A 72,089-nucleotide genomic window follows, 5' to 3' on the forward strand; every position below is an offset into this window, starting at 1 on the left:
GGGCCGATGAACATCATCACCGTCCCCTCCGACAAGAAGGACGCGCTGATCTGCGCCGACCTACTCTACCGGGAAGCGGTTGCAGCAGCTGCCGTCAAGGCACTTGCTCCTGCCATTGAAGCCCCGGGAGGGAAGAAGAAGACCGGCAAGACCTCTTGCACCCACCCCGGCAAGCGCACCTCTTCGGAGTGCTGTGCTACCGTCGAGGACATGCCAGAGAGCTCCACCGGCAAGAGCAAGAAATCCAGAGCTGCGCTGCCAGAGACCAAGAGGGTGTCCGTCAGGGAGGATGGCACGGGAGGGCTTTCACCATAAGCTCCACCCTCGACAGCAAATAGGAAGGCGCGCTCGTCACTTTCCTGCGGGCGAATGTCGATGTATTTGCATGGCAAGCATCTGACATCCCCGGCGTTCCCAGGGAAGTGATTGAGAACCATCTTGCTATCTGTCCCCATGCGCGACCCGTCAAGCAGAAGGTCAGGAAGCAAGCTCTGGAATGGCAGGAGTTCATCACAGAGGAGATCAGGAAGTTGGAAGCAGCAGGCTTGGTGAGGGGAGTGCTCCATCCGACGTGGTTGGCCAATCCGGTGGTGGTGCGCAAGGCAAACAGGAAGTGGAGGTTGTGTATTGATTACACAGATATCAATAAGGCTTGCCCTAAGGACCCCTTCCCGTTGCCGCGCATCGACCAGATTGTTGACTCCACGGCTGGGTGTGATCTGTTATCATTCCTCGATGCCTACTCAGGCTACCACCAGATCTTCATGACAAGAGAAGATGAAGAGAAGACAGCATTCATCACCCCACGTGGTACGTACTGCTTTTTACGGATGCCTTTCGGGTTGAAGAGTGCTGGCTCAACATTTGCAAGGGCAGTCCAAATTGGTTTTGAACCCCAGCTACATAGAAATATGGAAGCCTATATGCATGACATAGTGGTCAAAACCAAGGACAGGGTAACTCTTGTACAAGACTTAGAAGAGACGTTTGCCAACCTGCGCAAGATCAACCTCAAGCTGAACCCTGAGAAGTGTGTCTTCGGCGTTCCGTCCGGCAAACTTCTCGGGTTCTTTGTATCGCAGCGTGGGATCGAGGCAAACCCAGACAAGATCAAGGCTATCGAGCGCGCCCTGGCTGCGTTGCCGCCATGAGCCGATTCATCTCCAAGTCTGCCGAGCGCGCCCTTCCCTTTTCAAGATCTTGAAGAAGGCAGGCCCAATGGAGTGGACCCCAGAGGCTGAGGCGGCGTTGCAGGACCTGAAGAGATACCTTTCCCCTACACCGATACTAGTTGCGCCTAAACCACAAGAGCCGTTGCTGCTGTATCTAGCGGCGACGAATCAAGTGGTCAGTGCTGCGCTAGTGGCGCAGAGGGAGGTTGACAAAGAGACAGTGGCAACGGCAGGACCGGCAGACGGCAAGTCAGAGACTCCCCTGGCAAGGCAAGGCTCCCGGCAGAGTCTGACGCCATCGGGATAGAGCCCGCGCAGTCAAGTGGAGTGGTGCAGAAGAAGAAGATGATGCAGCACCCGGTTTACTTTGTCAGCTCCCTCTTGCAGGGGGCTAGGTCAAGGTATTCCGGTGTGCAGAAATTGCTCTTCGGCCTCCTTATGGCCTCAAGGAAGCTGCGTCATTACTTCCAAGCCCACGAGATCACTGTCGTCACCCGCCTCCCGTTGCAACGGATACTGCACAACCCAGACGCAACCGGAAGGATTGTGGAGTGGGCCTTGGAGCTATCAAGCTTTGGGCTGAAGTTTGAAAGTACTTCGACCATCCAGAGTAGAGTCTTGGCGGAATTCATTGCAGAATGGACCTCAACGCCTGACGAAGAAATCCAGGAGACCACTCTTCCCAGCAAGGAAACAGCTCGTGACTGGATTATGTACTTTGATGGGGCTTTCTCGCTGTAAGGCGCCGGTGCCGGTGTGCTGCTTGTCGCACCCACCGGAGAGCACCTCAAGTATGTGATCCAGATGCACTTTCCCAGGGAGATGTCCACGAACAACACTGCTGAGTACGAAGGGCTGCTTGCCGGTCTCAGGATCATGGCAGACCTCGGGGTGAAGAAGCTCATTGTCAGGTGTGATTCGCAGCTTGTCGTCAGACAAGTTAACAAAGATTACCAGAGTCCGTTGATGGAGGCCTACGTAGATGAGGTGAGGAAGCTGGAGGAGCGCTTTGACGGTATACAAGCGGAGCACGTTCGCCGTGCGGAGAACGACATCGCCGATTACCTGTCAAAGCGCGCCGCATTCAAGCTACTTGTGGAACCAGATACCTTTTTGCTTCGGTTAACTCAACTGTCCGTCGAACCATCAACGGAGCAGAACAAGCGGAGGAAATCAGGCCCCGGCAAGTACTTTCCTGCCGAGCCCCCAAGGGCCACCGGCAAAGGTGTTGCCATGGACCCTGAGCCTGCCGAGGAGCGACCGACTCCGGCAGGCCGTCAAGCCCTGGCCTCAGAGATGGCCGCTCCCATGGCGGAAGAGATGCCTTTGGTCCTCGCTGTCGAGCCCCAGGCTCCGGCGTGGGCACAACATACCGTCCGATTCCTCCAAACGGGGGAGCTTCCTGAGGAGCAGGAAGAAGCGGAGAAAGTAGCCCGTCGGTCTGCCTTGTACCAGTTCGTCGATGACGTCCTGTATAGAAAAAGACCAAATGGTGTGAAATTGAAGTGCATCCCCCGGGAGGAAGGACTGGAGCTGTTGGCAGAGATACATGGAGGCATATGTGGCTCCCACATAGGATCAAGGGCCCTTGCCGGCAAGGCGTTCCGGCAGGGTTTCTTCTGGCCCACTGCCCTCCAGGATGCAACGGCACTAGTAACCAAGTGTGAAGCGTGTCAGTTCCATTCAAATGGGGGATGGATCCTAAAGAGTTCACCTATCCCAATAACAAAGAAACCAGACTTAAATGATCCTGTATTAAGAGCCCTTCAAGTCGCACGTTGCTTTCTACCACATCGTTTTAAACGAACTTTTACCATAACAAACATAGACAAAAACTAATCAGTTTAGATAGTCCCTTGTGGCTACGATGGAACCTGGATCAACGCGTCATTGGGTCAAGAGAAGTTCCGATTGAAGTTCAATATGAATCTTTGGGGACTTATCATGAGATTTATGCCCACTATCTAATAATGGGAAATAGAAAAAAAGAAATTCGTTCACCAACCAACTCAAGCCCTTCAAACAATCCCTCTCTCCTGGCCATTTTCAGTCTGGGGGCTCGACATACTGGGCCCCTTCCCCCGTGCCATCGGGGGCTTTGAGTACTTGTACGTTGCAATCGACAAGTTCATAAAGTGGCCGGAGGTGGAAGCAGTGAGGAAGGTGACAGCACAGTCAGCCGTCAAGTTCTTCAAAGGACTAGTATGCCGTTTTGGTGTACCAAACAGGGTCATCACCGACAACGGCACGCAGTTCACAAGCCACACCTTCATGCAGTACATTCAAGACCTCGGCAGCAAGGTCTGTTTTGCTTCCGTGGCACAACCCCGGAGAAACGGCCAAGCGGAGAGGGCAAATGCTGAAGTGTTGCGAGGCCTGAGAATGAAGACTTTTGATAGGCTGCACAAGTGCGGAAGGCGCTAGATTGATGAGTTGCCGGCGGTTCTTTGGTCGATCAGGACGACGCCAAATCGAGCCACCGGCCAGACACCCTTTGCCCTAGTATATGGGGCAGAAGCAGTTCTCCCCACGGAACTCATACATGGGTCACCTCGAGTGCTCGCTTATGACGAGTTTGAGCAAGAGCAGTTGCGGCAAGATGACGCAACACTCCTTGAGGAAGATCGTCTTCGGGCGGCTGTGAGAGCAGCACGCTACCAGCAAGCCTTGCGCCGCTACCATAGCCGCAAGGTTCATGCCCAAAGCTTTGAGGAAGGCGACCTTGTTCTTCGGCGCGTTCAGTCGGCCAAGAATTCCAACAAGTTGACGCCGAAGTGGGAAGGCCCTTATCGGGTAATACGAGTCACCAGGCCCGGCGCTGTCCACCTGGAGACCGAAGATGCTGTCCCAGTGAGCAACTCCTAGAACATCGAGCATCTTCGCAAGTTTTACCCATAAGGCGCGGCTTGCCGGGCCTCCCAGCAAGCCACCTTTTGTACAAGCTTTGCCGGCACGGCATGTAACCCTCTGTACAAAGCCAGGCGCAGACCCTGAGCATAAATAAATGAAGCGCTGCCACCCTAAGTTATAGCATGCATGCTAGGTTGAGTCTCTCCCTCGGTTAGGGTTGATAGTGCTTAGCGGCGACTAACCCCTAGCCTAGAGGTCGAGTGTGCGTCTTTCTGTCCTCTTTGGTTCACAGGGCACGTGGACACTTCTCCTGAGCCTCTTGGGAGAAAGAGGACGGATCGGTGCTCCGGCCCCGGCAAGCCAGGGTTGCCGGGGGCTGAAGACACAAGGATCCAACCACGGCAAGCCAAGGTTGCCGGGGGCTGCGAATTCAGATAAGTCTTTCATTCCTCTGTTATGCATTTCCGTATGGAACTGGGACATGTGAAACCTCGTTTATATTCTTAAAACCACCGTGCTCCCCTTTTCCCGTACTCAGGAGCTATACCCTGGGTCGGAACTTGGTCGTAGTCGCGGTGGCAAGAGAAACGGATGAGGGGCCTAACTCTGCATCGCCCCTGCCTCCGCCGAGAGCGTGAGAATGGTTGGCTGAATTGGGGGAACGGCAAGGCCTGTTGCCGGGCGACAATGTTTATCTTAAAAATAACAAGGATTTGTCCTTGGCATGTGCCTCGCTCATGCACAAAGAACCTGGCAAACACCCTTTTTCATTAAAAACATCCCATACAGGTACAGTTCATACGGAATAAAAAAACATGAGCAAGGGGATTACAAGTTTCAAATCTAACAAGTGCCCGCAGGCTTACAAACTAAAAAGAGATAAGGTGCCCGTAATCCCTTTCTTGTCCCTCTCCTCAGAAGGTGAAACAGGACAGCGGGAGGGCGAAAGGAGCGCCTAGGCGAGGCACGTGCAGCAGAAGGCACCAGGAGAACATCCCGGTGGCCATCCCGGAGAGAGGCTGGTGATGATGATGATGGGAGAAGAGCTGGAAGACGAGGCGGCAGGACCGGCAATACGCGACGAAGGTGTCGGTGCCCGCGTACTCCGACTTGACGGCCCACCACCCGCCTTCTTCGCCTTCTCCGGGCCTCCTACACCAGCCGCCCAAGGAGGCGACCCCGAGAAGTTCAAGGGGCCCGGTGCAGATGCTGCTGCTGCCGACACCGCCCCGGGACGGCGGGTCCGACACCTAGTCGTACCCGTCATCCTCCCGCCTACTACCCTCATCGTCGTTGTCGCTGTCCTCCTCGCCACTCTCGCTCGAGGAGGAATCTTCATCGTTGGAGGAGCTCTCCACGCAACACTTCAGGCGAGTTCCAAGATCTCCGAAGACCTTGACAGAGAGCAGGCCGCCCTCTATTAACTTGAAGTAGAGGACGAGCCCCACCGTCAGGCTATGGATGCGGGCGAATGTCTTCCATCCACGATGGAGATACATAACATGCGGAGCGGGAAAGTCGACGTCGACCCGCGTGCTGCCGGTCCCGCAGCCCCTCATGTGCAATCTGAGGGTCTGGGGCGGATCGAGCTCCATCTCCTGAGCAAAGGGGGTGGGGAGACAGAGACGACGACGCGGTGGCCGGCGCAGCCTGATGAAGAACTCGCGGGGCTGGTCCCTGACGTGACCCTCCACCGCGGGAGGCACCGCTGGCGGAGGCACGACTGCCGCGCCACCTCGTCCCCCTCTTCCCCGACCGCCGCGACGACCTCGGCCACGCCCCTACCCCTTCCTCAAATGGCTGGCTCCGCCGCCGCAGGCTCGTGGGAAGGAGGGACGCACTGACGAGCAGCGACCCTCGCCGCCACCGTCGAAGGCCCATCACCTCCTCTTGCCATGGCAAGTGGAAGAAAGGAGCAAAGGTGAAGGAGGATGGATACGGAAGGAATGCGGGATGACGCCCCCTCTTCCCCTCCTTATAAAGGGGCGGGGTCGAGGCTCGGCCGCCCCACTCCGCCAATCCAGCCATCGGAGGCGCAGGGAATCAGGACCGGCCCGCTGCCCCAATCAGCGACGGCCCGGTTTCCCGCCTCCACTGCCTGCCACTTGCATGGAGGACGCATGGCGAGCGGGCAGGATCGAAAGGATGGGTGAGGCGACCGTTCCCCGCCCCGTGATCGTGGGGCGTAGGCGCCTTGAAGACTGCGACCCGAGTCCACCCAGTAAATGAGCCGCGCCTCCACGTCTCCCTCTTTCTATGGGGAACGCGCGAGCCGCCTCTTTACCACGATGTGACGCATGCATACGGAAACCGCATTGCATGACCCCCACGTCACGCACGGCCCTCCATGTCGCGCGCGGGTCATGGGGAAGCGTAGCAGAAGAAACAGTTACCGCGGTGGAATCCACCCCACCTGCCCGCGCACTGTTTTGGGCCTGGCCCAACAACGTGTCGCGCTTATGTGTGGCCCAGGCCCGGGGGCTCCTGTCGGTGTACAAAAGTAGGGGCACTCTTTTGTACCCCTTTACTTGTGCACGGGCAGTCGGAGCCGCGCGCCGCGGCCACACTAAGCAGGGCTGAGAAGGGGAGCCAGAGAGAAGCCAAAGGCACAAGACGATCAGAGGCAACGCCAAGGCCAGAAGCACAAGACAGCGAAGGGGCAAGGTGGACTCCCCCGGCAAGGCCCTTGCCGGGGCGGCCTCCGCGGCCCCGGCAAGAGCCTTGCCGGGGCAACTTGCCCAAACACCAACAGAGCGAGCCACCCTTGAGCCCACGGGTTCCGACCCAACCAACTACGTTGGAACCCAGGCTCGGGAGGCACCTCCGTGGTGGCATACAGATCTTTGTCAAGACCATAGACATGTGAGGTTAGATGAGGACCAGAAGACGGCGACCCTCGGCGGGATCCCAGCCGAGGGAACCCACAAGACCCCCGGCAAGCGCCTTGCCGGGGACGACTGCAACGCCGCGGCAAGACCCTTGCCGGGCCCCCGACAAGGCCCTTGCCGAGGACATTAGCGAGGCCACAGCCAGGCCCGCGTCGACCAGGACTCCGCCGCCGTTCGCATGCAGCTGCCAGCCCAACCAGCTGGGCAGGCACCTGCGTGGCAACATGCGGCTTCCAGGCCAAACCAGCAAGCTCCTACGTGGCGGCATGCAGATCTTCGTGAAGACCCTACCACCGCGCCATCTCAGCTGCCTGCCTACCTACATGGCACCGCACGCATCGCTGGCCAGGGCGCATGTTGGAGCAAGGAGGAGTGGCGACGGACGGGACGGGCCTCACTCCCATCCCCGATAAAGCTAAGGGACACCTAGGAGAGGCATTAAATGTGCCTTGCCTATAATACGGGCGATAAGCTCGCAGTACTGTAGGCCTTTCCACCTCCTGTGTGCCACTGTGGCAGCCCCTTTCGACTATAAAAGGAGGACCATGGCGTACTGGAGGGGGATTTGGCCCTTTTGAACTACTCAGCCACCGTAGCTAGTTCGAGAGCTCAAGAACACTCAATACATCCACCAAAGCAGGACTAGGGTATTACGTATCCTCGCAGCCCGAACCTGGGTAAACGATCCGTGTGCTTCTTGTTAGACCTTCTCTTCTCGCAACCCCGCGCCCCGCCAACCGCAGTAGGGATTCTTGTGATCCGATAGGTGTCGTTTCCCACTGACAAGAACATAGCCCGCATCTAGATTATATGGTTCCGCAAACGAACACCTCGAGAGGTGATCGCCTTGGCCACGCGCCTCACCCTGTCACGACAAGGCGAGGGAGGAGAAGCAACCCCTGTTGCAGTTTCCTTATCGGGCCGGACCATGAGCGCATCCGAGGCCCCTGCCTCGTTTGCCAACTGGTCCGCGTGTTTCGCTGCCGCCGCTGCCAGCGCTGCCTGCGCCAATTCCTTGGCACGGATCAACGAGATCAACTCGCTAGTCCCTCCCGCTCCCAACGGGTCCACTCCACTATCTCCCAAAACCTCGCTCAAGTGATCATTAGAAAAGGAATCAAGAACCATGAAGCGAGGGGGGGATTACCTGAGATCTCCATATTCTTCTGGGCTTGGAGAAGTTGAGCGCGCTGGAGAGATGGCATGTTCCTCTTGGCGTCCTTGGAGCGGGAGCTAGTCCTCACCGGTGGCGCCGGCATGGCCTTGGAGCGCCTGGCCTTGGAGATGGGCGCCGTCTTGGTGGCCTCCTATAGGAGCGGGTCGACGAGGGGGGCCGTGGGGGCCGCCAACGCCATGACCGTCTGGCGCGGAGTGGCTGGTGCTCCTAGCGGCTCCGCAATCCGAACCGCTTCCGCACTCACCTTGCGCACCGCCGCCTTCTTGGCTTGCCGCACCCTGCTGGCCTTGTTACTTCTGCGTCCGCCCTGGATTGGGGAGCGCGATGATGGGAGCTGCGAGGTGTCCATGGACAGGACCAGAGGGGTGCGCGCGCCCTCCAGCACGACCATGTCCTCCAAGTCCGAGAGCCCCTTGTCCACTGGACGCACCGGAGGAGAGGTCACCGAGCCCAGGTTGGAGCCATATTGGTTGGGGATCGACACCTCCAGCCCGTTGGGCAGCCCGTCCCGCGCCGCCTCTGCCGCGTGAGCCGCCTGCCGAGGAGGGATCGCCGCCACTCCCCTGTCTGTGATGCCAAGCTTTTCCCAAACCGCCGTGTCAATGGAATCGTCCTACATACTTGCATCTTGATCCTTGTCCCCGTCCCACCCCTGGTAGCCATAATCCGGGCCCTTGCCATTGTTGGGAGGAGGAGGAGGGGGAAGGGCAGGAGCCCCCTGACGAGGCGGGTCGAGCTCTGGCTCCTCTTTGATGTTGTAGCCCGCACCATTGAACCAGATCCGCACCATGCCCCACAGCTTGGAAGGGTTGCGGCAGACGAAGCGCATGTGGACAGGCCCCGGACGGATCAACGACTCCTCGTCGACCAAGAGGGGCCTGCCGAGCATTGTAGTTGCCGCCATGAGCCGGTCAGTTTGCCACTGCTTGGGCGGCACCCCCCGCAGCTTGACCCAGACCTCTGGCATAGCCTCTCCCTTTGGCTTGTTGAGAACGGTGTCGCGGATGTCGGCCGTGATGTTGTTGAGGGAAAGGTAAAGCTTGCCGCTGCGTGTGGCCATCCGCAGCATGGCCGGGTCCGGGAACACCACAGAGAAAGTGTCGCCGTCGAGATGGGTCACCTGCCAGTCCCATGACCCCTCAAACAAGTGCGGCAGCTCCACCTCCAGAATGGCCTTCGAGAGGGAGCCCGGGGCTGCAGACAGAATGACCGCGTTGGCCCTGAGCAGGTCCTGCGGCTCCTCCTCTGAGTCTTCAGCGTACTACAGGTAATAGAACCCCTCCCCGGAGATGGTGTGCCCCATGGTTTGGTGCAGAAGGGCCTTCCCGCAGGTGGGGCAGTGGGCAGATGTGTGGCCCTCCTGGGTGCACACCATGCACAACAGCTTGAAGGAGCAGTTGTTTTGGAAGTAGCCGGAGCGGCCGCACTTGAAGCATTCCGGGTCGTCCGCCTCCTCAATGGGGATCGGCTCCGCCGCCGTGCCCTTGGAAGAAGAAGGCGTCGAAGGATGTTGCGGGAGGGGCGGCTTGGAGGCCGCCGCCCCCGCAGACTTGAACTTCTGCTTCTTCGCATATGGATCTTCGACGGGGTCGCCCCGTGGGGAAGCGGCAGCCCCCTTGCGCTTGAGCTCGAGGCCACGCTTCTTGTGCTCCTCCTTCTTCTTTTTCCTCTCCTGTTCCTTGAGCCACCAAGCAGGCGGTGGCCCCCAGCCTCCCTCCTCGCCGGCGCGCTCCGTCCCCTACGCTATGGGCTGCTGACGCCGCTCGTGGTCCCGCGCCCGCTCCGCCGCCGGCTCTTGGGATCCCATGGCCCGCTTGTCCGCACGACGATTAGTCTTGGAGCCCATCGCCACCACCTCGGTGAAGGAGCGCACGAGGGGTGGAGGGGGAGGGGTGGGGAAGTGGGTGCGAGCGGATCGGCCAAACGCCTCACCTCAGATCTGGTGGCTGGAAACCCTAAAGAGGCGTCTAGGGTTCCCTGGCGCAGCCACAACCACTTATATGGCTTGGCGAGTGGGCCTGGGCCGGACTGGGCAGCCTCTTGCGGATCCAGCTGGGCCAGCGGCGCGGACACGAACGATGGGTCTGCTACAGACGCAGGCGGTTGTACCAAGGCGCTCGCAGGCCCCACCGCTAGGTCGCGGCCCACCTGCCTGACCTGGCCCACCGGCCCTGGAGACGTCTCCTCCCCAACCCTAGGCGCAGGAGCCCGAGGTTCCGCGGGCGCCGCCGCCACCGCGGATCGAGCCGCCTCCGGCCAGATCTGCCCCGGACTGGCGAGAAGAAGAAGGTCGGCGCCCGTCTCTGGGCACAGCCGCCCCCGCCGGAGCAGCACGAGGCGCAATCCGTGCCAGCGACCCAGCCCGCCTGGGACCGCAGCCGCCTGGGACCGCGGCCGCCGGGCGTGAACGCGCGCCGCCGCCCGACCTTGAAGGAGCCCCCAAGCTCCTCCGCCCGCGCCACGAAGTCGCCGACGGAGCATGAAGCCCTGCCGCGCTCCAAATCAACCACCACATCGCACACCTCCTCCTCCTCCTCGTCCGAACACTCACCGGCCAGGACCCAGAATCTGCTCCCCGACCAGCCACCCGCGCGCGCTGGCCGATGGTCCTTCTCCTTGCCCGGCGAGAGGCGCACCTGCCCCGTCGCCGGCCGGACCTCAGTCCACGCGCCCCCCTCGATGGAGACGCCCGCGGCGTGGACGCACAGGGCGGAGGCGCTCGCGGTGTCGCCGTCCGAGGCACCCTGGTCGCCAGGCCGTACAGGAGCCGTTGGAGCCATCTCAGGAATGGAACACTGAAACTTAATTTGTACTCCCTCCGTCCGGAAATACTTGTCATCAAAATGAATAAAAGGGGATGTATCTAGATGTATTTTAGTTCTAGATATATCTTTTTTAATCTATTTTGATGACAAGTATTTTCGGACGGAGTGAGTAGAAAATAACGGAATAGTTTCTCTAGAATTCCAAGAAAGAAAATGATAAGACTGGATAGCATCGGCCTGGCCCCCGGCTATTGATGATTTGGGCCGTTGGTTGGGCTATCCGAATTGCATTGGGAAGAGGCCCGTTTCTGAGGCTCTTCCTTCCTCCGGTGTCGTTCCCTCCAAAACCAACCGACGACCAACCGCTTGAAATCGATCGGTTGCAGCGGGCGCTCTGTCCGTCGTCGTCTATATAGCTAGCCTCCCGCGCCTCGCCATCCTTTCTCATACGTAGCTTCCTTCCATCCGCCCCCCCTCTCCTCTTCATCTGAGCGCACCAGCGGTGGCGAGATGGCCGACAAGGGGAAGGGGAAAGCCGTCGACGACACTGCCGGTACTTCGTCGCGGACTTCAGGGCGGACGGAGACTGCCGGCGGCGGCGGGACTCATCAGGATCTTCCACTCGGCATCTCTTACCAGTTCAGTGGAGGTAGGTGCCCAAGAAACCGGCGTCCTTGGTTCTTGCGTTGGTGCTCGCTTCTTGGATAGTAACATCCGATGCCTTTGTTTCTTACAGCTCCCGGTGGCGGGGGCGGGACGGGGCTCTCTCAGTCGCAATTGAGGATACCTACGACGACGGTCCAGCAGCCGCTGAGCAATCAAGGTGCGTTCTCTCCCCTCCCAAGAAAATGGCAAAATTCTTTCTCTCTGCTTATCCGTACGGTTCTTGGTTCTTGACTGACGCCGGAGTTGGATTTCTTGGTTTCTGTTGTGTAATTGTGGTTGCAGCCCGTGGGAGTGCGCCCTTCGGCGGCCAGAACCAGATCGCCAACCCACAGTTCGCTGGAGGTGGCGGCGGGGGCGGGTCAGGGGCGGGGTTCGGGGGATCCTCTCAGTTTGGTGTGTTCCCTTCCCCCCGCTCCCCTCCCAAGAAAAGCGACAAATTCTTTCTCTCTGGTCCGTGCGGTTCTTGGTTCTTGACTGACCCCGGAGTTGGATTTCTTGGCTTGTGTTGTGTAATTCTGTTGCAGCTGGTGGGAGTGGGAGTGCGGCCTTGGGCATCCACGCGCCGAGCGGCCAGAACGGCAACTCCCAGTTGGGTGGAGGCGGAGGCGGGGGCGGGTACGGGGGATTCTATCAGTCGACGCCGATGGTCCAGCCGCCCGTGGGCAATCCAGGTGTGTTCCCATCCTCCGAACCCAAGAAAAATTCCAAAACTCTTTCTGTCTGGTCCGTGCCGTGCGGTTCTTCCCTGACGCCGGCCGGCCGGGGTTGGATTTCTTGTTTTCTGTCGTGTAATTCTGTCTGTTGCAGCCGGTGCGCGCGAGTGATGGGATTCGATAACATGTGTCAGACTAAACCTTGCTGGTTTTTTGCAGGTCTCGGGCACGCGGGATTCTCTCAACCGGCGCCGACTCTGGATTCCAGCCGCCCGTGGGCAATCCAGGTGCGTTCCCAACTTGCCTTCCTCCCAACCCAAGAAAAGCGCCAAATTCTGTCTCTCTGGTTCGTGCGATGCGGTTCTTGATGCCTAGTGTAATTCTTTTTGCAGCCTTCCGCGTGGGCGGCAGCCTCACTGGAACGGGAGTGCACTATTTGCAAAGGGGCGCCCACACCACTGCTCTGGAACGCGAAGACTGCGCAAGGTACACGGGTGGGAACCCCGCTGCCCATTTGCTGGGATTGTTACGGAAAAATCTTGGCCGGCGGCAGGCCTCTAGATCATCTAGAGCAATATCTTGCCTCTACAGGTGGGTGGGTTGGGTGCCTCTACAGCATCTAGCGCTCGGGTCCTTGGTTCTTGCGCTCTTGGTTTAATTGTGACAGCGCGCAGCTTCTTTCTTGCAGCTGTCGGTGGCGGCGGCGGGTCGATACCGGAGTTTCTTGCAGCTCACGGTCACGGCGGCGGATACTCTCAGTGGGCGGCTAATCCAGGTGCGTTCCCTCCCAATTCTTTCTCTCTGCACTGACACCGGCCCGAGTTGGATTTCTTGGTTTCTGTCGTGTAATTCTCTCTCTCTCTCTCTCTCTCTCTCTCTCTCTCTCTCTCTCTCTCTCTCTCTCTCTCTCTCTCTCTCTCTCTCTCTCTCTCTATTGCACCGCAGTAACGTCGCCCCTCCTGTGGTGCGTTAATTGCAATTTTCTCGCGGAGCTGTTATGGGACAATCTGCCCATGTGCTGGCCTTGCTACGACCAGTCTCTCGACAAAATGGCTGTCTACGAATACCAGGCTGTGGATCAGGCTCTGGCTCAGATTCGGGCTGACAAGGCTCGGGCTCACCAGGAAGTGGCTGAGGCTCTGGCTCAGGGTCGGAGCATTCTCACTGGTCCGCGGCGCCAGCTCGACCACGGCCAGTCTTCTTCCGCGGCGCCGCCCCACGCTCAAGCTCAAGGCCGATGCCATCGCTGCGGAGCGCCGGAGCACACGCGGATGTCTCAGGGCGGGTTTCCAGTGTGCGAGCTTTGCTTCAACAACTGATCAATCCAAATGTAGCCAAATGTGATGTCATCAGTCCGGCCGAATGCATGCATACTTGATCGAGTAGATGATGAACTTGTAGGACTTAGTAAATGATACTATATACTTGCTGTGGATCCATGTCATTCAGTCTAGTGCAGTCTGATTCCTTAATATTTGGCTCTTTTCTGACGCTTTTGTTTTGCCTGCCTTGTTTTAACTGATTTTTGGCTCTTTGTGCTTGATTGATTCACTTTCAGTTTAACCAAATGAGTGCTCAGACTCAGAGTTTAGTTGCTACTGTTCCAGCTTAAGCTTAATTATGCTCTTAGTTTTGCCTCAAGTGTTTGACTTTTAGTATAACCAAATGAGTAATCAGAGTTTAGTTGCTACTGTTCTGGTTTAAGCTTACGAGTGATGATCATTGTAGATACTATTGCTACGGCCAATATATATATAACAGATTCAGCGCTGTGTATGCTTGTCGTCCGTAAGTGATTCGCCGTGGAGAATAAGGCTGTGGATGCTTTGGTTTTGCCTCCTATGTTTGACTGGTTTAGTTTCAGTTAAACCGAATGAGGGATCCAAGTATTTAGTTTCCGTTGTGAGGACACTAGTTCTCTGAACTTCTTGTCTCTGAACATACCTGAAGAAAGATCAGTGCCTCTCGAAGAACAAGGGCTCCCCTGTTCAGTATCCGACAACGGCAACAGTTGACTGAAGTTTTTTTTTCTTCTGAAAACACACAGTTAACTGAAGTTTAAAGGATGTAAGCTTCAGTTAATACTTTTTTTTGGCGGTACAGTTAACACTTTTTAATGCTTGTTGTCGGTAAGTGGTTTGGCGTGGGAATAAGGCTGTGGATGCTTTGTTTTTGCCTCGAATGTTTGACTAGTTTAATTTCAGTTAAACCGAATGAGCACTCAAATTTTGTTCAGAGTATGCGTCAGTACACTAGTTGTCTGAACGTCCTGTCTCTGAACACATACCTGAAGAGATCGACACCTTCTCTGAAGAATTCGACATCTACCAGGGACACAGACGACAATTGTGAAGGATCAGCACCTCTATGCTTGTGCTTTTTTTAGATATAAATACTACAGTAGATCAATGAAACTATATACTTGTGCTTGTCTCCTTGTCAGTGCTATGGCATTAGTGAATGAAACTATATATATCCATTAGTCTTTGGTTCTTTTCTGACTCTTCAGTTTTGCCTCAAGTGTTCATCTGGTTCAGTTTCAGTTTGACCAAATGAGTGACCTTCCTTGTTACTGATTATTTAGATTAAACTTACATTTTACAAATGGGTTTCCAGTGTGCGACCGTTGCTTCAACTAGGATCAATCCAAATGTAGCCAAATGTGATGTGATCAGTCCGAATGCATACATACTTGAGTAGATGATGAACTTGTAGGACTTGTTTCCTTGTCACTTAGTAAATGATACTATATACTTGCTGTCGATCGATGTCATTCAGTTCAGGGTGCAGTCTGATTCCTTAATCTTTGGCTCTTTTCTGACGCTTTTGTTTTGTCTGCCTTGTTTTAACTGATTTTTGGATCTTTGTGTTTGATTGATTCACTTTCAGTTTAACCAAATGAGTGCTCAGAGTTTAGTTGCTACTGTTCCAGCTTAAGCTTATGATCTGGCCAATACTACATATAACAGATTCAGTCCTTGTATATCTTTTCGTCGGAGAATAGGCTTTGGTTTCCTGATGCTTTAGTTTTGCCTCAAGTGTTTGTTTGACTTTTAGTTTAACTAAACGAGTAATCAGAGTTTAGTTGCTACTGTTCTGGTTTAATTTTACGAGTGATGATCATTGTAAATACTAGTAATGTGCTACGGCCAATATATATAGAACAGATTCAGCACTACGTATGCTTGTCGTCCGTAAGTGATTCGCCATGGAGAATAAGGCTGTGGATGCTTTGGTTTTGCCTCCTATGTTTGACTAGTTTAGTTTCAGTTAAACCGAATGAGTGCTCGAAGTATTTAGTTTCAATTGAAACTAGTTCCCTGAACTTCTTGTCTCTGAACATACCTGAAGAAAGATCAGTGCCTCTCGAAGAACAAGGGCTCCCCTGTTCAGTGTCCGACAACGGCAACAGTTGACTCAAGTTTTTTTTCTTCTGAAAACACACAGTTAACTGAAGTTTAACTGATGTAAGCTTCAGTTAATACTTTTCTTTTGCGTGACAGTTAACACTTTTTAATGCTTGTCGTCGGTAAGGGGTTTGGCGTGGGGATAAGGCTGTGGATGCTTTGTTTTTGCCGAATGAGCACTCAAATTTTGGTCAGACTATGCGTCAGTACACTAGTTGTCTGAACTTCCTGTCTCTGAACATACCTGAAGAGATCGACACCTTCTCTGAAGAATTCGACATCTTGTGAAGGATCAGCACCTCTATGCTTGTGCTTTTTTAGATAAATACTAGAGTAGATCAATGAAACTATATACTTGTGCTTGTTTCCTTGTCAGTGCTATGGCATTAGTAAATGGAACTATATATCCGTTAATCTTTTGTTCTTTTCTGACTCTTCAGTTTTGCCTCAAGTTTCGACTGTTTCACTTTCAGTTTAACCAAATGAGTGAGCTTCCTTGCTACTAGTGATCATCCTTCAGCTTAAGCTTAAATTTCACAAGCGATCATCATTGCAAATTCTTATACAGTTATACTAGTATGCTATGGTCAAGTCCAATACTTGGTGCATATGCTTGTGGTTGTTTCCTTTTGTATCTTGCAGTCCTTAAAACAGAGTCTGATTCGTTAGTAATCTTTGGTTGTTTCCTAATTTTTTGGTTTTAACTCGTACTTCTCAGTTAAAGCGAATGAGTGCTAAAATAATTCGGACACCTTGTTTGAACTTTCCGTCTCTGAACATACCTTTTCTCAACTCTGGGAGCAGAGAGCTTATGCTGAGCCTTTTCTGCTTCGCTCTCGTTTTGACACAACACAACAGAATGATTCCTGTGATGCATGTGGCCAAATTAAATGTGGCAATGCATGCATACATACTTGAGTAGATCCATGAAACTATGTACTGGTTTCCTTGTCTGTGATCTGATATTAGTAGATTTGCTGTCGATGTCATTCAGTGTGCAGTTTGATCTGTTAACCTTTGGTTCTTTTCTGACTCTTCAGTTTTGCCTCAAGTGTTTGAATGCTTCACTTTCAGTTTAACCTAATGCTTGAGGTTGTTTCCTTTTGTATCTTGCACAGTCTGATTTTAGTTTCAGTTGTCAGGACACTATGCATCACTACACTAGTTATCTGAACTTCCTGTCTCTGAACATACCTGAAGAAATCGATATCTTCTCTCAAGAATTCGACAGCAACTGAGTATCAAGGCGCGAACCGGATCGCTACCAGGGAGACGGACGGCTGGGATGCTCTCCAGTTATGGAAGATGAACGGCTCTCGAAGATTGTTCAGTGTCCGACAATAGCTACACTTGACTGTAAGTAGCTTTTGGTGGTCGACCGGCATCACCACCGCCATTGCTGAATGTCCTCTTAACTGCTGAGCCTTTTATGCTTTGCTCTGTTTTGTTTGCTATATTCAAGTGCTCTGACAATAGTAAATGATACCTCCTACTTTCTGTGGATGTCAGTGTTAACTCGTTAATCTTTGGTTTTGCCTCAAGTGTTTGACTGATTAACTTTCAGTTTCTTTTGCGGATGGATTAACTTTCAGTTCTAAAGATTCAGTGCTGCATATGCTTGTGGCTGTTTCCTTGCTCGTCAGCAAGTGATTCAGTCCTTTGTCGTCAGCAAATGATTTGGCGTGGAGAATAGGCTGTGGATGTTTTGGTTTCCTGACGTTTTAGTTTTGCCACAAATGTTTGACTGATTCACTTTCAGTTTAACCAAATGAGCAATCGGAGTTTAGTTGTTACTGCTCTGGTTTAAGCTTACAAGTGATGATCATTGTAAATTCAAGTAATGTGCTATGGCCAATATATAAACTGATTCTATTAGTGTGCTGTAAGTGATTCGGCATGGAGAATAAGGCTGTGGATGCTTTGGTCTTGTCTCGTATCTTTGACTGCTTTAGTTTCAGTCAAACCGAATGACTTCCCAATTTTTTTAGTTTCAGTCAGGACACTAGTTCTCTGAACATACCTGAAGAAATCGACACCTTCTCTTAAAGAATTCGACTGCTACCAGGGAGACGGGCGGCTAGGATGCGCCCCAATTATGAAAGATCAATGCCTCTCAAAGAACAAGGGCTCCCCTGTTCAGTGTCCGACAACGGCTACAGTTGACTGAAGTTTTTTTTTTTCTGAAAACACACAGTTAACTGAAGTTTAACTGATGTAAACTTCAGTTAATACTTTTTTTTGCGGGGGACAGTTAACACTTTTTAATGCTTGTCGTCGGTAAGTGGTTCAGCGTGGGAATAAGGCTGTGGATTCTTTGTTTTTGCCTCGAATGTTTGACTGGTTTAATTTCGGTTAAACAGAATGAGCACTCAACTTTTGTTCAGACTATATATCCGTTAGTGCTATGGCATTAATAAATGAAACTATATATCCGTTAATCTTTTGTTCTTTTCTGACTCAAGTGTTCGACTATTTCACTTCCAGTTTAACCAAATGAGTGAGCTTCCTTGCTACTAGTGATTATCCTTCAGCTTAAGCTTACACTTCACAAGTGATCATCATTGCAAATTCTTATACTAGTATGCTATGGCCAAGGCCAACACATATAATTGATCATTTTTTGGTGCATATGCTTGTGGTTGTTTCCTTCTATATCTTGCAGTCCTTAAAGCACAGTCTGATTCGTTAGTAATCTTTTGTTGTTTCCTAATGTTTTGGTTTAAATCGTATGTTTAAATGGGTTTAACTCGTACTCCCTCCGTTCCAAAATAGATGACCCAACTTTGTACTAACTTTAGTACAAAGTTGGGTCATCTATTTTGGAACGGAGGGAGTATCAGTTAAAGCGAATGAGTGCTAAAAAAATCGGACTATCCGTCAGGACACTAGTTCTATGAACTTTCCGTCTCTGAACATAGCTGAAGAAATCGACACCTTGTCTGAAGAATTCGACAACTACAATTATCAAGACGCGAACCGGTACGCTGCCAGGGAAACGGACGGCTAGGATGTTCTGCAGTTATGAAAGATCAACGCCTCTAGAGGACCAAGGGCTCCCCTGTTCAGTCTCCGACAACGGCTAAACTTTTCTTATTTTTTGCGGGGTAACAACGGCTACAGATAACTGAAGTTTAACTGTTGTACACTTCAGTTAACTCTGTTTCACTGCATGTACTTTCAAGTGGTGGCGCTGGCGCCTGGGGTTGATTTGGAGCCGCAGATCCACGAGCTTAATGCTACTCCCTCCATCCCATAATGTAAGACGTTTTTTGACTCTATTGTAGTGTCAAAAAACTTCTTACAATATGGGACGGAGGGAGTACTTTCCAGGAGCCTGGACTCAGGATGGGAATGAGCCGACCTGGCCCTGTTGGCCTCGAGCCAATTTTGGAGGCCATGGGCCGACCCAATTCAAAAAAAGTCAGCGATCTCACACTAGCCCAATGGGTATCCCGGGTCGACCCAACTTCTATCTTTTACATATTTTTTCGGCGGTTGGTTTACTTAGAACATTCTCTAAAATATATTTTAATGATACAACAAAATTATGACCTGAGCAAGGATGATAATATGAAATATATAAAGTTTACAAAGGGACCACAAGTCCAATTTCAACACTTCTTACATCTAATTTATAGAGACACATCGATCAAATTGATTCCAGTACGTGTAGTAAGCTAGCTATCTGATTCTCTCTTTTCTAATTTACAAAGACGAAGCTAGCTCACGTAGCAGTACGTGTAATAAGCTAGATAGCTAATTGGTATTCTAGGTTTGCCGACGCATGATGGATAATTGGTGAACCAAACCTGGATGTATCGATTTTTATCGATATGGTGCACTCACCAGTATTACTTGTGTTAATTTCTCTGAACTTCCTGTCCCTGAACACACCTGAAGAAATTGACACCTTATCTGAAGAATTGGACAGCTACCAGAAAGACGGACGGCTAGGATGCGCTCCGCTTGTGAAAGATCAATGCCCCTCGAAGACCAAGGGCTCCCCTGTTCAGTGTCCGACAAAGGCTACAGTTGACTGAAGTTTCTTTTCTTAAAATACACAGTCAAATGAAGTTTAACTTCTGTAAGCTTCAGTTAACTCTCTTTTTTGCGGGAGACAGTTAACTCTGTTCACTGCGTGCAACTTCAGTTAACCTTCTGCGATTCGTTGAACTTCAGTTAACCTTCTGCGATTCGTTGAACGGGTTATCATCTTATTCTCCAAGTATTATCATCTGTAGCTACTGGTAAAAGTAGAAGCACACTAATTGGTAGATCAGATTAATCGTGTTGTTTCCTTTTATGTCTTTCAGTCCTTTGTTGTCGGTAAATTATTTGGCGTGGAGAAAAGGCCATGGTGCTCTACATCACTGTCTGATTCATAAATAATATTTTGTTGTTTCCTGATGCTTTGGTTCACCTCGTATGTTTGACTGGTTTAGTTTCAGCTAAACCGAATGAGTGCTCAATTTTTTTAGTTTCAGTTGTCAGGACACTATACACAGCATGGAACATCTAGAAGGATAGAAATCGACGCGTCTTTGATCACAAAGCTTTGCAAGAGTCTGCTCTCCTTCAGCTCCTCAAGCAGGACATTCTACAACCAACTCTCTCAGTCCGCTGGCTTTCTGATGTCGAGAACAGCCCAGAACCTGAACCTGATTGATGTTCTTCTCTCATTTTCTTTGGGTTGGGCCACCTAAAAAACCGGCTTTGTAACGCAACCTTTGTACTTTATTTATGAAGATTTTCTTCTCTTCTCCAATGTGTCCTCTATGAAAGATGGGCAATTCGCCTTGAAATCCTTGAAACCTGATAATTCGATAAATTGAAGGCAAGCATCCTTAAGCTGGTGGCAGTTATGTTGGTGAGCTAAAGCCAATGTGGTTGTCACAGTGTCCTTGTTCAGATCCTCGCAAAGGATACTTTGGCAAACCAGCTTGAGCCTATCCATTGCATATCTATCCGCAGCAACTAGTAAAAGTCGGACCATCTCAGTATCCTCACTGCTAGGCAAAGAGTCAGTATAGATGAAATGGAGGATGGCCTTGAAAACAGCAGGTTGCATGTCCTGGACGATTATGCACTGCCCCGGCCTCGCCTCCTGCATTGACCCATAGAGCTCTTCTTTCAAAACAGGCGACCGCATAGCAAGAACAAACCTATGCGCTTCAATCATCTCTCCTCCAACAATGAAACTGACATCAAATCCCTCCTTTTCTTCGAGTAGCTTGGCAACATGGTCAGTCATGTCAGGTGGTGGCATGTCGATTTTGGGGTAAGATTTGGTTTCAGTAACATGTGGCCTCTTGAACTGTGACGATGCATTCGATCATCAGGCGATCATCCCTAAGGTACACGGATCCCTCGATCTCACTTCGCCTTATGAAAATAGGAGTCAGTGGAGCAAACCTGCTAATATCACCGGACCTGAAAATCCTAGGTCCTGTTTTATGCATTGAATACGAGATTCCAGTGCACTGGTCCACCAGCCTCATGTCGCAGGATGCCCGGAGTTCAGTGATGCACAAAAGCTCGAGATAAACCGAGATGTAATCTTGGCCCTCTCCTTTGTACCCATCAGGGAAGAAGCGTATGGCCCAGTTGTGGTCGCCGACCATGAAAACCCCGGACCGTATGTAGCTGTTGTCGTCGTGGCCCATACCTTTGTGCTTGCTGTAACCCAAGATATTGAACACATGTGTGCCTTGAGCCTCCTCCAGTGGGTTGCACATAGACATCGTCTTACATGTCTTCATCACGTGAAGAGAAGGAAAGATTGCCGGCACAGAGGAGAAAGAATCTCCGCGACTGCGCCGTTGGGTGCTGATGTGAAGGAAAAATGCATTAATCCCAGAGAAAAGCAGAGGGAAAGAGAATCAGGATACGTGGGAGTCATCTAGGTGTACCTTCAGGCCTTTGATGGTGACCGGAGGTTATCGGCTGTGGTGGCGGTGCCGAGGATCTAGTCGCCCCGACTTCCCTTTTTATGTGAGATTTTTTTTTTAGGAAAGGCCATCACGACTAGCTTTATTGAGTAGAAATAACGTTTACATCGTCCACGAGCTCCTTCACCAAACAGTCAAGAGGCTCATCCAACCAACTAAGAGAGTACTTATTACAGAAACTAAATTTCGCCAGCGCATGAGCTGCTTGATTACAAGAACGTAAACAATGCTTAAAGATAACCTTTCCAATTGAAGAGACTATATCCACACATTCCGCAAACATTGTGGCTGCTTCTTCCCACCATCGTGTATGACCAGCGCAAAAGTTAATAACTTGGAGAGAGTTGAATTCCGCCTCTTTCCGATTAAAGCCAAGATAATTAGCAAATAAAAGACCATCTCTCATTGCCAGAGCTTCAGTAGTGATTGCATCAGCTGCGATAGGAATAAATTTGCATTGGCAGGCGATGAAATTTCCCCTTCCATCTCAAAGAACAGCCGATGTCGCCCCCATTCCTTCATCTGCAAAGAATGCTGCATCCACATTTAGTTTGGTGAATCCCGGATCTGGTTCTGACCATTTTGTTTGAGATAACTCCAATGCCCTACTAGATGATGATTGGAAATTCGGAATGATTGAAAGAATTGATATTGGCCATCTCCAAGGAGGTGGAACTCCTTCATTCTGTGTCACTTGTCTCCTAATCCACCACAGGTACCATGCCCCTACAGCCAAGGCTTGCTTGAAGTTAACATTCGGGTGTAAAGATAGTTGACGATCAGGTAGCGATAGGATATGCTCAAATATAATTGAACCCGATCTATCAACTGGAATCGATTGTTCAATAAGCTCCCACATGCCCAGCCGACGCCAAAGATCCTTCACATGCATGTCCTCCGCCCCCTGATGACAGATTGGGCACGCTCCGTTCGAACTGACATGTCTGTTCGTCAGGATAGCCTTTAATGGAATGATTCCACGCAATACCCTCCATCCGAATACCTGAACTTTATGTGGCACTGGTAGTTTCCATAACGTATTCCATATTGCCAAAGGTGCAGAACAACTCGGTCACTCCATCCTATTCGCATGCGCCCTGAAAGTGTGTAACCATTGCAAATGGTAAGCTCTTCGGACCGAGAAGAAACCTGAACGGTTCGATTGCCATGCTATGAAATCATCGAATGCTTGATGGTGAATAGGAATTTGCAGTATTCTTTGAGCATCCACTAAATAGAATATAGCTCTCACAAGGTCCTCGTCCCAAGTGCCGGACACAGGATCTATAAGTTCACAAACCCTTGAGAATTGTTTGGTTCCTTGGCGTGATTACTTTCATGTCCGAGCTAGAAGGAATCCAAGGGTCCTACCAAATGTTCACTTCCTCTCCTGTACCGATTCTCCAAATGTACCCTTTTTTAAGGTTTCCAATCCTTTTAGGATACTTTGCCATGTGAAAGAGGACCCGTTCTTTGGTGTAGCATTTAATATATTCCCATTAGGATAGTACTTAGCCTTTAAAACTCTTGCCACCAAAGAGTTCGGTTCAGTAACAAGTCTCCAATATTGTTTTGCGAGCATAGCTAGGTTGAAAGAGTAAAAAAAAATTTGTTTTGTCTCGATAAAAAAGACAAATTTTACTGCTTCCAAATAGCGTTTCACGGCACAAAATTTTGTCTTTTTTGCACAGGCTACAAAAAAAGTTGTTTTTCTGTGAAACTTTCTGCACACACATAGAATATGGAGATGTCCGCACGCACTTTTTTTTTCAGAATTTTTGACATTGCAAAATGTATTTTTCAAAATGGGTTCATATGTACCCGGGTTCATCCATGCACTTCTCCTGAAACAAACACTCTTATCTGCCCCAACTATAGCTGGCAGTCCAAGATATTTATTTGATAATGCATCTGTGTCAATATGAAGGATTTGACTGATTTCTGCTTTTGACACCACACTTGTATTGGGACTGAAAAATATGCTTGATTTTGCCAGACTCATCAATTATCCTGAGTTTGCACAATAGGTATCCAATACTTGTTGTAAGGAAGTTGCATTCAACATATCTGCTCTCATGAGAATTAATCTGGCTGGGCCTGGAGTTCCAAAGGGTGTCTCGTAGTAGGTCCCAAACTTAGAGGATTTGAAGCGGTCTCTATTGCGCATAGCTACGTACCGAGCCATCAGATTTGGAGGTTGCCTCGAGCATGTTCCAGGCTGGATCGTTCGCTCGTGAGGAAACCTCATCAAGAACGTTATTTTCTCCTAGACTAGCAAAAAAAAGCGTGTGTTGTAATGGAAAAAAAATAAGTCCTTAAAAACATGAAAACAATTTATGTTAGACACAACATGGACTTTTAGATTTTGATTTTGATTCCGATTGAGTACTCCTCCTACGTTGGTGACGGATGACAATCGGTCGAGCAAGGTAGACATTTGCGAGGCGACGCCTAGGATTAGAGCGTGTTGGTGACGGGTATCGACTGCTAGGCCCCCCCCCCCCCCCACCTCATACACGTCTCCATGTGATGACATGACCCAATACAAAATGGACAGGTGCTGACTGCTCGACACGATTGTTATTGAAGACGCAAGGCCAAGCCGCGCCCCCCACACACCTCATACACATCTTCATGGGATGACGGCCCAATACTAAATGGACAGGCGTTGCCACATAAATCAAAGCATTATTTGATTGTACCCAGCAGGTCATCACTGGTCACATTCTCCTTTAAAGATCACCTTTGCCTGGCCTATTTCTGGAATATTTTTTCCCACAATCCCATTTAAGTTAGAGCCAATCAGCCATGTATGTTATCTTCTTTAAATATTTTGGCTCCCGTCTATAAATACCACGAATAGTTTTTCCCCACGGTCCTGCTTAAATTAGAGCCAATCAATCATATATGTTTCACATCTCACCCTATTTATCATAATTCTTTTCTTTCCTTTAAAGGGGCTTGTTGATTATCTACACGCAGACATATGTAAATTGGTGATATCCGATATAAAACAGCGAGGATGGACTATTGATTAATAAGTCATAAGTGAATCACGTCTTTACCGTTCAAAACAAAGTGAATGATGTCTTTTATCACAATCGAAAGCTAGTTGAACTGGTTGAACCCTCGAAAGGGAGGTCGTAAGAGTTTGATCATCCACGATAACAATTTTTTGGGCCCAACTTGGCCCAGTTCGATGATGCTCGAAAAAGGCCTAACAGGGGCTGCTGCGTAGTGTGTGCAAAGGCCGAACAATATGTACACGGTGCAGATGGGAGTCCTATCATGAGTGACGGATTTATAGGATCGATCTGTGGCTTCTAAGTTTTTTTAATGAGAAAACTCGCTTAATCAATAACGGATTTGCTATTTTACAGTTGACTGTTTTTCAATTTGCCTACACTCAAATCTCTCTCCGTCCGCTCTTGCGCAGAGATTCGCGTTGTGAGGTTTGGTTTTCGGGCTGGTTTTTGCTGTCGGGCGCGGTTTTTCTGTCTCAGCTCGTTACCGTAACGCCCGCCCGACCCCTGTTTGGTTTTGTCCTTTCTGAATTTTCGGCGCGGTTTTCCCTTTTCATTCGAGAGTCACTGTTTCGATAAAGCAGAGAGAGAGAGAGAGGGGAAGGGGCGCTCGAGCGGAGGAGGAGGAGACCAGGCGATTCGTGTCGTTCATGTCGATTCCGAGACCCCCCCTCCCCCCACCTGTCGAGCTTGATTTCTCTCCCCTTTCTCTTCGATTCATGACGTCTTAGGTTGGTCGGCCTCGTCATTCTCCCTCCTGCACATGATTTTTGATTGTTTCTGGGTGTGTGGCTTTCCAGATCTAGGTGAATTGCTGCCGTGATTTCTTTGTGGGTTCGTGATTGGTGTTTGTAGCCGCCGTGTTGTTGTAGATTCGTGGTAGGCGCTGGTAGTTGTCTCGTTTTTTTTTTGGTTAGATGTAGATGTATGGATTAGATGCAGGGTTTCAGATGAGTGTTTTTGTGGTTAGAGTTTGGTGACTTGCGCTGGCAGGTGGTCTTTATGTTCGTGGATCCTGTTGGTTTTTTGTAGTAGATACATGAATTTTGGTGAGGTTTAGTTGTAGTTAGTTGTTATCAGTGGCCTCTACTGCATGCAGTGCACAGGTTCCATGACTTCTGAGTGTTATCAATGGCCTCTGGGTGTATCAGACTTACCCCAGCCTCCAGTTAGCTCTGTTTTTGGTGTATTTTCCAGGTTATATTTTCTATTTTCCCCTGTGTTCTAGCCCTGTACTTACCCCTAGTTTGTGAGTGTTGGTTCTTATCAATGTATTTTTTCAGTGCTCATGTATTAGAGTGTAAGCACAATAATTTATGTGTTCTTTTGCTAGTATTTGTTTTCTGAAGTTCATGTAGGTTATCTAGATTATCTATTGAATTGTGCGCTTTTCTCTGTATTTTTATGTGCTTTGCACTTCAATTCCTCTATTCTTTCATTTTTCTAATGCTCCTGGTTGATTGAACCAACCAGGATTTGCAGTGTAACTCTATTTGTATTGAGTCTGTATTTTACTTATGTTTCTGTAGTGTAATTATCCTAGAGTTACTGCGTAATTATGTCCAGAGTTTCAGTGTAATATAGGCCAGAGTTACTGTGTAATTTCCCTGAGTTGCAGTGTAATTCCCCCCAGAGTTACCGTGTAATTCTCATGCTTATTATATGTACTTGACCCTAGAGTTTTACACACTGTGATTACCCCAGAGTTACTGTGTAATTACCCCAGAGTTCCAGTGTAATATACCTTAGAGTTGTTGTGTAATTTGTCCCAGAGTTTCAGTGTAATTACCCCCAGAGTTACTGTGTAATTCACATGCTGCTTACATATTATCCCAGAGTTATAATGTGTCCCATTTTTTACAGTGTAATTTTGTATGATTCGGTTATGTAATTCCTGAAATTTTGGCTTTCATTCTTGTTGATTGTTCGAGTGTCGTTGTGGTGCAGTTATGAACTATGTCCTGTTTACAGTGTAATCTTCCCAAGAATTCCAGTGTAACCCTAGTTTTACATTATAAACGCCTTGCTTATTCTATGTATTTACAGTGTAATGTTCCCAATAATGCAGTGTTATCCCAGATTTACAGTCTAAGCCCCCTTGCTTTTATTTCTGTATTTATAGTGTAATTTCCGCCCTAATTTTTAGTGTAATATTCATGCTTCAGCTCTGCAATTTATAGGTTTTAGTTTAATGGGTAAGCTTCGGAAAGTCTCTCGCCAGGACGTTACATTAGTATCATCTTCGGAATTTGCATTTGTGTGAGTGCTCTGATTCTCCCCTTTCTCTTTCTTCATTGCTGTGGCAAGTGTTTGAGTTTGTTTTTGTTGCTGCTGAACTGGGGTGAACATCTTCAGTCTCCTGGATACTTAGCATTTTGTTTCGGATTTATTCTTCTTACTAGTTTCAACTTGTATGATATGTACTTGTTTCTGAAATTTTATTAATGTGCCCACCTGTTCCAAATTCATGTGGGCAAACATGTCTGTTTTCCAGGGGTTCGGTTCTGTTGCGCCTTCTTCGCTTGGTGTAGCTTTGTTTTGCATTTCTTCCAATGTCTGCAGCAGAGTTCTCAAGATGTAAGTTTCTCAATTTTTTGTCAGGTCATGAGTTTTTCACCAATAGTTTCACTTACTCTAGAATGAATTGTTGGGCTGTTGGTGTTATGTGTTTTGTTACTGGAGTCCTCCACTCTTAATTGTGTTGTTGATGTAGCCCCATTTGCCGAATGTACCTGCAATCACCATGTTAAGTTAACTGGAGTTCTTGTTGGAATAGCATACTAAGAAAACACTCTTTTTTGTCAAGAGGTTTGGTACCACTACTGTATTTCAAAGTTGCTTTTCTGACCTTGTACATAATGTCTTATTGTAGGAGTGCTGTAAAAGAAAACGATTCCTACAATGTATTTTTTGTGTGAGCTATTTTGATTTTGATGTACGCAACATTTTCTTGTGAGTTTTTGCCATTTAGTGATACTCACATTTTGAATGAGATCTTCTTGTGATAGTGACAGTAGATTGTCTTTTGTTATTGTTCTTCTCATGCTCCCCATCTACATTTTTTTGTAAAGAATTATCTGTGAATTACTGGATCTGTATAAAAAGTCGAGAATTAGGAGGACAGTGGTCTTTCCGGTGTATTTTTAAAGTTCCTGGGTATTTTAGTTCCCTTGGTATTCCAGCATAGATTTTTTGGTGATTTACACTGTATTTATTATGGTAGTATCGCTGTAGTTACTCTGCATTTTTAGTCTGTATTTACACTGTAAGTTCATATGCTTTTTCAGTGTACTTGCTATGTATTTTAGTAGTTTTATGCACCGTTCTTACACTGTAAATCCAGGGCATTTTCATTGTACTTGATCTGTACTTTCACTGATCATTGTACTTGTAAGTTCCGCGGCATTTGGTAATTCTATGGTTTTTTTTTCCAGTGTAAGTCCATGTGTTTCTACATTGTCCAGGAAGTTACAATGTATATATAGGGGCACTTTACAGTGTAATTCCTGGGTTATTTCGCTGTAAATCCTGATCAACAACATTCTTACAATGTAAATGTTCATTTTTACAGTCTAATTTACACTGTATATTCTAGGCGATTTCCACTGTAGTTTTTGTGCAGTTACACTGTAATTCCTAGGTACTTTACCGTGTAAGCTGACAAGTTTTGGCAAGTTTAAATCTCTTGTAGTTTTCAGTGTCAATTCCTGTGTATGTGGACTATAATTTCCAGGGGATTTACACTGTAAGTCTTGGACTATTGCAGTGTACTAATTGTTAGGCAGTTGCAGTGTAAGTTGGCAAGTTCTGCTAGCGTAAATCTTGGACTGTAATTTGTAGGCGTTCTTGGACTCTTTTGCACTGCGATTCTTGGTAAATTTTCAGTGTCATTTACTTTGTCTAAGCAGTCTGTAGGCTCTGATTTTTTTTCTTTCTACTCTCTGCAGCCTTGTTTTCGTATTATACTCCGGAAATGAGTTCCTGTCATTTTTCTGAATGTTTCTATGGTATCAGGTGCGCATATTCTTTTGTATTTTTCTGCATGCTTTCACTAGTATTGAGTCTACAGTGTAATTTTCAGCTACCTTGGGATTATAGTGTAGGTTCTATGATTTTTGCCACTGTATTTCTTCATTATATACTTCAAAGTTTCTGTAATTTCCCAAGTTTAGGCACTGCTAGCGATCACTCATTTCCAGAGTATCCTGTGGTCTAGGTTTAGCTGAAACTGGGTGACAGTTTAGCCCGGCCTGTTTTTTAGAAATAGAAAACATATAGTCGCCGGGGTGGTTATTTTTGGACATACAAGTGTGCTCTGTTTTTTGGTCAAGAAATGTGAATGTTACCGAATTGAAAAACAGTCAAGTGCTGAATAGACACTCCCATCAATAAAAGGTACCATCCTTTATTTCTCTAGCAACGTTGGCTAGTGAAAGTGCAAGTAATCCCGGGTGGTTTTGGTAATTAATAACAACATATATATCATTGATCTAATGCACATTGATAATAAATTTCAGAGAAGATCAATGAATGGCATGGCAAAGACTAGTGGATGTGGACCTCTTAAAATACAAAGGACAAAGATTGGCAAAGCTTCAAGGATCTACATTTTTGGTTAAGTTATCCAAGATCACATTGAGTCCATAGGAGAAGCCAATACTATTAAAATGGGATGAGGTTTTGGTCATGACTCAATTGCTCAAGTGCTTAGTGATATTGCTCCAAAACCATCAAATATTTCTCCACTTCATTCCCATCCAAAATCGTGAAGTTGATCTCGGTGCCACCAAAACACTTCCATCCGGGCCCGCCGGATTACCATATACACTGCCACATGTCAAACCCTAATACTTTGGTGCAACCGGAATGGATCTCTGTAGCGACCCGACCTCAGACGGTCAAATCTCTATGCATAAGTGTCATCCCTGGATCGGTAATGCTGACACACACAGTACTCGAAGAATTTATAATAGAGAGCAATCACACACTTATTACATCGAATGTCTCAAAAGAAAAACAAATATAGCTTAAGGCCATCTAAATAAGTTAACAGCGGAAGGCTTGAAAGATAAAGTGAGTCCATCAACTCCAACGGCATAGCTGAGTGCACAACAACGACCTAACCGCTTCCTTACTCATCGTCTGAAAAGTCTGCAACATAATACGTTGCAGCCCGAAAATGGGTCAGCACATGGAATATGCTGGCAAAGTAACACAGTAAAGCAATGAACAGAATAACTGCTATCACTACATGCATATATGGCTGGTGGAGGCTGTATGGTTAATATGTTTTGCGAAAAGCCAATTTTTCCCTACAACAAAGTAATAAATTTTATTTAACTATCATGGTGGTTGAACAACACTAAGAATGGTACCCCCCATCTCAATCCCAATTAAGGAAAATATTCATCAAGCCAACAGTTTAATTTTAAAGTGATGAGATACAATAGGATAGTCCAAGTACTAGATACTCAAGACGTCTATAACCGGGGACACGGCTAACCATGATTAGATTGTACACTCTGCAGAGGTTTGCGCACTTTTCCCCACAAGACTCGATCTCCTCCGTTGGATTTCTCGCACTACATGGTGTTTGAGAAACGGATGACCGAGACACAGTCTTTCAGAAACATTAACTCTTTACTCCGGGTGGACCGGTACACCTACTTTCCCCTACATCTGCTAGTCCACCTCTTCAAGAGGTCATGTAGCATACTCAACTATGCCAGAGCCCATAATGGCTTGTGGCTGCACAGGGAAGTTTCTAGCATGAAATATCTCACGATCCCTTTGAGCCTGGGTGGCAGACCGTAGAAGGATCACACGGTATATCCCCGGGATCTCCTAGGACAACACTGGATTCCCCAGGTGCCCAAAACAAGCAATCCACCCAGATGTCTGTTAAAGTTGCCACCTTAAGTTGAACCATTAAATAACAATCTCACATCTGTCATGGATTCACTCACCCAAACCACGCCTACGAGCATAGCATAGCAATAATAGCATAACGTAGAAGTAACTCCCAAGGTTTGATAATAAACAGGGCAATAGGTTCTACCTCATCATCTACTTCCCAATACCCACAAGTAATCACATCCTAATCATGCAGTGTTTGAGGATTGGAACTAATGCATAAAAACTGGGTATGAAAAGAGTATAATCAGTGTGTTACTTGCCTTGCTGACGATCTGCAAAACCTGGAGACTCGTAGTAGCACGCTTCGCACTCCGGGAATTCTATCGCAAACAAACAATAACATACATAAGCATCAATCATAGATGCACGGGTAAACTCAAATAAGAAGATCGAATCTGAAAACGCAGCTGAAGAGGTTCGATTTGCAAAAAGAATCAAATCAAACGAAGCAACGAAACTCAAACAACGAAAGAAACAAGATTTGTTTACTAATCTGGACTAAAGTCAAATTTTATCGTACCAAAATCTTGTTCAAGTTGGTTAAACAGAAAGAGGGCTTCGAGACAAAGATCTAGGCGCTTGAATCGCCTGATTCCGATAAACGAGCGAAAAGATAAACTAAAACGAAAATCGGGTCAGAAATCGCGATCGAAAATAATCGCGAAAAACCCTGGAAAAAGAAAACTGACGAACAGGCTAACGAACGAACGTTCGCTATCTGTAACTAATGGGTGAACGGCGTTCGTTAAAATCGAACGTATGGACGAACGTCCGCAATTTAACCGAACCGAGAAAAACCGAATCGATCTATTTTTAAAGAAAACAGATCTAGGGTTTCTAGAAAAAACCGAACTAACCAAAAAAAACGACGATCAACTCGCGAAAACCGGCGGCTACCTCGGCGGCGGGATCCGGCGGGGCGGGCGGCGTCTCCGGGCGGCCGCGGCGAGTGGCGGCGGCGGCTCGCGGATCGAGGCGGCGGCGTGGGCTGGCGGCTAGGGTTCGGGAGGCGCGGCGCGGCGGCTGGTGGGCTGCGGGGTCTTGGGCCCCCGACTTATAAAGAGGCCGGCCGGGTTGGTGTCCAGGTCGGACACGGCCAGGTAAGGCGGTTGCACTTTTTTTTAAATATTTCGATGCGCAGAAAAAACAAAGAAAAGAAATACTAAACGGACTCCAAAAATCCTGAAATAAAATTTCCCCGTCCTCTAAAAATCTACTGAACAAGGTGGACATTTATTTAGGACTCTAATGAAATTTTGAAAAACGCGTATTTTTCCTAATTCAAATAAAATAGCAATAAAATCCAAATAAAAATGTTTATTTGTTTTTTAATATTTTTCCTCCAATATTTCATTATTTTGGGGAAGTCATATTATCCCCTCTCATATATTTTGATATGAAATATTTTCGGAGAGAAAAATAATTAAAACAAATGACCCTTGTTTCAATATTTGATAGAATTCAAATATGAAAACGATGAAATCCCCAACTCTCTCCGTGGGTCCTTGAGTTGCTTAGAATTTCTAGGATCGCAAAGCAAATATGCAAATGAAATATGATATGCATGAATGATCTATGAATAACATTCCAAATTGAAAATTTGGGATGTTACAAACCTACCCCCCTTAAGATGAATCTCGCCCTCGAGATTTGGGTTGGCTAGAAAATAGGTGTGTGTGGTCTTTGAGAAGATCATCCTCTCGTTCCCAGGTGGCTTCATCCTCGGTATGGTGGCTCCACTGGACTTTGCAAAACTTGATAACCTTACTGCGTGTGACTCGGCTGGCAAACTCGAGAATCTTGACCGGTTTCTCCTCATATGTCAAATCACTGTCCAACTGAACCGCTTCCAGGGGCACTGTATCTCTCAGGGGTATATCGGCCATCTCAGCATGACACTTCTTCAACTGGGAAACGTGAAATACATCATGAACTCCCGACAGTCCTTCGGGTAACTCCAACTTGTAGGCAACCTCTCCCATACGTTCCAAAACTCGGTATGGTCCTATAAATCTCGGGGCTAACTTTCCTTTAACTCCAAAACATTTAACTCCTCGCAGAGGCGACACTCGCAGATATGCTCTGTCTCCGATTTCATAGACTACCTCCTTGCGTTTTGAGTCCGCATAACTCTTCTGCCTTGACTGAGCTACCTTCAGTCTGTCTCGAATCAACTTAACCTTCTCTTCGGACTCCTTGATCAAATCTGGTCCAAACAACTGTCGGTCTCCAACTTCATCCCACATCAACGGTGTTCTGCACCTTCGTCCATACAGGGCCTCGAACGGTGCCATCTTCAAACTGGCCTGGTAGCTATTGTTGTACGAGAACTCTGCGTAGGGCAAATGTCATCCCAACTAGATCCATAATCCAGCGCACAAGCTCTCAACATATCCTCCAGAATCTGATTGACTCTCTCTGTCTGTCCATCTGTCTGCGGATGAAAGGCTGTACTGAACTCTAGCCTCGTACCCAAAGTCTGGTGCAACTGATGCCAAAACTTTGAAGTAAACTGCGTTCCTCTATCTGATACGATGGTCCTCGGAACTCCATGCAGACATACGATCCCGGTCATATATATCTTGGCCAACTTCGCACTTGTATAGGTGGTCTTCACTGGGATAAAGTGAGCCACTTTAGTCAAGCGATCAACTACTACCCAGATAGAATCATATCCCGATCGGGTCCTGGGCAATCCGGTGATGAAATCCATGCCAAGCTTATCCCACTTCCATTCGGGTATCGGCATAGGCTACAGTAATCCTGCTGGCTTCTGATGTTCTGCCTTTACTCTCTGACATACATCACATACGGCTACATACTCGGCAATATCCTTCTTCATACCAGTCCACCAGAAACACTCCTTCAAATCCAAATACATCTTGGTGTTTCCGGGGTGAATTGAGTATGGTGAGTCATGAGCCTCCTGAAGTATCAACTTCCTGATCTCTGCATTATTGGGCACATAAACGCGGTCCTCAAACCATAAGGTGTCGTGCTCATCCTCACGAAAACCTTTGGCTTTTCCCTCGCCCATTCTCTCCTTTATCTCGGCAATCTCCTTATCATCCTTCTGAGCTTCCCGAATCTTTCCCAACAATGTAGACTGAACTTCCATAGCTGCAACAAAACCTCTAGGAACAATCTCCAAACGAAGTTCCCTGAGATCCTCGGCTAACTCCTTTGGCATCCCTCCGCTTACGAGGGTGTTAACATAACTCTTACGGCTCAAGGCGTCTGCTACGACATTGGCCTTTCCTGGATGATAATGCAGCTTCATGTCATAATCCTTTATGAGTTCTAACCATCTCCTCTGCCCGAGGTTCAGCTCCTTCTATGTGAAAATGTACTTCAAACTCCTGTGATCCGTGTACACATCACAACGGTTTCCAATCAGAAAGTGTCTCCAAGTCTTGAGTGCATGCACCACGGCTGCTAACTCCAAATCATGCGTGGCATAATTCAACTCATGCGGTCGAAGCTATCGTGAGGCATACGAGACAACTCTTCCGTCTTGCATAAGTACACCTCCAAGTCCTAAGCATGAAGCATTGCAATACTCCTGGAAGTCCTTATGTATATCTGGCAGAATTAGCACTGGGCTGTAGTTAAACGTTTCTTCAACTCCTGAAAACTGGCCTCACATTCTTCCGTCCATTTGAACTTGGTGTCTTTCTTCAACAACTCTGTCATGGGCATTGCAATCTTGGAAAAATTCTCAATGAATCTCCGGTAATATCCCGTGAGTCCAAGAAAACTGCGGATCTCGCTAACTGAAGTGGGTGCCAACCACTCAGTGACTGACTGAACCTTGGTGGGGTCTACTGCTATACCTTCTCCTGATATAACATGTCCAAGGAATCCAACTTCCTTCAACCAAAACTCACACTTGCTAAACTTGGCATACAACTGATGTTCCCTGAGTTTCTCGAGAACTAAACGCAAATGCTCCTTGTGCTCCTCTTCATTCTTCGAGTATACCAAGATATCATCTATGAACACCACAACAAACTTATCCAAGAACTCCATGAACTCTTTGTTCATCATACTCATGAAATAGGCAGGGGCATTAGTCAATCCAAATGACATAACCGTATACTCATACAGCCCGTACCTTGTGGTGAAAGCTGTCTTAGGTATATCCTTCTCCCGGATCTTCAACTGGTGGTATCCTGATCGTAGGTCGATCTTTGAAAACACTTTAGCTCCTTGCAGCTGGTCAAACAAATCATTGATCATCGGCAGTGGGTACTTGTTCTTGATCGTCACTTCATTCAATGCCCGATAATCAACAACCATCCTCAACGATCCATCTTTCTTCTCAACCAAGAGCATTGGGGCTCCCCACGGTGATGAACTTCGCCGGATGTAACCTTTCTCCAATAACTCCTTAATCTTCTTCTTAATCTCCTCCAGATCGTTTGCGGGCATCCGGTATGGTCTCTTCGATATAGGCCCGGTGCCTGGCAATAGTTCTATTAAGAACTCAATGTCTCGATCCGGTGGCATGCCTGGTAATTCCTCTGGAAACACATCCGGGTAATCCTTCACAACAGGTACTTCCTCCTGAACAACTCCTGAGAGGGAATTTACTTGGGTTCTCCTTGACGTATGCCTGGATACATACTTGATCCTTTTTCCCTCTGGGGTGGTGAGATAAATCGACTTACTGGCGCAATCGATGTTCCCTCCATACATCGACAGCCAATCCATGCCCAGTATCACATCCAACCCTTGTGACTCCAGAATTATAAGGTCCGAGGGGAAAGTATGACTACCTATGGTTAATGGCATCTGAAAACATCCTCTGCTTGCCATATACTCAGCTCCGGGTGAGGTTACTAGCATAGGTGTCTTAAGAACTTTAGTGGGAAACTTATACTTATCCACGAATCTCCTTGATATGTATGAATGCGATGCACCAGTATCAAAAAGAATGAGTGCAGTAAACGACTTAACCAAAAACTTACCGATAACGGCGTCTGGCTGCTCTTCAACCTCCTCCACATTAACGTGGTTCACTTGTCCTCGGTTGAATGGGTTGGGCTTTTTCCCAGAGCTTCCATTTCCATTGCCATTCTTCAACTCAGGGCAATCATTGGCGTAGTGTTGAGTCTTCCCGCACTTGAAACAAGTAATGTGACTCTGGTCCTTCTTGGCGGGTGTGGCTGGGTTAGAGCGGTTTTGATTGTTGCTTGCTCCATTCCCATTCCCATTCTTGTGGCCATTGTGGTTATGAGAACTTCCTCCATTGTGAGTGTGGCCTCCATGGTTATGGGTAAATCCTCCCGAGTTCGGAGTAAATCGAGGCTTCTGGTGAGCTCCTGAATTGTACTTCCCTTGTCCGTACTTCCTCTTGCGGCTATCAATCTGTTGCTGCTTCCCTTCAATCATGAAAGCCTTGTCTACCAACTCCTGGTAGTTGTTAAATGTCGCCACCATCAACTACATGCTCATCTCATCATTCAGCCCTTCCATAAACTTCTCCTGCTTCGCGGCATCTGTGGGCACATCATCAGGGGCATTGCGAGATAACTTGCTAAACTCATCCACGTATTGAGCTATAGTACGGTTTCTCTGGCGTAAGTTGCGAAACTCACGCTTCTTCACGCTCATAGCTCCAGTTGAGACGTGTGCTGTGCGGAATGCTTACTAAAATTGATACCAAGTGACATTGGCTATAGGGAAAGTGGTTGTGTAATTCTCCCACCATGATGCTGCTGGTCCATCCAATTGATGTGCGGCAAAGCGCACCTTCTCAGCATCTGTGCAACCTGCGGTGGTCAACTTCCTTCCAATACGGCGTAGCCAATCATCTACAACTATCGGCTCGGTGCTACTGGAAAACACCGACGGTTGCAACCTCAGAAAACGGGCTAAGTTGTCAACTGGAGGTGGTGGCGGTGGGTTGTTGTTGTTGTTGTTGTTGTTGTTGTTGTTGTTGTTGTTGTTCCCTTGGTTCTGAACTAACAATTGCATCAAGGCATTCTGCTGCTGGATCAACTGAGTGAGCTCCGGTGGGAAGGCAAATCCGGTATCACGTCTCAGAGGCATCTGATGGGTTTAGAGGGAAGAGATTTAGAATAGAATGAGGTCTAGTGAGAAAGCACTACCCATATGCACATGACACAAACACAATCATATCATATCACTCAATCAATCAAGCAAGGGCATACAAATGGTCTAACTATCGTTACAGTGCTCAGACTACTACTATATACATGGGGGAATACTACTAGTCATATGGGGGTCATCTAGAAATTTTGATCGGTGGAAGACTCCATGATATCTGCTCCAGCTTCGTCTTCATAATCATCATCACTGCTGTCGGGGTCGGAGTCGGTGTCGTCGATGATGATGTAGTCTTCGAAACGAATCTCCTTGGGTTCGTCGTCTTCTCCTCCTGGCGCGGGATCTCCCATGAATACTCCGATCTTCTTTATCAGGTCGTCATTCTTCTCCAGCAGTATTGCGATTTCCTCCTCATATCCGTCGCGCGTAGACTTGAGTTCCTCTTCTAGCTCCGTGATCCTGGTCATTGCCTTCTTCAGATCCATCATGCCTGCGCACATCTAGTTCTCCTCGCGTCGAATGTGCTAGTTTAACTCCTGGATGAAAGCTGCAATGGACCTGTCCTTCCTGGTGCTGATCATCTCCCATTGCTCATCTCGGCGCCCACATATCTGGTAGATAGTGCCCTTCAGCTCCTGTTTGTAGACTTCTCCGATACGTCCCATAGCAATGTGGGCTGCCATGCTCTTGCCTAGACTCCAGGTGCGAAGGAAAACTCTATGGGCTCAGTGACTGGCGTTAATGTCCTTCTTGGAATATGAACTGGAACACTCCAACGCTCCTCTTCTGGTAAAGTGGCGGTGTAGGTCCCGGTGAAGCTTGGTATTCCGATGTTCAGGTACCTAGTGACCTCCTTCAAGTGTCGTCCAAAGGGTGTGTCTTCATCCGGTTGTGCAAACTTGTTCCTTAAATCCGCCATCCTAAAGAGTGGAAAAATGGAGAGAAGTCAGAAATGAGTAGAGAAGAGTGACCTATGGCTTGTCTTAGTGGTTGTGTCCTACAGTCAACGTGTGCTCTGATACCATCTTGTAGCGATCCGACCTCAGACGGTCAAATCTTTGTGCATAAGTATCATCCCTGGATCGGTAATGCTGACACACACAGTACTCGAAGGATCTATAACAGAGTGCAATCACACACTTATTACATCGAATATCTCAAAAGAAAACTTATTACAATAAATATGGCTTAAGGCCATCTAAATAAGTTAACAGCGGAAGGGTTGGAAGATAAAGTGAGTCCATCAACTCCAACGGCATAGCTGAGTGCACGACAATGACCTAACTGCTTCCTTACTCATCGTCTGAAAAGTCTGCAACATAATACGTTGCAGCCCAAAACGGTTCAGCACATGGAATTTGCTGGCAAAGTAACACAGTAAAGCAATGAACAGAATAACTGCTATCACTACATGCATATATGGCTGGTGGAGGCTGTATGGTTAATATGTTTTGCGAAAAGCCAATTTTTCCCTACAACAAAGGAATAAATTTTATTTAACTATCATGGTGGTTGAACAACACTGAGAATGGTACCCTCCATCTCAATCCCAATTAAGGAAAATATTCATCAACCCAACCGTTTAATTTTAGAGTGATGAGATACAATAGGATAGTCCAAGTACTAGATACTCAAGATGTCCATAACCGGGGACACGACTAACCATGATTAGATTGTACACTCTGCAGAGGTTTGCGCACTTTTCCCCACAAGACTCGATCTCCTCCGTTGGATTTCTCGCACTACATGGTGTTTGAGAAACGGATGACCGAGACACAGTCTTTCAGAAACATTAACTCTTTACTCCGGGTGGACCAGTACACCTACTTTCCCCTACATCTGCAAGTCCACCTCTTCAAGAGGTCATGTAGCATACTCAACTATGCCAGAGCCCATAATGGCTTATGGCTGCACACGGAAGTTTCTAGCATGAAATATCTCATGATCCCTTTGAGCCTGGGTGGCGGACCGTAGGAGGATCACACGGTATATCCCCGGGATCTCCTAGGACAACACTGGATTCCCCAGGTGCCCAAAACAAGCAATCCACCCAGATGTGTGTTAAAGTTGCCACCTTAAGTTGAACCATTAAATAAAAATCTCACATCTGTCATGGATTCACTCACCCAAACCACGTCTACGAGCATAGCATAACAATAATAGCATAACGTAGAAGTAACTCCCAAGGTTTGATAATAAACAGGGCAATAGGTTCTACCTCATCATCTACTTCCCAATACCCACAAGTTAATCACATCCTAATCATGTAGTGTTTGAGGATTGGAACTAATGCATAAAAACTGGGTATGAAAAGAGTATGATCAATGTGTTACTTGCCTTGCTGACGATCTGCAAAACCTAGAGACTCGTAGTAGCACGCTTCGCACTCCGGGAATTCTATCGCAAACAAACAATAGCGTACATAAGCATCAATCATAGATGCACGGGTAAACTCAAATAAGAAGATCAAATCTGAAAACGCAACTGAAGAGATTCGATTTGCAAAAAGAATCAAATCAAACGGAGCAACGAAACTCAAACTACGAAAGAAACAAGATCCGTTTACTAATCTGGACTAAAGTCAAATTTTACAGTACCAAAATCTTGTTCAAGTTGGTGAAACAGAAAGAGGGCTTCGAGACGAAGATCTAGGCGCTTGAATCGCCTGATTCCGATAAACGAGCGAAAAGATAAACTAAAACGAAAATCGGGTCAGAAATCGTGATCGAAAATAATCGCGAAAAACCCTGGAAAAAGAAAACTGACGAACAGGCTAACGAACGGACGTTCGCTGTCTGCAACTAATGGGTGAATGGCGTTCGTTAAAATCGAACATACGAACGAACGTCCGCAATTTAACCGAACCGAGAAAAATCGAACCGATCTATTTTTAAAGAAAACAGATCTAGGGTTTCTAGAAAAAAAACCCGAACTAACAAAAAAATGACGGCCAACTCGCGAAAACCGGCGGCGGCGGCTACCTCGGCGGCGGGATCTGGCGGGGCGGTGCGGCGGCTCTGGGCGGCGGCGAGTGGCGGCGGCGGCAGCGGCTCGCGGATCGAGGCGGCAGCGCGGGCTGGCGGCCAGGGTTCGAGAGGCGCGGCGCGGCGGCTGGTGGGCTGCGGGGTCTGGGGCCCCCGTCTTATAAAGAGGCCGGCCGGGTTGGTGTCCAGGTCGGACATGACCCCGTAAGGCGGTTGCACTTTTTTTTAAAAAAATATTCCAACGCGCAGAAAAAACGAAGAAAAGAAATACTAAACGGACTCCAAAAATCCTGAAATAAATTTTCCCCGTCCTCTAAAAATATACCGGACAAGGTGGACATTTATTTAGGACTCTAATGCAATTTTGAAAAACGCATATTTTTCCTAATTCAAATAAAATAGCAATAAAATCCAAATAAAAATGTTTATTTGTTTTTTAATATTTTTCCTCCAATATTTCATTATTTTGGGGAAGTCATATTATCCCCTCTCATATATTTTGATATGAAATATTTCCGAAGAGAAAAATAATTAAAACAAATGACCCTTGTTTCAATATTTAATAGAATTCAAATATGAAAACGATGAAGTCCCCAACTCTCTCCGTGGGTCCTTGAGTTGCTTAGAATTTCTAGGATCGCAAAGCAAATATGCAAATGAAATATGATATGCATGAATGATCCATGTATAACATTCGAAATTGAAAATTTGGGATGTTACAATCTCGGTTTCACCGAGATGGCATGACCAAGTTTCTATGATGTAGTTGCTTCATTTCGGAATCACCGAAATTAACTGATCAGAATTCCGAAACAAGGTCTTGCCTTAGTGATGTCTACAACGCAACCTTCTTCTTGTAGACTCGTGTTGGGCCTCCAAGAGCAGAGTTTTGTAGGACAGTAGCAAATTTCCCTCAAGTGAATGACCTAAGCTTTATCAATCCGTGGGAGGCGTAGGATGAAGATGGTCTCTCTCAAACAACCCTGCAACCAAATAGCGAAGAGTCTCTTGTGTCCCCAACACACACAATACAATGGTAGATTGTATAGGTGCACTAGTTCGGCGAAGAGATGGTGATACAAGTGTAATATGGATGGTAGATATAGGTTTTTGTAATCTGAAAATATAAAACAGCAAGGTAACAAGTGGTAAAAGTGAGCAAAAACGGTATTGCAATGCTTGAAAACAAGGCATAGGGTTCATACTTTCACTACTGCAAGTTCTCTCAACAATGATAACATAATTAGTACATATGGCAATCCCTCAACGTGCGACAAAAGTCACTCCAAAGTTCCTATCACGGAGAACATAAGATGAAAATTTCTTGTAGGGTACGAAACCACCTCAAAGTTATTCTTTTCGATCAATCCATTGAGCTATTTCTATAAGTGTCACAAACAACCCTAGAGTTCGTGGTAAAATAACACCATATGACACACACTAATCAACCCTAATGTGACCTAGATACTCCAATGTCACCACAAGTATCCGTGGGTCAATTATACGATATGCATCAAACAACAGATTCATAATATTCAATCCAACACAAAGAACCTCAAAGAGTGCCCCAAGATTCCTACCGGAGAAACAAGGACGAAAATGTGCATCAACCCCTATGCATAGATTACCCCAATGTCACCTCGGGAATCCATGAGTCGAGTGCCAAAACATACATCAATTGAATCAATAGAACACCCCATTGTCACCACGGTATCCCACGCAAGACATACATCAAGTGTTCTCAAATCCATAATAGTATTCAATCTGATAATAATGAAACCTCAAAGATAAAACTCAATTCACCACGAGAAGGTAGAGGGGGAAAAACACCATATGATCCAACTATAATAACAAGGGACAACTGCATTTTTACCCCTAGTTGGTTCCTACCCACGGGTTTTGCCCTTACTTTTCGAGCTTGCTCAGTTTTGCCCTTACTTTTTCCGTCGAGGTCCCTCCAATGCCCTTTGACCGTTTGACCAAAACTTTGAAAATTCATAACTAATTCGTATGAACTCGGAAAAATGCAAATAAGATATCAAAATGTGTAGATAAACATTACCTTTATGTGCATATCATTTGCATTCAGGACAAAAGCAAGCTTTAAACTACCTGAGGTAATTAATATTATTAACATTATTAAAAATAAAAAGGTATAAACAATATTTTTTCATGAATAAAAATTACATGCAAATGTAGGTGATGTTTTCTGAACATCCTAATATCTTATTTGCATTTTTCTGAGTTTGTATCAACTTGTTATGAAGTTTTCAAATAATGGTCAAAGTCATTAGAACATTCTTAACAAGATGATACGAACTCAGAAAAATGCAAATAAGATATCTGGATGTTCAGAAAACATCACCTAAATTTGCATGTATTTTTTATTCATGAAAAAAATATTATTTATACCTTTTTATTTTTGATAATGTTAATAACATTAATTACCTCAGGTAGTTTAAAGGGTGCTTTTGTCCTGAATGCAAATAATATGCACATAAAGGTAATGTTTATCTGAACATTTTGATATCTTATTTGCATTTTTCCGAGTTCATATGAATTAGTTATGAATTTTCAAAGTTTCGGTCAAACGGTCAAAGGGCATTCGAGGGACCTCGACGGAAAAAGTAAGGGCAAAACTGAGCAAGCTCGAAAAGTAAGGGCAAAACCCATGGGTAGGAACCAACTAGGGGTAAAAATGCAATTGTCCCTAATAACAAAGCTCGCGGTACATCAAGATCGTGCCAAATCAAGAACACGAGAGAGAGAGAGAGATCAAACACATAGAGACTTGCACATACCCTCAGCCCCGAGGGTGAACTACTCCCTCCTTGTCATGGAGAGCGCCGGGATGATGAAGATGGCCACCGGTGATGGTTTCCCCCCTCCGGCAGGGTGCAGGAACGAGCTCCCAATTGGTTTTCATGGCTACAGAGGCTTGCGGCGGCGGAACTCCCGATCTAGGTTTTGTTCTGGGGTTTTTGGGATTTATAGGAGGTGTTGGCATCGGGGACAAGTCAAGGGGGCCCACGAGGCGATCATAAGGCGGGGGGCGCGCCCTCCACCCTTGTGGTGGCTTCGGGACTCTTCTCCGATATCTTTTCGTTCCAGTATTTTTTATATTTTTCAAAAATATTCTCCGTAAATTTTCAACTTGTTCCCGGAACTTTTATTTCTGCACAAAAAACGACACCATGGTAGTTATGTTGAAAACAACATCAGTCCGGGTTAGTTCTAATGAAATCATACCAAAATCATATAAAATTGTTGTAAACATGGCATGAATACTTCATAAATTAGAGATACGTTGGAGACGTATCAGCATCCCCAAGCTTAATTCCTGCTCGTCCTCGAGTAGGTAAATGATAAAAGAAATAATTTATGAAGTGTGAATGCTAGCAAATGCACAAGTTTGATCAATGATAATTTCAATCACTTTTTCTAGCATCATTATATATCATAACAGTAGCTCATCTCATAAAGCTTCTCATGATCAAGTAACAAGCTATTCACATGTTAAAGCATAGATCATAAACTTTCTTGAAAACTAACAAACTAGGTTCTCAGTCATCAAACAACTGCAATTCATCTTATTCTTAGGAAGGGTCTATGCAAGAGCTTTGATTTAGCAAATCCCGCATACTCGACTATCATATAGTCTTCCATGATTGCTACCTCTCAAATCATATTTCAGAACAAATAGCATCCATTGAACACAGAGAAAGATATGGGCTTAATGTTTCGCCTCCCAACTTATTTATCATATAGATAATTGTCAACAATAATAATTCATGATCAAATATATTTAAATGGCCATATATGCTTAGATCTTTCCCATCACATGATGCTTGCCAACTAAAGAGTAGGTTGGAATAAGAAGGAATACTATTGACTCTTGCATAAAAGTAAAGATAGGCCCTTCGTAGAGGGAAGCAGGGATTTGCAGAGGTGCCAGAGCTCGAAGCTTTTAAAACAGAGATGAAAATAATTTTGAGAGGTATGCTTTCATTGTCAACATAACAACCAAGAGTTCTCACTATATTTCATGCTAGACACATTATAGGCGGTTCCCAAACAGAATGGTAAAGTTTTTACTCCCCCACCACCAACAAGCACATTCCACGGCTGGTCCGAAACAACGGATACCGTCCAACTATCAACAATCCCGGGGGAGTTTTGTTTGCAATTAGATTTTGATTTGATTTGAGCATGCAACTGGGCATCCCGGTTACCATCATTTTCTCATGAATGATGAGTGGAGTCCACTCATCGTGAGAATAACCCACCCAGCATGGAAGATACTGATAGCCCCTAGTCGCTACATGAGCGATTCGGGCATACAAAACAGATTATTATTTGAAGGTGTAGAGTTTGGCACATGCAAATTTACTTGAAACGGCAGGTAAATACCGCATATAGGTAGATATGGTGGACACTCATGGAAGAAACTCGGTCCAAGGATTTTGGATGCACAAGTAGTATTCCCGCTTAGTACAGAAATTTTGGCCAACAAAAGATTCTAAAAAGCAAGCATCACATGATGGAGGATCCATAACAATATAACTTCTATACAAATATACCCAAACATAACTCATTAAGTTGTCATCCTTGTCCAACTTCAACTAATTTGATCAAGTTTGAAAATAATTAATGGGGCTCACAATCATAGAAGATGTCCAAGATAGTATATTTATATGTGAAACCTCTCTTCCTTCAATATTCTTTCATGAATTGTTCAAGTGACCAATACTATGTTTGCTAACTTTCAATAAATTTACCACCTCTACTTCTTATATGTGAAGTCATTACTCCCCATGGTATAAGCATATGAAACATATATAAATTTTCAGATTTATGATATTCAATTCATTCAACCATTTACTCATATGATATAAGTGAAGCACGAGAGTAAATGACAAACTACTCCAAAAAAGATATAAGTGAAGATCAATGAGTAGTTGAATAATTATGTAACTATGTGAGCACTCTCTCTCAAAAATAAAATTTCAGATCTTAAGTACTTTATTCAAACAGCAAGCAAATCCTAATAAAATAAAATGACGCTCCAAGCAAAACACATATCATGTGGTGAATAAAAATATAGCCCCAAGTAAAGTTAGCGATGAACGAAGAGGAAAGAGGGGATGCCATCCGGGGCATCCCCAATCTTAGGCTCTTGGTTGTCCTTGAATATTACCTTGGGGTGCCTTGGGCATCCCCAAGCTTAGGCTCTTGCCACTCCTTATTCCGTAGTCCATCGAAACTTTACCCAAAACTTGAAAACTTCACAACACAAAACTCAACAGAAAACTCGTAAGCTCCGTTAGTATAATAAAGCAAATCACCACTTAGGTACTGTTGTGAACTCATTCTTTATTTATATTGGTGTAATATCTACTATATTCCAACTTCTCCATGGTTCATACCCTCCGATACTACTCATAGATTCATCAAAATAAGCAAACAACACATAGAAAACAGAATCTGTCAAAAATAGAACAATCTATAGTAATCTGTAACTCTCGAATACTTTTGTAACTCCAAAAATTCTGAAAAAATAGGAAAACCTGAGAAATTTGTTTATTAATCTTCTTCAAAAATAATAAGTATTTTATCACGCTTCTGTTAAAAATTAGAATTGTTTTCTTGAGTGCAAAAGTTTCTGTTTTTAGCAAGATCAAATCAACTATCACCGTAAGCCATCCCAAAGGTCTTACTTGGCACTTTATTGAAACAAAAGCTATAAAATATGATCACTACAGTAGCATAATCATGTGAACACACAAAAACAGTAGGTATAAATGGTGGGTTGTCTCCCAACAAGTGCTTTTCTTTAATGCCTTTCTAGCTATAGGCATGATGATTTCAATGATGCTCACATGAAAGATAAGAATTGAAACATAATGGGAGCATCATGAAGCATGTGACTAGCGCATTTAAGTCTAACCCACTTCCTATGCATAGGGATTTTGTGAGCAAACAACTTATGGGAGCAAGAATCAACTAGCATAGGAAGGCAAAACAAGCATAACTTCAAGATTTTCAACACATAGAGAGGAAACTTGATATTATTGCAATTCCTACAAGCATATATTCCTCCCTCATAATAATTTTCAGTAGCATCATGAATGAATTCAACAATATAAATATCACACAGAGCATTATTTTCATAATGCATAAGCATAGAAATTTTATTACTCTCCACATAAGCAAAATTCTGCTCATTTATAGTAGTGGGAGCAAACTCAACAAAACAACTATCATGTGAGGCATAATCCAATTGAAAATTAAAATCACGATGACAAGTTTCATCGTTATCATTATTCTTTATAGCATACATGTCATCACAATAATCATCATAGATAGCAACTTTATTCGCATAATCAATTGGAACCTCTTCCAAAATAGTGGATTCATCACTAAATAAAGTCATGACCTCTCCAAATCCACTTTCATCAATAGTGGGATCATTACTTCCTAAAGTTGATACTCTTCCAGACCCACTTTCATCAATATAATCATCATAAATAGGAGGCATGCTTTCATCATAATAAATTTGCTCATCAAAACTTGGGGGACAAAAAATATCATCTTCATCAAACATAGCATCCCCAAGCTTGTGGCTTTACATATCATTAGCATCATGGATATTCAAGGAATTCATACTAACAACATTGCAATCATGCTCATCATTCAAAAATTTAATGCCAAACATTTTATTGACTTCTTCTTCTAACACTTGAGCACAATTTTCCTTTCCATCATTTTCACGAAAGACATAAAAAAGATGAAGCATATGAGGCAACCTCAATTCCATTTTTTTGTAGTTTTCTTTTATAGACTAAATTAGTGATAAAACAAGAAACTAAAAGATTCAATTGCAAGATCTAAAGATATACCTTCAAGCACTAACCTCCCCGGCAACGACGCCCGGAAAGAGCTTGATGTCTACTACGCAACCTTCTTCTTGTAGACTCGTGTTGGGCTTCCAAGAGTAGAGTTTTGTAGGATAGTAGCAAATTTCCCTCAAGTGGATGACCTAAGGTTTATCAATCCGTGGGAGGCGTAGGATGAAGATGGTCTCTCTCAAACAACCCTGCAACCAAATAACAAAGAGTTTCTTGTGTCCCCAACACACATAATACAATGATAGATTGTATAGGTGCACTAGTTCGGCGAAGAGATGGTAATACAAGTGTAATATGGATGGTAGATATAGGTTTTTGTAATCTGAAAATATAAAAATAGCAAGGTAACAAGTGGCAAAAGTGAGAAAAAACGGTATTGCAATGCTTGAAAGCAAGGCCTAGGGTTCATACTTTCACTAGTGCAAGTTCTCTCAACAATGATAACATAATTAGATCATATGGCAATCCCTCAACATGCGACAAAAAGTCACCCCAAGGTTCCTATCGCGGAGAACATAAGATGAAAATTGCTTGTAGGGTATGAAACCACCTCAAAGTTATTCTTTCTGATCAATCCATTGAGCTATTCCTATAAGTGTCACAAACAGCCCTAGAGTTCATAGTAAAATAACACCATATGACACACATCAATAAGGCCTAATGTCACGTAGATACTCCAATGTCACCACAAGTATCCATGGGTCAATTATACGATATGCATTAAACAACTTCAGATTCATAATATTCAATCCAACACAAAGAACCTCAAAGAGTTCCCCAAGATTCCTGCCGGAGAAACAAGGACGAAAACGAGCATCAACCCCTATGCATAGATTACCCCAATGTCACCTCGGGAATCTGCGAGTTGAGTGCCAAAACATACATCAAGTGAATCAATAGAACACCCCATTGTCACCAGGGTATCTCACGCAAGACATACATGAAGTGTTCTCAAATCCATAATAGTATTCAATCCGATAATAATGAAACCTCAAAGGTAAAACTCAATTCATCACAAGAAGGTAGAGAGGGAGAAACACCATATGATCCCACTACAATAACAAAGCTCGTGGTACATCAATATCGTGCGAAATCAAGAACATGAGAGAGAGAGAAAGATCAAACACATAGCGACTGGTACATACCCTCAGCCTCGAGGGTGAACTACTCCCTCCTCGTCATGGAGAGCGCCGGGATGATGAAGATGGACACCGGTGATGGTTTGCCCCTCCGGCAGGGTGCAGGAACGGGCTCCCGATTGGTTTTCGTGGCTACAGAGGCTTTCGGCGGCGGAACTCCTGATCTAGGTTTTGTGCTGGGGTTTTTGGGATTTATAGGAGGTGTTGGCGTCGGGGACGGGTCAAGGTGGCCCACGATGTGATCGCAAGGCAGGAGGCACGCCCTCCACCCTTGTGGTGGCCTCGGGACTCTTCTCCGATATCTTTTCATTCCAGTATTTTTTATATTTTTTAAAAATATTTTCTGTAAATTTTCAGCTCGTTCCGAGAACTTTTATTTCTGCACAAAAAAGACACCACGGTAGTTCTGCTGAAAACAACGTTAGTCCGGGTTAATTCTAATCAAATCATACCAAACTCATATAAAATTGTTGTAAACATGGCATGAATACTTCATAAATTATAGATATGTTGGAGACGTATCACTTAGCCATCGCACCTCGGTCCCACCGAGTTGGTATAATTGGTCTTTTGCACTAGCCGGTCTCACCAAGATTTTGATGTCGGTGTCACCGAGTTGGGTCAAAGATTTGTCACGGTTGGATTTTTGGTGCTGCCTATTTATACCCCTCCACCACCACCTACTCTCTAAGAGAGCCATCAGAACGAAATACAACTTTCACTACTCATTTTCTGAGAAGGGAACCACCTACTCATGTGTTGAGATCAAGAGATTCAAATCCAACCATTTGAACCTTTATTTCTACCTTTCCCCAAGTTGCTTTCCATTCAATCCCCTCTCCTACCTGGCCAAATCTGTGAGAGAGTGTTTGAGTGTTGGGGAGACTATCATTTGAAGCACAAGAGCAAGGAGTTCATCATCATCAACACCGTCTATTACCTTTTGGAGAGTGGTGTCTCTGATAACCCACAAGTATAGGGGATCGCAACAGTTTTTGAGGGTAGAGTATTCAACCCCAATTTATAGATTCGACACAAGGGGAGCCAAAGAATATTAGCAAGTATTAGCAGCTGAGTTATCAATTCAACCACAGCTAGATATTAATTATCTGCAACAAAGTGATCAGTAGCAAAGTAGTATGATAGTTTTGATAGTAGTAGCAACAGCAATAGTAACTGTAACAGTGATAGCAATGATTTTGTAGCAAGTGCAGCAGTAACAATAGCAGTGGTAACTTAGCAAGAACAATATGTAGGAAAATCGTAGGCATTGGATCGGCGATTTGTTGGATGATATTCATCATATAACAATCATAACCTATGGCAATACGACACTAGCTCTAGTTCATAAATATAATGTAGGCATGTATTCCGTAACTAGTCATACGTGCTTATGGGAAGAACTTGCATGACATCTTTTATCCTACCCTCCCATGGCAGCGGGGTCCTATTGGAAACTAAGGGGTATTAAGGCCTCCTTTTAATAGAGAACCAGAACAAAACATTAACACACGGTGAATACATGAACTCCTCAAACTACGGTCATCACCGGGAAGTGTCCCGACTATTGTCACTCTGGGGTTGCCAGATCATAACACGTAGTAGGTGACTATAACTTGCAAGATCGGATCTAGAACATAGATATAATGGTGATAACATAAATGGTTCAGATCTAAAATCATGGCACCCGGGCCCAAAGTGACAAGCATTAAGCATGGCAAAGTCATAGCAACATCAATCTCAGAACATAATGGATACTAGGGATCAAGCCTTAACAAAACTAACTCAATTACATGATGAATCTCATCCAACTCCTCACAGACTAGCGAGCCTACGAAGGAATTACTCACTTCCGGTGGGGAGCATCATGGAATTGGCGATGGAGAAGGGTCGGTGATAAGAAAGATCGAAGATCCCCCTCCCCAGAGCCCCAAACGGACTCCAGATCTGGCCTCCCGATGAAGAACCGGAGGCGGCGGTGGCTCACTCTCATGAAACGTGGTAATTCCTTCTTCCTGATTTTTTTCTGGAAAAATATGATTTTATAGCATCGGTTTCAGGGTCTACGGGGCCACCAGGTGGGGACAACCCACCTGGGCGCGCCTGGAGGGGGTGGCATGCCCTGGTGGGTTGTGCCCACCTAGGTGCCCCCCTCCGGTGGTTCTTGGCTCCAGTATTTTTCTTTATTTGTATAAAAATTCCTCGGAAAGTTTCGTTCCAATCCGAGAACTTTTATTTCTGCACAAAAAACAACACCATTGTAGTTTTGCTGAAAACAGCATCAGTCTGGGTTGGTTTCATTCAAATCATGCAAATTAGAGTCCAAAACAAGAGGAAAAGCGTTAGGAAAAGTAGATACGACGGAGACGTATCAGTCTCCTAGATTGGTTAGGTGTCACTTGGGAGCCTTCAAGATTGTGGAGTTGAACCAAGGAGTTTGTAAGGGCAAGGAGATCACCTACTTCGTGAAGATCTACCCGATGAGGCAGTCCTTCATGGGCGTAAGCCATGGTGGAATAGGCAAGGTTGCTTCTTCATGGACCCTTCATGGACTCGCACAACTGTTACCCTCCGTGGGTTGAAGCCTCCATCAACGTGAACGTACGATAGCATCACCTATCGGAACCATGCCAAAAATATCGTGTCTTAATTGTGTTTGAAATATCCAATCCCCCATTTATATTCATATGCAAAGTCTTTACTTTCCATTGCACAACTCTTAGACTTGCATGTGTAGGGTGTACTTGACTTGGTAGAATTGTTCAAACTTTCCTACAACCAAAAATTAGGATAAGTTTTTATTTGGTCAAGTAGTCTAATCACCCCCTCTAGACATACTTTCGATCCTACGAGTGGTATTAGAGCTTTAGTCTCCATTGCATTGGTTTCACAACCTAGGAGAGAATGGCGTCTAGTAAGGGAAATTATCACCGTAGAGGTCCATATTTTGATGGTATAAACTTTGCTAGTTGGAAGCATAAGATGAAAATGCATATTCTTGGTCATAATCCTGCCGTTTGGGCTGTTGTTCATGTTTGCTTGCAAGGTGAGTTCTTTGAGGATGGTAAAGAACTTGATCATGAAGCAACCATGAACGAATTGAAGATGTTGCAATACAGTGCTCAAGCACGTGACATTCTCTTCAACGCTTTCTGCCCCGAGGAGTTCAACAAGATTAGCCGCCTTGAGAATGCAAAGGAATTTGGGAAGGAATCTGTCAAGGTATCTAAGTTGGATGTGCTTCAAAGTCAACTTGACAAGTTCAAGATGAAAGATGGTGAAGGAGTCGCTGAAATGTACTCTAGTCTTCCTTTCATCACGAATGATATTGCCGGCTTAGGAAGTGAAGAGATGACAAACAAATTCATCATCAAGAATATCCTAAGAGCCTTGGATGGAAAATATGATACCTTGTGCACGTTCATCCAAATGATGCACAATTACAAAGATCCCAAGCCCATGGAAGTCAATGGTAGGATTGTTGCTCATGAGATATCACTCAAGGATAAGAATGAGCTCCACAACAATTCAAGTGGTGCATACAAATCCTCAAGTGATGCCCCTACAACATCAAGTGACAAGTTAGTATCCAATGAGGAGATAAGCCTAATGGTGAAGAACTTCAACAAGTTCTACAAGAATAAAAGCAAAGAGAGAAGCTCCAACTCAAGACACTACGAGAAAAGATCATCAAGTCGTGACCATAATTGCTGTAATTGTGGAAGACCCGGACACTAATCAAATGAGTGTACGACACCTTACAAGAAAAGGGAAGATTCACCTAGAAGAAAGAGTAGAAGAGATGAATCACCTCATAGAGAGAGGAGGAGTAGAGATGATCGCTATGAATGAAGACCTTCTAGAAGAAACAAGGATTCGGAAAGGAAGGACAAGTCAACTAAGCGCTAATCTAGAAGAAGACATAAAGCTCATGTTGGTGAATGGGTTTTCGGCTCCGACTCCGACAACCACTTCAAGAGAAGTTATCACTCCGACTCCGTCTATAGTCAAGATGAAGGTGTTGTTGGACTTGCTCTCATATCCACAAAAACAAGCATACATATAGGGAGTATTGAGTAATGTGCATGGTATGAATAAGGAATTTGGTTTTACAAGTAAAACTTAGAACTTACGGTTCTTGCGAACATGCATTTTGGTAGAAACAACAAACTAAACAGCAGTAAACGATAGGGAGTATGAGCAAATTAAACAGCAGTTGAGGATAAAGGCTTTAGAAGGACTGACTTACATTAACAGTTAACACCGGCTTTATAATGCCCTTCTCCATGTCAAGGGAAGGATAACTCAAGAATTTCAGCACATAATCTTCTTCATAAGCATTGCCTGTACTCTACATTTTGTAGAGAGTAATTATAGATATGATAATACTGGAAGGGACAGAGGATAATGAAGATAAGATGCAGATTGATGCTACATAATCAACTACCAATCCCTGTAAGTACAAGCATTACAGGACAAAATGTACTGACAAGAGGAATGGGCTACACTTCTGCATGGGCATTGTCTGTGTATTCTACCTTTTGGTAAGATTAAATATAGATCTGATCTTTTTTAGTAAATGGTGGGCAAGGGAGATAAGATGCAGAATGCTACACAATGAACCAATCCCTCTTCCCATAATACAAGAGTGTTTTGAACACCGGTGTACTATACAAAACGTTCTTATATTATGGGACGGAGGGAGTAGCTGTTAATGTAAGTACAGTGATAGACGACGTTCAGTCCTTACAAGAGGACTGCAGAGCTAAACCTCTTCAAAAGCATTGGGTTGATTCTCAATTTATGTAAGGGTCCATACGGATCTTATAATGTCCACCAAATGGACGATAACGAGGCTAACATGTGCAGTGGTGCTACATAATCAAACAACTATGAAAGTAAGTATGGTCATATAGGGCAAGAGGTACTCACAAGAGCAATGCAGTGTGCAGTATAGTTGCGAGATTCTGTGGTCCCTTGAGAATGAATGTTCTTCTGCTAACAGTTTTCGTACAAGTGAGACGTTAGGGCAAATGTAGAAATGTAGTTCAAATTGTGATGTGATATCATAGATAGTACCTAACGCTGCACCCGAGACCAATGTGTAACAAGATTATTCCAATCACCGTCGGATAAATGTAGCACTGGATACTTTACAAAAATTTCGTTTAGAGGCTTGCCATCGAAGTGCGCTTGCCTGAGGTAGGAACGATACTTCATCAACGAGTGCTTGAAAAGCGCAACCAACCCTTGCTCGTCTTCACAATCCAGTTTGGTCCTCGCCTATTTAAAAGAATGAAATCTTGTGTCTTCTGTCAGCAGAAACATATGCATTAATGAGCATGAATAACATTAGTACATTACTTACGCGTAAGTTGCGGAGGAAGACTGTAAATTGTTTTGTGTCTGCGGTATAATCTTTCCATGAAGGAAAGATGCGCACAAAGTTCCTGACAACAATATAAGCTTTGTCTTCTAAACTGGGAAGAAATGGAACAGGGGTCCTATTTGCTGCGATTGGGGCTCTCTCTGGTTCGAAAAGGGATTTGGCAACTGGATTTGGTGTACTCTTTGCTGGAATGGGGGTTTTGCGTCGTAGAGCTGGTGCTACGTCAACTGGCATAATCATAATGTTTGCTGTAGTTGGGGTCTGCTGAGTTGGGGCATTAGAAATGACCAGTGTAGTAGGGCTAGAGTTGGGGTGTTTTGTGGGTCAGGTGATATTGCAACTACACCTAATGGGCTATTTGATTTATCAGGTGCCACTACCTTTTCCAAATACTTTGCTTGTGCTCCTCCATGATCAGCAATCGCCCTCTTCCTTTTGAACGTCTGATACACAAAAACAGCATTTGAATGGATAAATATGATATGATGACAAATGGAATATGTATTGAAAATGGATAGGCAGGGCGTATTCACATACACGATGTGTAAACTAAGCTAATGGCAGTTCAACAAAGTAGAAGCAATGCAAAGCATCAGTTGCAAGATATGTGCGACAAATATAACCTTGGAAAGTTAGAGCAAGCACCTTGATGGGTGAATAAGATAGGGCATCTTCCTCTGACTCCTCCACTAGGGAGCTACATTGACTTAGGTCTCCCTCTAGCTCAGAATCACTGTTAGGATCATATTCTAAGCATGAATCTGTAGGTGGACAGCGTTTGCATTGCATCCAGACTTGATTTCAGTCCCTTAATGCCAAGTTTGACAGCCATGGCATTGTTCTGCTTTATTCTTTTCATGCGCGCAAGCTCATAATCATTATGCTGTTGTTCAGAATCTGAGATTCATGAAAACATAAAAAGTAGTCAGATTATCTATGGAATGTATTGCGGATTCAACTCGAAGAGTGTCTCCCTATAAACCCCTGCATATGCAAAGTTCACCCCCAACCGTGCTGACCAGACCACACACAGAAATACAAACCCCTTATGTCTTTATAATAGGCAGACACACATTTCAAAACTAAAGTAGGAACATTAGAATCATATGAAATTCGTATTTGAACAAATAAACTAAGGAATTATGAGTGGCATAATGTTTAGCTTCAAGGGTGGAGTGTTGGTAGTGCGACACAACGCAAGTAGGCAGATTGTATTCCGTGTAAAAGATCGAAGCCTATGTAAAAGCTGGAAATGACACTTTCTTTCTATACAATGCAGTGTTCGTTGCCCACACATGATGGATGAGATCACATAGAGAAATACTATTCACTCATGTCTATGGTTGCAGTATTTAGAAACAGGGTGGTCCACCCTAAAAGAATATTGACAACAAATATGACAAGGCAAACATAGATGTAGTGAATCAATCATTTACTTGTGAGCTTACTAGGACAAGTATGCAGAATTGTAACTGCAGTAAGAGACCGTCCAAAATCTGAAACAAGAAGTTTGTCTAGCACTTATTGTTTGCAACTAATCGACGTGAATAATTGGATATTATATCGAATGAGTAAGAAAGACAAGTAAAATTGTCAACAAACCTGGCTTGCAGTAGTAATCTGGGTCAATGACACTACGACCAACAATCCAAAATGACTAGTGTCTGTTCCTAGGGCCGGAATTTTGAAAACCCTGTGAACTTTACAGGTACTAAAGATTACCGAAATACATTTGAACCATTAAGTGTAGGTAGCACTGAGCACACAACAAACCCTAATGACAGTCCTGCCTAATGAGTAATGAATCAATTAGAAAATGGGTGATGAGGAGTTGTTGCTGAGTGTTGAGGACTTATCTCAGGATAAATCGGGTTGGCTTAGTGGGTGCTGCACGCCTGAGCCCTGAACGGACTGGGAAGGTAGGCACGGCGGCGCGTCCGGGCAGCAGTGACACTGTTGGGCGAGCGGCTCCTGACCTCCTGTTAGTCCGGCGTCTCCTCCTAGAGTCATGCCGTCCGGGGACGGCAAGTCGCCGGTGAGGCAGGCGGCTGGGGGCGAGTAGAGATCGGAAGCGCGCAGCAGAACAGAGGGGAATTGGGGCCTGGGACGACCCAAAATCCCAGGGTGGGCCGGCCCATCATGGGCACCCTGTAGAGATACACACCCGAGCGGCGAACATGCATTTTCGAAACTAATTTAGGAACATTTAGCTGACCAATTAAAAGAATCTGTTTTAATAATATCAGATTCGTATTTGAACAACTAAGCTTGTTTAGCTTGATGGGTTGAGCAGTGCTATCATGACACGGAGCACGTATTCTGATCGTATAGTGATCATAAAAGGGGGAAACCGGAGAAATGATATTTAGCAGCCATTGTTTGCTTCGAGCTAAGAACTAAATTGTAAGAGCTGAAAAGAAAGTAGAGTAACCAAGTTAAGATCTATTTTCTGGTTGAGATCAAAAAGTTGATGTGGTGGATCATAAAAGATATGAAGTACCACCTCTCTTGCGGCGCCGTGTAGGCATCGGGGGTGCGATGGCTTTCGGTGGCGTTGAAGCAGATCTGCGATGGTAGATGGGTGCATCGGGGGATAAGTCCCGTTGCGGTGGAAGAGAAGGTCGTGTGAGCGGCCCCGGCAAAGAGGACGACGGCGCCGATGAAGCGAGAGGACGTGATGCAAGGCTCTTGGTGCGTCGCCGTGATGAGAAACGTCCATCTCTAGCAATGGACGACGCGGTCTTGGTAGGCGCTCCGGCATGGTGGAGGACGGTGGCGATGGATGTGGCGGAGGACGGCGGCGATGGATGTGGTGGAGGACGACGGCGATGGATGGGGTGGCGGACGGAGGTTGGTGTGGGGATGGTGTTCTAGCGCGGACGGTGTATGAATGGGAAAATGGAGGGAGAGGTACGGGGAACCATGTTTTTGGGACACGCCTGTCTAAAATATGGGAAAGTTACGAACTTAGCCCCCGTTTAAAATTTGGACGTCTCGTCGGTTGGGGATACGACGGTAATCTCGCTAATATTTGCCCAGAGCGATTTCGGGCGAGGAGAGGGTGGTTGGCGCCCACGGTGTATGAACGGGGCTGACAGGTAGGGCGGTTGTGTCACGTCTGAGTGAAGTTACAAACCTGCCCCTATTGAAATATTTGCCTACATCGATTTTGGCCGAGTCGAGTTTGTTTTGCCGCCCACCGTGTATGAATGGGGAAATGGAGGGAGAAACAGAGGTCTTTCGGGCGAGCTTGAATCAAATGTGTTTTGCCGCCCATGTTTGGCGCCCACCGTGTCAGAATGGGCTCAGAGGCGGTCGTGTCACGTCTAATTAAAGTTACTATCCTACCCCTATTTAGAGCAGTGGAAATCGGGCCGATGGATTGTCCGTGTAATGGGTAGACAGTAATTTCCATCTCCCAAACACTTGGCTTCGGGCAGCCGACGTGGGAGTGGACATTTTGCCGCTTCTTTCGAATTTTGGGACAATAAGAATCCATGTTTACCCTGGCAACTAAATTCGAATCCATTTTGTATTCCTATACGAATCTTTATAAATCATTCTATGTGTTTTTATATATCTTCAAAAGGACGACAAAGATGTATTCCAATGTCATATATGAATATGGTTTACAAATGCCGATACTCAAATTCAGAAGCTAGAATCCAGTTTAAGGTGAATTCGAATATTTGGAACACTTCATGTCCAACTCAAATGTCACACGCAGCATAATGTGTACTCCCATTTAGATATGTACACAAGCGATGTATCAAGATTCAAATACTGGGTCAATCAACCAAGAATGTACAGAACTAACAGACATATAAACACTTATAGAGTATATGGATCAATAATATCAACTAACATACATAAGCCAGGTCGCTGTACTTTTCTTTGCTACAATAGCGTCCTTTTTTTAGCCAAGCTACTACAGCATCTTGGCCCTTTCCGATGCGTGCCACTTATGGTCCATCTATACTACTATTATTGCTGAATGCACATTCAGCCCGATTGGCATATTTGTAGGTCTGGCACAGCAATCAAAATGAAATGTCTCCGAGTCTTATCAATTAATACAGATTTGTGCTCAAATAAAATTACAAACCAAAAAACAAAAAACAAAAAACAATTATTACATGATCCCTAAAACAAATGATTTGATTGATTACATGAACAAACAACACACAGGTTATTCAACGATGGAAAGAACATTTCACCTATGATTTACCAAGTGAGAATTTAATTTCCTTTTTTCCTTCAGGACCTTAACAATGCGGTCAGTCTCAGCTTGCTTTGTTTTGAAATCCACCAAATATTTAATGGTTGTCTTGAGTACTGCTACTGATTGTGCTGTTTGCTTCCTCAACATGTCAACTTCGTCTCTAAGTGCAGAAGCAGAATCTCTTTCTACCACTAGTTTAGCCTCTAGAGCATCAGCAGTTGGCAATTCATAATGCACGATTGGGCCGGTGCCACTGCTGTGGGATGATACAACGTCCATGGGGACCTCGCTCTTTGATCTTGGGCTAACCTGTTTTGCCATTAAAGTTCCGATTGGATTCAGAAAAGTTGAAGTTAGCAAAACATCTCAACTGGGAGTTATAACAACAAACCAGTTAAACAAACAAGGAATTAAAGAGTTTCAATTCAATGATGAAAAGTAGTTATTAACATCATTGTAACCCGTTGTTGTAGCAGCAAAGCAGTTAAACAAACAAGTAGCTATTTAAGTTCAGGCAAACAGGTAATTCTTAATAGTAAGTATCAAACACATAGATAGGCGCAGTCTATAATAGGATTAACAGGCTATGGCATTATGTAATTAGTAGCAAACTAAATTAAGCCAAGCAACGTAATTGAACAATTTTGCAATAAGTGGCTAACTAAAATTCCGAGAAGCAGGTAGCTGAACTTACGCTAGTTCTTTGTACAGGTACACTGCAACTTCTTTTTCGCTTACAAGGTTGTACGAAGGAGTCCATGGCATCAATTGCTTGGATACGCAGTCCCAATACTTCCTTCTTCCCACACTGCATTGGTAAGTCGAATGGTTAATTTGGTAAGATGGTGCGTCCTTGATATGTTATATGAGGACGTGTAGTCAGACTAGTTGTAGCCACACACATCACACTGGCTTTTACTATATATTTCATGTGATTACTTTTGGCATATCGAGATCTAAGCAATCTACAATAGGATGAAAAGACCGGCATCCTTCACATTATTGGCGAACTCAGTTCATAGAAACAAGTAATTCAACCATTCTGTGGGTAAATCAAAAGCGCCACTGGAATATTTTTCACTACCCCTATCATACACGCAAAAAGGGGCGACGCCACCATAGGGGCTGGTATGGGCGGCCGCCTCGGGTGGCTCGAAAGTGTGCACCTAGTTTGAGTCGTCCTGGTTGGCCCAGACTAGTTTTGTTTGTCCCAACGCACGAGCAGGCAATGTAAAAAATGAAGAAAAATGTTTCAATTTGGATAGGCCAATAACATAAGTGCAAGGCAGGCCCTATAGCAGGCTCGCGGCCCAAACGAGCGCCTCACATATCGATCGATAGTAGGAAAAATCCCAATTCATCCGCTCCAGTCTGGTTCGCTCCTAACCTAGCCGCCGCTGGACAGACCGACACAGCACTTCCTCGCGCCCTCATTGGAGGGCGGTCGCCGGGCTTCAAGTGAACGGAAGGACAAGAAGATGAAGATCCAACCCTGGGTGTAGCCTGCGTGGGAGGCAGCGGCGGCAGCACGGGCATGGCATCGAGCTTGCGCAAATGGACAGTCGCAGCTACAAGAGTAGCATGCGCAACGAGCAGGTACATCACATCCCTGATTATATCTAATTCAACTCTTCAATTTTTGGCCAATAGTTAAACCTGACGGTGTTGTAAAACTGCTTGTATGTAGGGAATCTATGAGAAAATGAAACCAATTTCTACTTATTTTATAACTCCCCCAATCAATACTGAACTGACTGAATCTGATGTATCTAATCAAGTTTCCGGTGCAAACATCCAAGCTCATGTTGTTCTTGAGCCTGAAGTGTCTAATGAACAGACTGCTAATGAAGGATTTGATGCAAACATTTTACATGCTCCTGGTGATGAACATATAGTGTCTAATGAGGCATCTAATGCAAGCATTTTGCAAGCTCCCATTGAAGGATTTAGTGTCTAATGATGATCTGCTATGTTGAGAGAGACATAGAGATTTGCAGGCATTGATGACAAGCAAATTATAGTGCATTTTCATGGCTTGAGGAAACGTATTCGCCATCTACCAGAAAGTCCCCGTATCATGACAACGTAGCATAAATACTTTTCTAATCTGTTGTTTGAAACTATTGGCATACTTGTGCAGGATAGATATATTGATATGCAGTTTGCACACTCGTTATAGGTGCAATTACACTTCGATATTTTCAGCCAGAGAATGAATAATTCAAGCAGGTACAGACCATGTTTGTAGTCCTTGTACACCATGTTGCATTTTGTATTTTTTGGTGCTTGCATCATTTAGTGTTTATAATCTGAACTACTTTGGATCATTAGCTGGTTTTCAAAGTGCATGTAGCTTCACATTTCTCAAGTTATGTTGATTTCCGGAGTGCAAGTGCCTTCGTATTTTTTAAGTTAAATGTTCGCCCCTGGTAACTTGAATTCGTGGATCCGCCACTGCACACAAATCATACACGAATGCCAGTATGAATTAAATGAAATGCAGGGACTTACGCTAGCTCGTTGTACAGGCTCACTGCAGCTCTGCTTGCGCTTGGGATGTTCCATGTACAAGTCCATGTTACCACTTGCTTGGATGTGCAGGCCTTGTGCTCCTTGCATTCCCCTCTGCATTTTTGACACGCGAATGGCTGATCAAATAAGAGGAATCTACCTTGCTGTTGTACCGGAGGACAGATACTTACAAGGTTATACGGGTGTGCAGGATGTGTACCAGATCCCGTAGCGCCATCATGCTTTGCTAAAAAAATGGATTTTCTTGTTTCAGATGATATCTCCAGAAGAAATAAGAGTTAAAGTCAGAGCTGGATAGGCGTGTAAGCTAAGAGAGCAGTGAAAGGATATCCAAACATCATCGGAACAATGCACAAGGGAGTGATGTGTGGATACCTAGTTCGGGCCGGTGTTTGGGCATGCTCGCCTAGCTAGAGTGCGGGTCACTTCAGAGCCGTTGAGGGTGATGCGCTGGCGTTGGCTGGCCGCGCACGGATGCAGATCTTGAGTGGCAGCAGAGCGCTACGATGCGATGGACGAGACCGTTGGTGAAGCCCCAGCGGCCTCGGGGGGCGGAGGCGCGACGATGTGCTCGGTGAAGTAGCCCCGGTGAGCTGGGAGACGGCATCGGTGAAGCGCACCTGATGCGGTGGAAGTCGGTGTTTGTGAGGCACGTCGGTTTCAGCGGCCGACGTTGTCGGTGGACCACCCAATGCAGTGGACGAGGGCGTAGATGAGGTAGCTCCGGTGCGGTGGTGAAGCGCGACCGTCGACGTCGTCCGGCACAGATGTGGGGAAAGAGACGAGATGAGGGGCGATTCGAACTTTGCTTGGGTTGGCGGTGAATTAGGGATTTGAGCAATCTGGGCGCGGAAGGGGGCGGTGGAGAAGGGAGATTTTGCAAGGCTGGAATTGGGGCCGCCAGATATGTCAATCCGAAACATGGAAGCGCGGACTTATTTTGTCGTCGTCCTTTTTTTGGGGCACGGGGGCGGGGGGGGGGGGGGGGGGGGGAGGGGGAGGCAGGGAGGGGGGTGGGTGGCTGGGTGCTAAGCGTCCGTCCGACACACGCGACCACCACGACACGACCCTGGTCTGCCTGGTGCGCCTACATTTGAGAATGCAAAGGAATCTTCTTTCATTTGCAAACGAATCTATATGTATTACCATGCCCATGTTTTCCTTGCAATAATTAGTCATTCGGAACGAGATACTATAAATTAATTAATGAGAAGTTATTTGAAAAAAAAATCGAAATGGTATCCACGGTATCCACGCTAACGTGGATTAGAGTGTGTGTCACATAATTAGTTATTTGAATTAGAGTGTGTGTCACATAGCGATCTCCAATTCTAACGTGGATTTCGCATTTCACTGTATCCACGCTACTTTTTTAATACAAATTCATATGTATATGATGAACACCATGGTAGTGAGAAAACTTTTGGATGGATTCAAACATATGACCTACAAAATAGCACAACAAATCGAGTCAATGTCAACTTTTCGAAACCTAGTATGGCACGAATTCGAAATAATTACCCATATGCATGGTCCTCAGTTCAAATCTTACAATGTACACCGAATTGAAACATCGATATTAAGTCTCGTACTATCTACATTCAAATGTTGTTTTTAGCCCCCCCCCCCCCCCCCCCCCGCACTCACGCTACATACTTCCTGTATCGGTCAATCTTCCTCTCCTAACCACCTTAGGAAGCTATCGGTTTCCAACACACATCCATTCTTTGTCTCCATGTTTCGATATCTAACTCTCTCAACTACACAACCCCCATTTTCCACTCTGTTATGAAATGTATTTACTGAAGGAAGTATGCCCTAGAGGCAATAATAAAGTTATTATTATTTTTCCTTATATCATGATAAATGTTTATTATTCATGCTAGAATTGTATTAACCGGAAACATGATACATGTGTGAATACATAGACAAACAGAGTGTCACTAGTATGCCTCTACTTGACTAGCTCGTTGATCAAAGATGGTTATGTTTCCTAGCCATAGACATGAGTTGTCATTTGATTAACAGGATCACATCATTAGGAGAATGATGTGATTGACTTGACCCATTCCGTTAGCTTAGCACTCGATCGTTTAGTATGTTGCTATTGCTTTCTTCATGACTTATACATGTTCCTATGACTATGAGATTATGCAACTCCCGTTTACCGGAGGAACACTTTGTGTGCTACTAAACGTCACAACGTAACTGGGTGATTATAAAGGTGCTCTACAGGTGTCTCCAAAGGTACTTGTTGCGTTGGCGTATTTCGAGATTAGGATTTGTCACTCCGATTGTCGGAGAGGTATCTCTGGGCCCTCTCGGTAATGCACATCACTTAAGCCTTGCAAGCATTGCAACTAATGAGTTAGTTGTGGGATGATGTATTACGGAACGAGTAAAGAGACTTGTCGGTAACGAGATTGAACTAGGTATTGAGATGACAAAGGGAACAATGTATGTTGTTATGCGGTTTGACCGATAAAGATCTTCGTAGAATATGTGGGAGCCAATATGAGCATCCAGGTTCCGCTATTGGTTATTGACCGGAGACGTGTCTCGGTCATGTCTACATAGTTCTCGAACCCGTAGGGTCCGCACGCTTAACGTTTCGATGACAGTTATATTATGAGTTTATATGTTTTGATGTACCGAAGGTTGTTCGGAGTCCCGGATGTGATCACGGACATGACGAGGAGTCTCAAAATGGTCGAGACATGAATATTGATATATTGGATGACTATATTCGGAAACCCGAATGGTTCCGGGGGTTATCGGATATATACCGGAGTACCGGGGGGTTACCGGAACCCCCCGGAGGCTATTGGGCCTCATGTGCCCAATTGGTGGAAGAGGAGAGGTGGCCAAGGGGCAGCCGCGCGCCCCTCCCCCCTAAGTCCGAATTGGACAAGGAGGGGGGGCGGCGCCCCCCCCCCCTTTCCTTTCCCCCCTCTCTCCTTCCCTCTCCTCTCCTAGTCCAACAAGGAAGGGAGGGAGTCCTACTCCCGGTGGGAGTAGGACTCCTCCTGGCGCGCCTCCTCCCTAGCCGGCTGCACCTCCCCCTGGCTCTTTATATACGGGGGCAGGGGGCACCCCAAGGACACAACAATTGATCGTTTGATCTTTTAGCCGTGTGCGGTGCCCCCTCCACCATAGTCCACCTCGATAATACTGTAGCGGTGCTTAGGCGAAGCCCTGCGTCGGTAGAACATCATCATCGTCACCATGCCGTCGTGCTGACGAAACTCTCCCTCAACACTCGGCTGGATCGGAGTTCGAGGGGCGTCATCGGGCTGAACGTGTGCTGAACTCGGAGGTGCCATGCGTTCGGTACTTGATCGGTCGGATCGTGAAGACGTACGACTACATCAACCGCGTTGTGCTAACGCTTCCGCTTTCGGTCTACGAGGGTACGTGGACAACACTCTCCCCTCTCGTTGCTATGCATCACCATGATCTTCCGTGTGCGTATTAATTTTTTTGAAATTACTACGTTCCCCAACAGTGGCATCCGAGCCAGGTTTTATGCGTTGATGTTATATGCACGAGTAGAACACAAGTGAGTTGTGGGCGATATAAGTCATACTGCTTATCAGCATGTCATACTTTGGTTCGGCGGTATTGTTGGATGAAGCGGCCCGGACCGACATTACGCGTACGCTTACGCGAGACTGGTTCTACCGACGTGCTTTGCACACAGGTGGCTGGCGGGTGTCAGTTTCTCCAACTTTAGTTGAACCGAGTGTGGCTACGCCCGGTCCTTGCGAAGGTTAGAACAACACCAACTTGACAAACTATCGTTGTGGTTTTGATGCGTAGGTAAGAACGGTTCTTGCTAAGCCCGTAGCAGCCACGTAAAATTTGCAACAACAAAGTAGAGGACGTCTAACTTGTTTTTGCAGGGCATGTTGTGATGTGATATGGTCAAGACATGATGCTAAATTTTATTGTATGAGATGATCATGTTTTGTAACCGAGTTATCGGCAACTGGCAGGAGCCATATGGTTGTCGCTTTATTGTATGCAATGCAATCGCCCTGTAATGCTTTACTTTATCACTAAGCGGTAGCGATAGTCGTAGAAGCATAAGATTGGCGAGACGACAACGACGCTACGATGAAGATCAAGGTGTCGTGCCGGTGACGATGGTGATCATGACGGTGCTTCGGAGATGGAGATCACAAGCACAAGATGATGATGGCCATATCATATCACTTATATTGATTGCATGTGATGTTTATATTTTATGCATCTTATCTTGCTTTGGTTGACGGTAGCATTATAAGATGATCCCTCACTAAATTATCAAAGTGTTCTCCCTGAGTATGCACCGTTGCGAAAGTTCTTCGTGCTGAGACACCACGTGATGATCGGGTGTGATAGGCTCTACGTTCAAATACAACGGGTGTAAAACAGTTGCACACGCGGAATACTCAGGTTAAACTTGACGAGCCTAGCATATAACAGATATGGCCTTGGAATACTGAGACCGAAAGGTTGAGCGTGAATCATATACTCCCTCCGTTTTTATTTAGTTCGCATATTAGCTTTGGTCAAAGTCAAGCTTTGTAAACTTTGACAAAGTTTCTAAACAAAAATATTAACATATACAATAACAAATCAATACCATTAGATTCATTATTAATTGTACTTTCACATCATATAGATTTGATATGGTAAATGTTTATAGTGTTCTCTATAAGCTTGGTCAAACTTTACGAAGTTTGACTTCAGTCAAATCTAATACGCGAACTAAATAAAAACGGAGGGAGTAGTAGATATGATCAACATAATGATGTTCACCATTGAAACTACTCCATCTCACGTGATGATCGGACATGGTTTAGTTGATATGGATCACGTGATCACTTAGAAGATTAGAGGGATGTCTATCTAAGTGGGAGTTCTTAAGTAATATGATTAATTGAACTTTAATTTATCATGAACTTAGTCCTAGTAGTATTAGCATATCTATGTTGTAGATCAATAGCTCGCGTTGTTGCTTCCCTATGTTTTATATATGTTCCTAGAGAAAACTAAGTTGAAAGATGATAGTAGCAATGATGCGGGCTGGGTCCGTGATCTGAGGTTTATCCTCATTGCTGCACAGAAGAATTATGTCCTTGATGCACCGCTAGGTGACAGACCTATTGCAGGAGCAGATGCAGACGTTATGAACGTTTGGCTAGCTCAATATGATGACTACTTGATAGTTTAGTGCACCATGCTTAACGGCTTAGAATCGGGACTTCAAAGACGTTTTGAACGTCATGGACCATATGAGATGTTCCAGGAGTTGAAGTTAATATTTCAAGCAAATACCCAAGTTGAGAGATATGAAGTCTCCAACAAGTTCTACAGCTAAAAGATGGAGGAGAATAGCTCAAGCAGTGAGCATGTGCTCAGATTGTCCGGGTACTACAATCGCTTGAATAAAGTGGGAGTTAATCTTCCAGATAAGATAGTGATTGACAGAATTCTCTAGTCACCATCACCAAGTTAGTAGAACTTCGTGATGAACTATAATATGCAAGGGATAACATAAACAATTCCCAAGCTCTTCGTGATGCTGAAATCGACGAAGGTAGAAATCAAGAAAAACATCAAGTGTTGATGGTTGACGAGACCACTAGTTTCAAGAAAAGGGCAAAGGGAAGAAGGGGAACTTCAAGAAGAACGTTAAGCAAGTTGCTGCTCAAGTGAAGAAGCCCAAGTCTGGTCCTAAGCCTGAGACTAAGTGCTTCTACTGCAAAGGGACTGGTCACCGGAAGCGGAACTATCCCAAGTATTTGGTGGATAAGAAGGATGGCAAAGTGAACAAAGGTATATTGGATATACATGTTATTGATGTGTACTTTACTAGTGTTTATAGCAACCCCTCGGCATTTGATACTGGTTCAGTTACTAAGAGTAGTAACTCAAAACGGGAGTTGCGGAATAAACAGAAACTAGTAAAAGACGAGGTGACGAGGTGTGTTGGAAGTAGTTCCAAGATTGATATGATCATCATCGCACACTCCCTATACTTTTGGGATTAGTGTTGAAACTAAATAAGTGTTATTTGGTGTTTGCGTTGAGCATGAATATGATTTGATCATGTTTGTTGCAATACAGTTATTCATTTAAATTAGAGAATAATTGTTGTTCTGTTTACATGAATAAAACCTTCTATGGTCATACACCCAATAAAATGGTTTGTTGGATCTCGATCGTAGTGATACACATATTCATAATAATGAAGCCAAAAGATGCAAAGTTAATAATGATAGTGCAACTTATTTGTGGCACTGCCTTTTAGGTCATATTGGTGTAAAGCGCATGAAGAAACTCCATGCTGATGGGATTTTGGAATCACTTGATTATGAATCACTTGATGCTTACGAACCATGCCTCTTGGGCAAGATGACTAAAACGCCGTTCTCCGGAACAATGGAGCAAGCAACAGATTTGTTGGAAATCATACATACTGGTGTATGTGGTCCGATGAATATTAAGGCTTGCAGCGGGTATCATTATTTTCTGACATTCACAGATGATTTGAGCAGATATGGGTATATCTACTTGATGAAACACAAGTCTGAAACATTTGAAAAGTTCAAAGAATTTCAGAGTGAAGTGGAGAATCATCGTAACAAAAATAAAAGTTTCTACAATATGATCGCAGAGGTAAAATATTTGAGTTACGAGTTTGGCCTTCAGTTAAAACAATGTGAAATAGTTTCACTACTCACGCCACCTGGAACACCATAGTGTAATGGTGTGTCCGAACGCCGTAATCGTACTTTATTAGATATGGTGCGATCTATGATGTCTCTTACCGATCTACCACTATCGTTTTAGGGTTATGCATTAGAGACAGCTACATTCACGTTAAATAGGGCACCATCTAAATCCGTTGAGACGACACCGTATGAACTATGGTTTGGCAAGAAACCTAAGCTGTCGTTTCTTAAAGTTTGAGGTTGCAATGCTTATGTGAAAAAGTTTCAACCTGATAAGCTCAAACCCAAATCGGAGAAATGTGTCTTCATAGGATACCCAAAAGAAAATGTTGGGTACACCTTCTATCACAGATCCGAAGGTAAGATATTCATTGCTGAAAATGGATCCTTTCTAGAGAAGGAGTTTCTCTCGAAAGAAGTGAGTGGGAGGAAAATAGAACTTGATGAGGTAACTGTACCTGCTCCCTTATTGGAAAGTAGTTCATCGCAGAAACCGGTTTCTGTGATGCCTACACCAATTAGTGAGGAAGTTAATGATGATGATCATGGAACTTTAGATCAAGTTGTTACTGAACCTCGTAGGTCAACCAGAGTAAGATCCGCACCAGAGTGGTACGGTAATCCTGTTCTGGAGGTTATGTTACTAGACCATGACGAACCTACGAACTATGAAGAAGCGATGGTGAGCCCAGATTCCGCAAAATGGCTTGAGGCCATGAAATCTGAGATGGGATCCATGTATGAGAACAAAGTGTGGACTTTGGTTGACTTGCCCGATGATCGGCAAGCCATTGAGAATAAATGGATCTTCAAGAAGAAGACTGACGCTGACGGTAATGTTACTGTATATAAAGCTCGACTTGTTGCAAAAGGTTTTCGACAAGTTCAAGGTGTTGACTACGATGAGAGTTTCTCACTCGTATCTATGCTTAAGTCTGTTCGAATCATGTTAGTAATTGCCGCATTTTATGAAATCTGGCAAATGGATAAACAAAACTGCATTGTTTAATGGATTTATTAAAGAAGAGTTGTATATGATGCAACCAGAAGGATTTGTCAATCATAAAAGTGCTGACAAAATATGCAAGCTCCAGCGATCCATCTATGGACTGGTGCAAGCATCTCGGAGTTGGAATATACGCTTTGATAAGTTGATCAAAGCATATAGTTTTATACAGACTTGCGGTGAAGCTTGTATTTACAAGAAAGTGAGTGGGAGCACTACAACATTTCTGATAAGTATATGTGAATGACATATTGTTGATCGGAAATAATGTAGAATTATTCTGCAAAGCATAAAGGAGTGTTTGAAAGGAGTTCTTCAAAGAAAGACCTCGGTGAAGCTGCTTACATGTTGAGCATCAAGATCTATAGAGATAGATCAAGACGCTTGATAAGTTTTTTTTCCAATGAGTACATACCTTGACAGGATTTTGAAATAGTTCAAAATGGAACAGTCAAAGAAAGAGTTCTTGCCTGTGTTACAAGGTGTGAAGTTGAGTAAAGACTCAAAACCCGACCATGGCAGAAAAATAAAAAGAGAATGAAGAGTCATTTCCTATGCCTCAGTCATAGGTTCTATCAAGTATGCTATGTTGCGTACCAGACTTATTGTGTACATCACCATAAGTTTGGCAAGGGAGTACAATAGTGATCTAGGAGTAGATCACTGGACAGCGGTCAAAATTATCCTTAGCGGAATAAGGATATATTTTTCGGTTATGGAGGTGATAAGGAGTTCGTCGTAAAGAGTTACGTCGATGCAAGCTTTGACACCGATCTGGATGACTCTAAGTCACAATCCAGATACATATTGAAAAGTGGGAGCAATTAGCTAAAGTAGCTCCGTGCAGAGCATTGTAAACATAGAAATTTGCAAAATACTTACGGATCTGAATGTGACAGACCCGTTGACTAAAATTATCTCACAAGCAAAACATGATCACACCTTAGTACTCTTTGGGTGTTAATCACATAGCGATGTGAACTAGATTACTGACTCTAGTAAACCCTTTGGGTGTTGGTCACATGTCGATGTGAACTATGGGTGTTAACCACATAAAGATGTGAACCATTGATGTTAAATCACATAGCGATGTGAACTAGATTATTGACTCTAGTGCAAGTGGGAGACTGAAGGAAATATGCCCTACAGGCAATAATAAAGTTATTATTTATTTCCTTATATCATGATAAATGTTTATTATTCATGCTAGAATTGTATTAACCAGAAACATGATACATGTGTGAATACATAGACAAACAGAGTGTCACTAGTATGCCTCTACTTGACTAGCTCATTGATCAAAGATGGTTATGTTTCCTAGCCATAGACATGAGTTGTCATTTGATTAACGGGATCACATCATTAGGAGAATGATGTGATTGACTTGACCCATTCCGTTAGCTTAGCACTCGATCGTTTAGTATGTTGCTATTGCTTTCATCATGACTTATACATGTTCCTATGACTATGAGATTATGCAACTCCTGTTTACCGGAGGAACACTTTGTGTGCTACCAAACATCACAACATAACTGGGTGATTATAAAGGTGCTCTACAGGTGTCTCCAAAGGTACTTGTTGGGTTGGCGTATTTCCAGATTAGGATTTGTCACTCTGATTGTCGGAGAGGTATCTCCGGGCCCTCTCGGTAATGCACATCACTTAAGACTTGCAAGCATTGCAACTAATGAGTTAGTTGTGGGATGATGTATTACGGAACGAGTAAAGAGACTTGCCGGTAACGAGATTGAACTAGGTATTGAGATATCGACGATCGAATCTCGGGCAAGTAACATACCGATGACAAAGGGAACACCGTATGTTGTTATGCGGTCTGACCGATAAAGATCTTCGTAGAATATGTGGGAGCCAATATGAGCATCCAGGTTCCGCTATTGGTTATTGACCGGAGACGTGTCTCGGTCATGTCTACATAGTTCTCGAACCCGTAGGGTCCGCACGCTTAACGTTTCGATGACAGTTATATTATGAGTTTATATGTTTTGATGTACCGAAGGTTGTTCGGAGTCCCGGATGTGATCACAGACATGACGAGGAGTCTCGAAATGGTCGAGACATGAAGATTGATATATTGGATGACTATATTTGGACACCGGAATGGTTCCGGGGGTTATCGGATATATACCGTAGTACCGGGGGGTTACCGGAACCCCCCCTCGGAGGCTATTGGGCCTCATGGGCCCAATTGGTGGAAGAGGAGAGGCGGCCAAGGGGCAGCCGCGCACCCCTCCCCCCCAAGTCCGAATTGGACAAGGAGGGGGGGCGGCGCCCCCCTTTCCTTTCCCCCCCTCTCCTTCCCTCTCCTCTCCTAGTCCAACAAGGAAGGGAGGGAGTCCTACTCCCGGTGGGAGTAGGACTCCTCCTGGCGCGCCTCCTCCCTGGCCAGCCGCACCTCCCCCTTGCTCCTTTATATACGGGGGCAGGGGCACCCCAAGGACACAACAATTGATCGTTTGATCTTTTAGCCGTGTGCGGTGCCCCCCTCCACCATAGTCCACCTCGATAATACTGTAGAGGTGCTTAGGTGAAGCCCTGCATCGGTAGGACATAATCATCATCACCACGCCGTCGTGCTGACGAAACTCTGCCTCAACACTCGGCTGGATTGGAGTTCGCGGGACGTCATCGGGCTGAACGTGTGCTGAACTCGGAGGTGCCATGCGTTCGGTACTTGATCGGTCGGATCGTGAAGACGTACGACTACATCAACCGCGTTGTGCTAACGCTTCCGCTTTCGGTCTACGAGGGTACGTGGACAACACTCTCCCCTCTCGTTGTTATGCATCACCATGATCTTGCGTGTGCGTAGGATTTTTTTTGAAATTACTACGTTCCTCAACATTTACCTCACGCACCCGCCATTGCACCCCATGCCGAGCTCTCTCTCTCTCCCTCTCCCTCTCACCCTCTCGCGCTAAATATACATGCATTGCCTATCTAGCCCCCAACCTCTCGTGCGCACGCACGCACGTTGTCTATCTAGGTCACTCCCTCGAGACTGTCTCACTCTTTCTTCCGCACGGCGGGCCACACTCACTCAATCTTGCTCTCTTTATCTGAGTCTCGTTTAACCTCGTTTTCTTTCTCACACAAATGATATATCTCCCTGTTCGGGCCTCGATCGACACACTCTATACTCTCTCACGCAGATTGTCTATCTAGGTCAGTCCATCAAAGCCGCCCCCACTCTTTCGACCTCATGGCGGGCCACGCTCTCTCTCTCTCCCTCTCTCTCTCTCTCTCTCTCTCTCTCTCTTTGTATGTCTCGATTAACCTCGCTCTTTCTCGGACAAAAATGATATATCACCATGTTTGAGCCCAATTCGACTTATTCACATTGTATACTCTCTCGCGCACATTGTCTATCTAGGTCACTCTCTCCAACGCGTCTCACTCTTTCGATCGCACGACGACCCTATGTGATCGATTGACCTTGCTTCCTCCCACGCACAAAATATATCTACACGTCTGTGACTGGATCATCTCTCAAGCTCTATCTTACAGCCCTCCCTTGCCAAAAGCTCAATCGGACAATATCTCTCCAGAGCATATATTGTTCAATGAATGTCGGACCACACTCACTTTGTGTCTCTATCTATATGTCTCTCGATTGACCTCGCTTTCTCACGCCGTATCTTCCACACATTGAAGCTACCTCTCCATCCCTCGCAAAGCCGGAGCTATTTACATTGCGAGGGGCACCCCAACCATGGATTAATTTGTGTAGGCATTTATTCTGGTCGGTTTAGATTATATTTTCGTAGCATTCGGCCCACAACTACTCGAAACACCGTTGCAACCCCCGCAACTCCCCTAGCTGATTTCCCTCTGGCTCGGTCATTGCTCTCTCGCACGTACTTTCTCGCCTTCAACGTCGCACCATGGTATTATTGCAAAAAACTCTGTTGTTCTCTTTAATTATTATAAATAAGCTACAAAACTACACACCGATAGTCCACTTGGAATGGAACAAATTTCGACCCACAAATTAAAGTGCTACAAACTACACACCGAGGGGCCCACATGTCATGAAACAAATTTGGACCCATATACAAATTAAAAAATAAAGGACGAGGATCGAACATGCGACCAGGGCCTTCAAGCCGCACGTCAATAGGCAACATACGTAGAACAGCAATGTTTGTTGTACCTCCCTTTGTTCACATAATGTTTTTATATTACCACAACCTATTTAATTGATAACATGTAATATTATTTTTAGTACTATTCGCCTTCACTTACTGGTGGGTTCCATGTGTGCTCTCTCTCTCTCCCCTCCCCTTCTGCGTTTAGACGCACGGGCAAACACGAAGAACTCACAGGTGATGTTGCCGTTGACCATATCTGGACGCGTTCACAAGTTATGGCACCAGTTTCACGTGCTAGAAGCACTAGTCAGTGTGTACGTGCAATGCACGTTAATTTGGAAGTATATTAAGTGCATGCGGATATTAAGTAGGATATTATTTGCGTGTTATTATGTGATTAGCACTATTTTTGGTATGAAATTAACTGCACGCTAAACGTGTTGAGCGCTCATACATTGAAGCGGTCTAGGTCGTTGGATGACAAGGAATACATGTGGCTTGATGACGTTTTATATTTAATTGGATACGGCTCTAGCAGAAC

The 72,089-nt window shown here is 45.4% G+C and overlaps 1 protein-coding gene and 3 long non-coding RNA genes across 4 annotated transcripts; 2 read left to right on the top strand and 2 right to left on the bottom strand.

Annotated features, from left to right (window-relative positions):
- Nucleotides 1-12,546: 12,546 nt before the first annotated feature.
- On the top strand, nucleotides 12,547-17,141 carry LOC120965395 (uncharacterized). The gene is made up of 3 exons (XR_005758260.1): nucleotides 12,547-12,762; nucleotides 12,860-12,946; nucleotides 16,714-17,141. It is a non-coding gene; the product is annotated as an uncharacterized lncRNA (long non-coding RNA).
- Nucleotides 17,142-20,316: 3,175 nt separating this feature from the next.
- LOC109742315 (BTB/POZ and MATH domain-containing protein 2-like) lies at nucleotides 20,317-21,319 on the bottom strand. Its single transcript, XM_040390150.2, has 2 exons — nucleotides 21,068-21,319; nucleotides 20,317-20,892 (listed from the first exon to the last, which is right to left on the bottom strand). Exons 1-2 carry the CDS (start codon nucleotides 21,317-21,319, stop codon nucleotides 20,317-20,319), a joined length of 828 nt encoding a protein of 275 aa, XP_040246084.2.
- Nucleotides 21,320-24,896: 3,577 nt separating this feature from the next.
- LOC120965396 (uncharacterized) lies at nucleotides 24,897-27,670 on the top strand. Its single transcript, XR_005758261.3, has 2 exons — nucleotides 24,897-26,808; nucleotides 27,044-27,670. It is a non-coding gene; the product is annotated as an uncharacterized lncRNA (long non-coding RNA).
- LOC120965397 (uncharacterized) lies at nucleotides 25,885-27,977 on the bottom strand. The gene is made up of 2 exons (XR_005758262.3): nucleotides 27,183-27,977; nucleotides 25,885-27,105 (listed from the first exon to the last, which is right to left on the bottom strand). It is a non-coding gene; the product is annotated as an uncharacterized lncRNA (long non-coding RNA).
- Between the last annotated feature and the right edge of the window lie 44,112 nt (nucleotides 27,978-72,089).

The sequence above is a fragment of the Aegilops tauschii genome, chromosome 5 (genome assembly GCF_002575655.3).
Source record: "Aegilops tauschii subsp. strangulata cultivar AL8/78 chromosome 5, Aet v6.0, whole genome shotgun sequence".
NCBI lineage: Eukaryota > Viridiplantae > Streptophyta > Magnoliopsida > Poales > Poaceae > Aegilops > Aegilops tauschii.

Bases quoted from the DNA above. Each gene is read 5' to 3' on its own strand.
- LOC109742315 (XM_040390150.2), bottom strand. From the start codon at position 21,319: ATGTCTATGTGCAACCCACTGGAGGAGGCTCAAGGCACACATGTGTTC. The intron at 20,893-21,067 runs GTGGACCAGTGC...GCATCGTCACAG, and splicing joins CATCCTGCGACATGAGGCTG to TTCAAGAGGCCACATGTTAC.